A 72,089-nucleotide genomic window follows, 5' to 3' on the forward strand; every position below is an offset into this window, starting at 1 on the left:
CCGTATGCCTTCTTGACTACCTTCTCCACCTGTGTAGCCCCTTTCAGTGATCTGTGGACCTGTACTCCTAGATCTCTTTGACTTTCAATACTCTTGAGGGTTCTACCATTCACTGTATATTCCCTACCTGCATTAGCCCTTCCAAAATGCATTACCTCACATTTGTCCAGGTTAAACTCCATCTGCCATCTCTCCGCCCAAGTCTCCAGACAATCTAAATCCTGCTGTATCCTCAGACAGTCCTCATCGCTATCCGCAATTCCACCAACCTTTGTGTCGTCTGCAAACTTACTAATCAGACCAGTTACATTTTCCTCCAAATCATTTATATATACTACAAAGAGCAAAGGTCCCAGCACTGATCCCTGTGGAACACCACTGGTCACAGCCCTCCAATTAGAAAAGCATCCCTCCATTGCTACCCTCTGCCTTCTATGGCCTAGCCAGTTCTGTATCCACCTTGCCAGTTCACCCCTGATCCCGTGTGACTTCACCTTTTGTACTAGTCTATCATGAGGGACCTTGTCAAAGGCCTTACTGAAGTCCATATAGACAACATCTACTGCCCTACCTGCATCAATCATCTTAGTGACCTCCTCGAAAAACTCTATCAAGTTAGTGAGACACGACCTCCCCTTCACAAAACCGTGCTGCCTCTCACTAATACGTCCATTTGCTTCCAAATGGGAGTAGATCCTGTCTCGAAGAATTCTCTCCAGTAATTTCCCTACCACTGAAGTAAGGCTCACCGGCCTGTAGTTCCCGGGATTATCCCTGCCACCCTTCTTAAACAGAGGAACAACATTGGCTATTCTCCAGTCCTCCGGGACATCCCCTGAAGACAGCGAGGATCCAAAGATTTCTGTCAAGGCCTCAGCAATTTCCTCTCCAGCCTCCTTCAGTATTCTGGGGTAGATCCCATCCGGCCCTGGGGACTTATCTACCTTAATATTTTTTAAGACACCCAACACCTCGTCTTTTTGGATCACAATGTGACCCAGGCTATCTACACACCCTTCTCCAGACTCAACATCTACCAATTCCTTCTCTTTGGTGAATACTGATGCAAAGTATTCATTTAGTACCTCGCCCATTTCCTCTGGCTCCACACATAGATTCCCTTGCCTATCCTTCAGTGGGCCAACCCTTTCCCTGGCTACCCTCTTGCTTTTTATGTAAGTGTAAAAAGCCTTGGGATTTTCCTTAACCCTATTTGCCAATGACTTTTCATGACCCCTTCTAGCCCTCCTGACTCCCTGCTTAAGTTCCTTCCTACTTTCCTTATATGCCACACAGGCTTCGTCTGTTCCCAGCCTTTTAGCCCTGACAAATGCCTCCTTTTTCTTTTTGACGAGGCCTACAATATCATTCGTCATCCAAGGTTCCCGAAAATTGCTGTATTTATCTTTCTTCCTCACAGGAACATGCCTGTCCTGTATTCCTATCAACTGACACTTGAAAGCCTCCCACATGTCAGATGTTGATTTGCCCTCAAACATCCGCCCCCAATCTATGTTCTTCAGTTCCCGCCTAATATTGTTATAATTAGCCTTCCCCCAATTTAGCACATTCATCCTCGGACCACTCTTATCCTTGTCCACCAGTACTTTAAAACTTACTGAATTGTGGTCACTGTTACCGAAATGCTCCCCTACTGAAACATCTACCACCTGGCCGGGCTCATTCCCCAATACCAGGTCCAGTACCGCCTCTTCCCTAGTTGGACTGTTTACATATTGTTTTAAGAAGCCCTCCTGGATGCTCCTTACAAACTCTGCCCCGTCTAAGCCCCTGGCACTAAGTGAGTCCCAGTCAATATTGGGGAAGTTGAAGTCTCCCATCACCACAACCCTGTTGTTTTTACTCATTTCCAAAATCTGTCTACCTATCTGCTCCTCTATCTCCCGCTGGCTGTTGGGAGGCCTGTAGTATACCCCCAACATTGTGACTGCACCCTTCTTATTCCTGATCTCTACCCATATAGCCTCACTGCCCTCTGAGGTGTCCTCTCGCTGTATAGCTGTGATACTCTCCTGAACAAGTAGCGCAACTCCGCCTCCCCTTTTACATCCCCCTCTATCCCGCCTGAAACATCTAAATCCTGGAACGTTTAGCTGCCAATCCTGCCCTTCCCTCAACCAGGTCTCTGTAATGGCAACAACATCATAGTTCCAAGTAGTAATCCAAGCTCTAAGTTCATCTGCCTTACCCGTAATGCTCCTTGCATTAAAACATATGCACTTCAGGCCACCAGACCCGCTGTGTTCAGCAACTTCTCCCCGTCTGCTCTGCCTCAGAGCCACACTGTCCCTATTCCCTAGTTCTCCCTCAACGCTCTCACCTTCTGACCTATTGCTCCCGTGCCCACCCCCCTGCCATACTAGATTAAACCCTCCCGTGTGACACTAGCAAATCTCGCGGCCAGGATATTTATGCCTCTCCGGTTTAGATGCAACCCGTCCATCTTATACAGGTCACACCTGCCCCGGAAGAGCTCCCAGTGGTCCAGATAACAGAAACCCTCCCTCCTACACCAGCTGTTTAGCCACGTGTTTGTCTGCTCTATCTTCCTATTTCTAGCCTCACTGGCACGTGGCACAGGGAGTAATCCCGAGATTACAACCCTCGAGGTCCTGTCTTTTAACTTTCTGCCTAGCTCCCTGAACTCCTGCTGCAGGACCTCATGCCCCTACCTGCCTATGTCGTTAGTACCAATATGTACAACGACCTCTACCTGTTTGCCCTCCCCCTTCAGGATTCCCTCTACCCGTTCGGAGACATCCTGGACCCTGGCACCAGGGAGGCAACATACCATCCTGGAGTCTCTTTCACGTCCACAGAAGCGCCTATCTGTTCCCCTGACTATAGAGTCCCCTATAACTATTACTCTTCTGCGCTTTGACCCTCCCTTCTGAACATCAGAGCCAGCCGTGGTGCCACTGCTCTGGCTGCTGCTGTTTTCCCCTGATAGGCTATCCCCCCCCGACAGTATCCAAAGGGGTATATCTGTTCGAGAGGGGGACAACCACAGGGGATTCCTGCACTGACTGCCTGCCCTTTCTGGTGGTCACCCATTTCTCTGCCTGCACCTTGGGTGTGACCACACTTACATAACTGCGATCTATGACGCTTTCCGCCACCTGCATGCTCCTAAGTGCATCCAATTGCTGCTCCAACCGAACCATGCGGTCTGTGAGGAGCTGCAGTTGGGTGCACTTTCTGCAGATGAAGCCATCCGGGACGCTGGAAGCCTCCCGGACCTGCCACATCTCACAGTCAGAGCACAGCACCCCTCTAACTGACATTGCGTCAATTAATTAAAATTAAAATTTGTCTTTTTTTTTAATAAATACTTTTTTTTTTAAATTACAAAGTTACTGTCAACTATCTGTTTCCTAGCACTAGATTTCTAATAGAAATGCGATAGCTAACTATAATATCCTCCGATCTCTGGCTTAGATAATAACTTAATTATAATTTAGAGGATATGTTTAATTAGTTCCCAAATACTCAAAAAAATTTAGGTTAGAATCCCAACCAGCCACTCAGGTCACAGCTTTTCTGTGATGTCACTTCAGTTTCCCCCCGACACACACAATTTGAAAAAAAGGTATAAAAGTAAAAATCACTTGCTTACCTTCTGAGATGTTCTCAGGTTCTCTCGCTGACAGAGACTGCTCCTCCACCTCCAATCCTTGGCCTGCACAATGCTAATAATATAATAATATAATATGGCACTTACCTTACACCAATGGGTCTTATTATTAGGTTAGAGGAGGAGGGTGGGTGGGAGACACTACACGTGTAGTGTCTCGGGTTTCCTCTCCACCAGAATTTATTGGGGGGGGGGGGGGACTTGCCAGAGGTCGAACTTCCGGTTCCCGCCGAAATCCAAAGGGCTGCTCCTGTAAAGGTAAGAGCTTTTAAACTAACTACTCACCTCCCAGAAGGCCCCTGCGCACCGCTGCCGCCGAAATCCAAAGGGCTGCTCCTGTAAAGGTAAGGTTTTTAAACTCACTACTCACCTCCAAGAAGGCCCCTGCGCACCGCTGCCGCCGAAATCCAAAGGGCTGCTCCTGTAAAGGTAAGAGCTTTTAAACTAACTACTCACCTCCCAGAAGGCCCCTGCGCACCGCTGCCGCCGAAATCCAAAGGGCTGCTCCTGTAAAGGTAAGGTTTTTAAACTCACTACTCACCTCCAAGAAGGCCCCTGCGCACCGCTGCCGCCGAAATCCAAAGGGCTGCTCCTGTAAAGGTAAGAGCTTTTAAACTAACTACTCACCTCCCAGAAGGCCCCTGCGCACCGCTGCCGCCGAAATCCAAAGGGCTGCTCCTGTAAAGGTAAGGTTTTTAAACTCACTACTCACCTCCAAGAAGGCCCCTGCGCACCGCTGCCGCCGAAATCCAAAGGGCTGCTCCTGTAAAGGTAAGAGCTTTTAAACTAACTACTCACCTCCCAGAAGGCCCCTGCGCACCGCTGCCGCCGAAATCCAAAGGGCTGCTCCTGTAAAGGTAAGGTTTTTAAACTCACTACTCACCTCCAAGAAGGCCCCTGCGCACCGCTGCCGCCGAAATCCAAAGGGCTGCTGCTGTAAAGGTAAGAGCTTTTAAACTAACTACTCGCCTCCCAGAAGGCACCTGCGCACCGCTGCCGCCGAAATCCAAAGGGCTGCTCCTGTAAAGGTAAGGTTTTTAAACTCACTACTCACCTCCAAGAAGGCCCCTGCACACCGCTGCCGCCGAAATCCAAAGGGCTGCTCCTGTAAAGGTAAGAGCTTTTAAACTAACTACTCACCTCCCAGAAGGCCCCTGCGCACCGCTGCCGCCGAAATCCAAAGGGCTGCTCCTGTAAAGGTAAGGTTTTTAAACTCACTACTCACCTCCAAGAAGGCCCCTGCGCACCGCTGCCGCCGAAATCCAAAGGGCTTCTCCTGTAAAGGTAAGAGCTTTTAAACTAACTACTCACCTCCCAGAAGGCCCCTGCGCACCGCTGCCGCCGAAATCCAAAGGGCTGCTCCTGTAAAGGTAAGGTTTTTAAACTCACTACTCACCTCCAAGAAGGCCCCTGCGCACCGCTGCCGCCGAAATCCAAAGGGCTTCTCCTGTAAAGGTAAGAGCTTTTAAACTAACTACTCACCTCCCAGAAGGCCCCTGCGCACCGCTGCCGCCGAAATCCAAAGGGCTGCTCCTGTAAAGGTAAGGTTTTTAAACTCACTACTCACCTCCAAGAAGGCCCCTGCGCACCGCTGCCGCCGAAATCCAAAGGGCTGCTCCTGTAAAGGTAAGAGCTTTTAAACTAACTACTCACCTCCCAGAAGGCCCCTGCGCACCGCTGCCGCCGAAATCCAAAGGGCTGCTCCTGTAAAGGTAAGGTTTTTAAACTCACTACTCACCTCCAAGAAGGCCCCTGCGCACCGCTGCCGCCGAAATCCAAAGGGCTGCTCCTGTAAAGGTAAGAGCTTTTAAACTAACTACTCACCTCCCAGAAGGCCCCTGCGCACCGCTGCCGCCGAAATCCAAAGGGCTGCTCCTGTAAAGGTAAGGTTTTTAAACTCACTACTCACCTCCAAGAAGGCCCCTGCGCACCGCTGCCGCCGAAATCCAAAGGGCTGCTGCTGTAAAGGTAAGAGCTTTTAAACTAACTACTCACCTCCCAGAAGGCACCTGCGCACCGCTGCCGCCGAAATCCAAAGGGCTGCTCCTGTAAAGGTAAGGTTTTTAAACTCACTACTCACCTCCAAGAAGGCCCCTGCACACCGCTGCCGCCGAAATCCAAAGGGCTGCTCCTGTAAAGGTAAGAGCTTTTAAACTAACTACTCACCTCCCAGAAGGCCCCTGCGCACCGCTGCCGCCGAAATCCAAAGGGCTGCTCCTGTAAAGGTAAGAGCTTTTAAACTAACTACTCACCTCCCAGAAGGCCCCTGCGCACCGCTGCCGCCGAAATCCAAAGGGCTGCTCCTGTAAAGGTAAGGTTTTTAAACTCACTACTCACCTCCAAGAAGGCCCCTGCGCACCGCTGCCGCCGAAATCCAAAGGGCTGCTCCTGTAAAGGTAAGAGCTTTTAAACTAACTACTCACCTCCCAGAAGGCCCCTGCGCACCGCTGCCGCCGAAATCCAAAGGGCTGCTCCTGTAAAGGTAAGGTTTTTAAACTCACTACTCACCTCCAAGAAGGCCCCTGCGCACCGCTGCCGCCGAAATCCAAAGGGCTGCTCCTGTAAAGGTAAGAGCTTTTAAACTAACTACTCACCTCCCAGAAGGCCCCTGCGCACCGCTGCCGCCGAAATCCAAAGGGCTGCTCCTGTAAAGGTAAGGTTTTTAAACTCACTACTCACCTCCAAAAAGGCCCCTGCGCACCGCTGCCGCCGAAATCCAAAGGGCTGCTCCTGTAAAGGTAAGAGCTTTTAAACTAACTACTCACCTCCCAGAAGGCCCCTGCGCACCGCTGCCGCCGAAATCCAAAGGGCTGCTCCTGTAAAGGTAAGGTTTTTAAACTCACTACTCACCTCCAAGAAGGCCCCTGCGCACCGCTGCCGCCGAAATCCAAAGGGCTGCTCCTGTAAAGGTAAGAGCTTTTAAACTAACTACTCACCTCCCAGAAGGCCCCTGCGCACCGCTGCCGCCGAAATCCAAAGGGCTGCTCCTGTAAAGGTAAGGTTTTTAAACTCACTACTCACCTCCAAGAAGGCCCCTGCGCACCGCTGCCGCCGAAATCCAAAGGGCTGCTCCTGTAAAGGTAAGAGCTTTTAAACTAACTACTCACCTCCCAGAAGGCCCCTGCGCACCGCTGCCGCCGAAATCCAAAGGGCTGCTCCTGTAAAGGTAAGGTTTTTAAACTCACTACTCACCTCCAAGAAGGCCCCTGCGCACCGCTGCCGCCGAAATCCAAAGGGCTGCTCCTGTAAAGGTAAGAGCTTTTAAACTAACTACTCACCTCCCAGAAGGCCCCTGCGCACCGCTGCCGCCGAAATCCAAAGGGCTGCTCCTGTAAAGGTAAGGTTTTTAAACTCACTACTCACCTCCAAGAAGGCCCCTGCGCACCGCTGCCGCCGAAATCCAAAGGGCTGCTCCTGTAAAGGTAAGAGCTTTTAAACTAACTACTCACCTCCCAGAAGGCCCCTGCGCACCGCTGCCGCCGAAATCCAAAGGGCTGCTCCTGTAAAGGTAAGAGCTTTTAAACTAACTACTCACCTCCCAGAAGGCCCCTGCGCACCGCTGCCGCCGAAATCCAAAGGGCTGCTCCTGTAAAGGTAAGGTTTTTAAACTCACTACTCACCTCCAAGAAGGCCCCTGCGCACCGCTGCCGCCGAAATCCAAAGGGCTGCTCCTGTAAAGGTAAGAGCTTTTAAACTAACTACTCACCTCCCAGAAGGCCCCTGCGCACCGCTGCCGCCGAAATCCAAAGGGCTGCTCCTGTAAAGGTAAGGTTTTTAAACTCACTACTCACCTCCAAGAAGGCCCCTGCGCACCGCTGCCGCCGAAATCCAAAGGGCTGCTCCTGTAAAGGTAAGAGCTTTTAAACTAACTACTCACCTCCCAGAAGGCCCCTGCGCACCGCTGCCGCCGAAATCCAAAGGGCTGCTCCTGTAAAGGTAAGAGCTTTTAAACTAACTACTCACCTCCCAGAAGGCCCCTGCGCACCGCTGCCGCCGAAATCCAAAGGGCTGCTCCTGTAAAGGTAAGGTTTTTAAACTCACTACTCACCTCCAAGAAGGCCCCTGCGCACCGCTGCCGCCGAAATCCAAAGGGCTCACAGTCGGGAATGAGACTGTAATTGGGCTCACAGTCACGAGCGAGACTCTCCTTAAACTCACAGTCGGGAATGGGACTGTTCTTGGGCTCGCACTCGGGAATGGGACTGTCCTTGGGCTCACAGCCGGATATGAGACTGTCCTTGGCTCACAGTCGGGAATGAGGCTCCACTTGGGCTCACAGTCGAGAATGAGACTGTCCTTGGACTCACAGTCAGGAATGAGACTGTCTTGTGGCTCACAGTCATCAGCGAGACTGCCCTTGGGCTCACAGTCGGGAACGAAACAGACTTTGGGCTCATAGGCGGGAATGATACTGTCGTTTGGGACACAGCGGGAGTGAGACTGTCCTTGGGCTCATAGTCGTGACGATACTGTCCTTGGACTCACAGTCGGGAATGAGACTGTCCTCGGGCGCACAGTCGGGAATGGGACTGTTTTTGTGCTCACAGTCGGGTATGAGACTGTCCTTGGTCTCACAGTTAGGAACGAAACTGTCCTGGGACTCACAGTCGGGAATGAGACTGTAATTGAGCTCACATTCGGGAATGAGGCTCTACTTGGTCTCACAGTCGGGACTGAGACTTTCCTTGGGCTCCCAGTCTGGAATGAGGCTCTATTTGGGCTCACAATCGAAAATCAGACTGTCCATGCGCTCTCAGTCGGGAATGAGACTGTCCTTGGCTCACAGTCGGGAATGATGCTCTACGTGGTGTCACAGTCGGGAATGAGACTATCCTTGGGCTCACAGTCGGGAATGGGACTGTCTTTGGGCTCACAGTCGGGAATGAGATTGTCCGTCGGCTCACAGTCGGGAACGAAACTGTTCTGGGGCTCACAGTCGGGAATGAGAATGTAATTGAGCGCGCAGTCGGGGATGAGGCTCTACTTGGTCTCACAGTCAGGACTAAGAGTTTCCTTGGACTCACCTTAAAAAGCATTTAGATAGTTACATGGGTAAGATGGGTATAGAGGGTTATGGGCCAAGTGCGGGCAACTGGGACTAGCTTAATGGTAAAAACTGGGCGGCATGGACTGGTTGGGCCGAAGGGCATGTTTCCATGCTGTAAACGTCTATGATTCTATGATTCTATACCTTCGGGAGAGAGACTGTCCTTGGGCTCACAGTCGGGAATGAGACTGTAATGGGGCTCACAGTCACTAGCGAGACTGTCCTTAGGCTCACAGTCGGAAATGGGACTGTCCTTGGGCTCACAGTCGGGAATGGGACTGTCCTTGGGCTCACAGTCGGAAATGAGACTCTCCTTGGGCTCACAGTCGTGCGCGAGACTGTCCTTGGGCTCACAGTCGGGAATGAGACTGTCCTTGGCTCACAGTCGGGAATGAGGCTCCACTTGGGCTCACAGTTGGGAACGATACTGTCCTTGGGCTCAAAGTCAGGAATGAGACTGTCCTGGGGCTCACAACCATGAGCGAGACTGTCCTTGGGCTCACAGTCGGGAATGAGACTGTCCTTGGGCTCACAGTCGGGAATGGGACTATCCTTGGGCTCACAGTCGGGAATGGGACTGTCTTTGGGCTCACAGTCGGGAATGAGACTGTCCTTCGGCTCACAGTCAGGAACGAAACTGTTCTGGGGCTCACAGTCGGGAATGAGACTGCCCTTCGGCTCACAGTCGGGAATGAGACTGTCCTTGGGCTCACAGTCGTGCGCGAGACTGTCCTTGGGCTCACAGTCGGGTATGATACTGTCCTTGGCTCACAGTCGGGAATGAGGCTCCACTTGGACTCACAGTCGAGAATCAGACTGTCCTTGGGCTCACAGTCGGGAATGGGACTGCCTTGGGCTCACAGTCGGGAATGGGACTGTCCTTGGGCTCACAGTCGGGAATGAGACTGTCCTTCGGCTCACAGTCAGGAACGAAACTTTTCTGGGGCTCACAGTCGGGAATGAGACTGTAATTGAGCGCACAGTCGGGAATGAGGCTCTATTTGGGCTCACAATCGGAAATGAGACTGTTCTTGCCCTCCCAATCGGGAATGATTCAGTCCTTGGCTCAGAGGCGGGAATAATGCTCTACGTGGTGTCACAGTCGGGAATGAGACGGTCCTTGGGGTCACACTCGGGAATGAGTCTCTACTTGGGCTCACAGTCGTGAGCGAGACTGTCCTTGGGATCACAGTCGGGAACGAAACAGACCTTGGGCTCAGAATCGGGAATGAGATTGTCCTTGGACTCACAGTCGGAAATTAGACTTTCCTTGGACTCATCTTCGGGAGAGAGACTGGCCTTGGGCTCACAATCGGAAATGAGACTGTCCTTGGCTCACAGTCGGGAATCAGGCTCTACGTGGTGTCACAGTCGGGAATGAGACGGTCCTTGGGCTCACAGTCGGGATCGAAACAGACCTTGGACTCAGAGTCGGGAATGAGACTGTCCTTGGACTCACCTTCGGGAGAGAGACTGCCCTTGGGCTCACAGTCGGGAATGAGACTGTAATTGGCCTCACAGTCACGAGCGAGACTGTCCTTAGGCTCACAGTCGAGAATGGGACTGTCCTTGGGCTCACAGTCGGGAATGGGACTTTCCTTCGGCTCACCTTCGGGAGAGAGACTGTCCTTGGACTCACAGTCGGGTATGAGACTGTCCTTGGCTCACAGTCGGGAATGAGGCTCCACTTGGGATCACAGTCGAGAATCAGACTGACCTTGGGCTCACAGTCACGAATGAAACTGTCCATCGGCTCACAGTAATGAACTAGACTGTATTTGCGCTCACAGTCGTTAATGAGTCTCTACTTGGGCTCACAGTCGGTACTGAGACTGTCCTTGGCCTCACAGTCGGGAATGACGCTCTACTTGGGCTCACAGTCGGGAATGAGACACTCATGGGGCTCACAACCATGAGCGAGACTGTCCTTGGGCTCACAGTCGGGAACGAAACAGACTTTAGGCTCACAGTCGGAAATGAGACTGTCGTTTAGGGCACAGCGGGAGTGAGACTGTCCTTGGGCTCATAGTCGTGACGAGACAGTCCTTGGACTCACAGTCGGGAATGGGACAGTCTTTGGGCTTACAGTCGGGAATGAAACTATTCTGGGGCTGACAGTCGGTAATGAGAATGTAATTGAGCGCGCAGTCGGGGATGAGGCTCTACTTGGTCTCACAGTCGGGACTAAGAGTTTCCTTCGGCTCACAGTCGGGCATCAGGCTCTATTTGGGCTCACAATCGGAAATGAGACTGTTCTTGCGCTCTCAATCGGGAATGATACTTTCCTTGGCTCACAGGCGGGAATGAGGCTCTACGTGGTGTCACAGTCGGGAATGAGACGGTCCTTGGGGTCGCAGTCGGGAATGAGGCTCTACTTGGGCTCACAGTCGTGAACGAGACTGTCCTTGGGCTCACCGTCGGGAACGAAACTGACCTTGGGCTCAGTGTCGGGAATGAGACTGTCCTTGGACTCACAGTCGGAAATTAGACTTTCCTTGGACTCATCTTCGGGAGAGAGACTGTCCTTGGGCTCATAGTCGGGAATGAGACTGTAATTGGGCTCACAGTCACGAGCGAGACTGTCCTTAAGCTCACAGTCGGGAATTGGACTGTTCTTGGGCTCACACTCGGGAGTGGAACTGCCCTTGGGCTCACAGACGGGAATGAGACTGTCCTTGGGCTCACAGTCGTGCGCGAGACTGTCCTTGGGCTCACAATCGGGTATGAGACTGTCCTTGGCTCACAGTCGGGAATGAGGCTCCACTTGGGCTCACAGTCGAGAATGAGACTGTCCTTGGGCTCACAGTCAGGAATGAGACTGTCTTGTGGCTCACAGTCATGAGCGAGACTGTCCTTGGGCTCACAGTCGGGAACGAAACAGACTTTGGGCTCATAGGCGGGAATGATACTGTCGTTTGGGACACAGCGGGAGTGAGACTGTCCTTGGGCTCATAGTCGTGACGATACTGTCCTTGGACTCAGAGTCGGGAATGAGACTGTCCTCGGGCGCACAGTCGGGAATGGGACTGTCCTCGGGCGCACAGTCGGGAATGGGACTGTTTTTGTGCTCACAGTCGGGTATGAGACTGTCCTTGGTCTCACAGTTAGGAACGAAACTGTCCTGGGACTCACAGTCGGGAATGAGACTGTAATTGGGCTCACATTCGGGAATGAGGCTCTACTTGGTCTCACAGTCGGGACTGAGACTTTCCTTGGGCTCACAGTCTGGAATGAGGCTCTATTTGGGCTCACAATCGAAAATCAGACTGTCCATGCGCTCTCAGTCGGGAATGAGACTGTCCTTGGCTCACAGTCGGGAATGTGGCTCTACGTGGTGTCACAGTCGGGAATGAGACTTTCCTTGGGCTGACAGTCGGGAATGGGACTGTCTTTGGGCTCACAGTCGGGAATGAGATTGTCCGTCGGCTCACAGTCAGGAACAAAACTGTTCTGGGGCTCACAGTCGGGAATGAGAATGTAATTGAGCGCGCAGTCGGGAATGAGGCTCTACTTGGTCTCACAGTCAGGACTAACAGTTTCCTTCGGCTCACAGTCGGGAATGAGACTCTATTTGGGCTCACAATCGGGAATGATACTGTCCTTGTCTCACAGGCGGGAATGAGGCTCTACGTGGTGTCACAGTCGGGAATGAGTCGGTCCTTGGGGTCGCAGTCGGGAATGAGGTTCTACTTGGGCTCACAGTCGTGGGCGAGACTGTCCTTGGGCTCACAGTCGGGAACGAAACAGACCTTGGGCTCAGTGTCGGGAATGAGACTGCCCTTGGACTCACAGTCGGAAATTAGACTTTCCTTGGACTCATCTTCTGGAGAGAGACTGTCCTTGGGCTCACAGTCGGGAATGAGACTGTAATTGGGCTCACAGTCACGAGCGAGACTCTCCTTAAACTCACAGTCGGGAATGGGACTGTTCTTGGGCTCGCACTCGGGAATGGGACTGCCCTTGGGCTCACAGACGGGAATGAGACTGTCCTTGGGCTCACAGTCGTGCGCGAGACTGTCCTTGGGCTCACAGCCGGATATGAGACTGTCCTTGGCTCACAGTCGGGAATGAGGCTCCACTTGGGCTCACAGTCGAGAATGAGACTGTCCTTGGACTCACAGTCAGGAATGAGACTGTGTTGTGGCTCACAGTCATCAGCGAGACTGCCCTTGGGCTCACAGTCGGGAACGAAACAGACTTTGGGCTCATAGGCGGGAATGATACTGTCGTTTGGGACACAGCGGGAGTGAGACTGTCCTTGGGCTCATAGTCGTGACGATACTGTCCTTGGACTCACAGTCGGGAATGAGACTGTCCTCGGGCGCACAGTCGGGAATGGGACTGTTTTTATCCTCACAGTCGGGTATGAGACTGTCCTTGGTCTCACAGTTAGGAACGAAACTGTCCTGGGACTCACAGTCGGGAATGAGACTGTAATTGAGCTCACATTCGGGAATGAGGCTCTACTTGGTCTCACAGTCGGGACTGAGACTTTCCGTGGGCTCCCAGTCTGGAATGAGGCTCTATTTGGGCTCACAATCGAAAATCAGACTGTCCATGCGCTCTCAGTCGGGAATGAGACTGTCCTTGGCTCACAGTCGGGAATGAGGCTCTACGTGGTGTCACAGTCGGGAATGAGACTATCCTTGGGCTCACAGTCGGGAATGGGACTGTCTTTGGGCTCACAGTCGGGAATGAGATTGTCCGTCGGCTCACAGTCGGGAACGAAACTGTTCTGGGGCTCACAGTCGGGAATGAGAATGTAATTGAGCGCGCAGTCGGGGATGAGGCTCTACTTGGTCTCACAGTCAGGACTAAGAGTTTCCTTGGACTCACCTTAAAAAGCATTTAGATAGTTACATGGGTAAGATGGGTATAGAGGGTTATGGGCCAAGTGCGGGCAACTGGGACTAGCTTAATGGTAAAAACTGGGCGGCATGGACTGGTTGGGCCGAAGGGCATGTTTCCATGCTGTAAACGTCTATGATTCTATGATTCTATACCTTCGGGAGAGAGACTGACCTTGGGCTCACAGTCGGGAATGAGACTGTAATGGGGCTCACAGTCACTAGCGAGACTGTCCTTAGGCTCACAGTCGGAAATGGGACTGTCCTTGGTCTCACAGTCGGGAATGGGACTGTCCTTGGGCTCACAGTCGGAAATGAGACTCTCCTTGGGCTCACAGTCGTGCGCGAGACTGTCCTTGGGCTCACAGTCGGGAATGAGACTGTCCTTGGCTCACAGTCGGGAATGAGGCTCCACTTGGGCTCACAGTTGGGAACGATACTGTCCTTGGGCTCAAAGTCAGGAATGAGACTGTCCTGGGGCTCACAACCATGAGCGAGACTGTCCTTGGGCTCACAGTCGGGAACGAAACAGAGTTTGGGCTCACAGTCGGAAATGGGACTGTCCTTGGTATCACAGTCGGGAATGGGAGTGTCCTTGGGCTCACAATCGGAAATGAGACTGTCCTTGGGCTCACAGTCGTGCGCGAGACTGTCCTTGGGCTCACAGACGGGAATGAGACTGTCCTTGGCTCACAGTCGGGAATAAGGCTCCACTTGGGCTCACAGTCGGTAATGGGATTGCCGTTGGACTCACAGTCAGGAACCAACTGTCCTGGGGCTCACAACCATGAGCGAGACTGTCCTTGGGCTCACAGTCGGGAACGAAACAGACTTTTGGCTCACAGTCGGGAATGAGACTGTCGTTTGGGGCACAGCGGGAGTGAGACTGTCCTTGTGCTCATAGTCGTGACGAGACTGTCCTTGGACTCACAGTCGGGAATGAGACTGTCCTTGGGCTCACAGTCGGGAATGGGACTGTCCTTGGGCTCACAGTCGGGAATGGGACTGTCCTTGGGCTCACAGTCGGGAAAGAAACAGACCTTGGGCTCAGAGTCGTGAATGAGACTGTCCTTGGGCGCATAGTCGGAAATTAGACTTTCCTTGGACTCACCTTTGGGAGAGAGACTGTCCTGGGGATCACAGTCGTGAATGAGACTGTCCTTGGTCTCACATTCGTGAGCGAGACTCTCCTTGAGATCACAGTCGGGAATGAAACTGTGCTTGGGCTCACAGTCGCGAGCGAGACTGTCCTTAGTGTCTCAGCGGGAGTGAGATTGTCCTTGGACGCATATTCGGAAATTAGACTTTCCTTGGACTCACCTGTGGGAGAGAGATTGTCCTGGGGCTCACAGTCGGGAATGAGACTGTCCTTGTGCTCACAGTCGGGAATTAGGCTCTACTTGGGCTCACTGTCGGGAATGAGACTGTCCTGGGACTCACAACCATGAGCGAGACTGTCCTTGGGCTCACAGTCGGGAACGAAACAGACTTTGGGCTCACAGTCGGGAATGAGACTGTCGTCTCGGGCACAGCGGGAGTGAGACTGCCCTTGGGGTCATAGTCGTGACGAGACTGTCCTTGGACCCACAGTCGGGAATTAGACTGTCCTTGGCTCACAGTCGGGAATGGGACTGTCCTTGGGCTCACAGTCGCGAGCGACACTGTCCTTATTGTCTTAGCGGGAGTGAGACTGTCTTTGGGCTCCCAGTCGTGAGCGCGACTGACCTTGGGCTCACAGTCAGGAATGAAACTGTCCATCGGCTCACAGTAATGAACGAGACTGTATTTGAGCTCACAGTCATTAATGAGGCTCTACTTGGGCTCACAGTCGGTACTGAGACTGTCCTTGGGCTCACAGTCGGGAATGAGGCTCTACTTGGGCTCACAGTCGGGCATGAGACTCTCCTGGGGCTCACAACCATGAGCGAGACTGTCCTTGGGCTCACAGTCGGGAACGAAACAGACTTTGGGCTCACAGTCGGGAATGAGACTGTCTTTTGGGAAACAGCGAGACTGAGACTGTTCTTGGGCTCATAGTCGTGACGAGACTGTCCTTGGACTGACAGTCGGGAATGAGACTGTCCTTGGGCTCACAGTCGGGAATGGGACTGTCCTTGGGCTCACAGTCGGGAATGGGACTGGCTTTGGGCTCACAGTCGGAAATGAGACTGTCCTTCGGCTCACAGTCAGGAACGAAACTGTTCTGGGGCTCACAGTCGGGAATGAGACTGTAATTGAGCGCACAGTCGGGAATGAGGCTCTACTTGGTCTAACAGTCGGGACTAAGCGTTTCCTTCGGCTGACAATCTGGAATGAGGCTCTATTTGGTTCACAATCGGAATTGAGACTGTTATAGAGGTAATGTCAAAGAATTTACAGTGCAGAAGGAGGCCATTCGGCCCATCGAGTCTGCACCGGCTCTTGGAAAGAGCACCCTACCCAAGGTTTACACCTCCACCTTATCCCCATACCCCAGTAACCCCACCCAACACTAAGGGCAATTTTGCACACTGACGGTAATTTAGCATGGCCAATCCACCTAACCTGCACATCTTTGGACTGTGGGAGGAAACCGGAGCACCCGGAGGAAACCCACCCACACACGGGGAGGATGTGCAGACTCCGCACAGACAGTGACCCAGCGGGGAATCGAAGCTGGGACCCTGGAGCTGTGAAGCAATTGTGCTATCCACGATGCTACCGTGCTGCCCTTAAACTTGTTCTTGCGCTCTCAATCGGGAATGATACTGTCCTTGGCTCACAGGCGGGAATGAGGCTCTACGTGGTGTCACAGTCGGGAATGAGACGATCCTTGGGGTCACAGTCGGGAATGAGGCTCTACTTGGGCTCACAGTCGTGAGCGAGACTGTCCTTGGGCTCACAGTTGGGAACGAAACAGACCTTGGGCTCAGAGTCGGGAATGAGACTGTCCTTGGACTCACAGTCGGAAATTAGACTTTCCTTGGACTCATCTTCGGGAGAGAGACTGTCCTTGGGTTCACAGTCGGGAATGAGACTGTAATTGGGCTCACAGTCACGAGCGAGACTGTCCTTAAGCTCACAGTCGGGAATGGGACTGTCCTTGGGCTCACAGTCGGGAATCGGACTGCCCTTGGGCTCACAGTCGGGAATTGGACTGTCCTTGGGCTCACCTTCGGGAGAGAGACTGTCCTTGGGCTCACAGTCGGGTATCAGACTGTCCTTGGCTCACAGTCGGGAATGAGGCTCCACTTGGGCTCACAGTCGAGAATGAGACTGACCTTGGGCTCACAGTCAGGAATGAAACTGTCCATCGGCTCACAGTAATTAACGAGACTGTATTTGAGCTCACAGTCATTAATGAGGCTCTACTTGGCCTCACAGTCGGTACTGAGACTGTCCTTGGGCTCACAGTCGGGAATGAGGCTCTACTTGGGCTCACAGTCGGGCATGAGACTCTCCTGGGGCTCACAACCATGAGCGAGACTGTCCTTGGGCTCACAGTCGGGAACGAAACAGACTTTGGGCTCACAGTCGGGAATGAGACTGTCGTCTCGGGCCCAGGGGGAGTGAGACTGCCCTTGGGGTCATAGTCGTGACGAGACTGTCCTTGGACCCACAGTCGGGAATTAGACTGTCCTTGGCTCACAGTCGGGAATGGGACTGTCCTTGGGCTCACAGTCGCGAGCGACACTGTCCTTATTGTCTTAGCGGGAGTGAGACTGTCTTTGGGCTCCCAGTCGTGAGCGCGACTGACCTTGGGCTCACAGTCAGGAATGAAACTGTCCATCGGCTCACAATAATGAACGAGACTGTATTTGAGCTCACAGTTATTAATGAGGCTCTACTTGGGCTCACAGTCGGTACTGAGACTGTCCTTGGGCTCACAGTCGGGAATGAGGCTCTACTTGGGCTCACAGTCGGGCATGAGACTCTCCTGGGGCTCACAACCATGAGCGAGACTGTCCTTGGGCTCACAGTCGGGAACGAAACAGACTTTGGGCTCACAGTCGGGAATGAGACTGTCTTTTGGGAAACAGCGAGACTGAGACTGTCCTTGGGCTCATAGTCGTGACGAGACTATCCTTGGACTGACAGTCGGGAATGAGACTGTCCTTGGGCTCACAGTCGGGAATGGGACTGTCCTTGGGCTCACAGTCGGGAATGGGACTGGATTTGGGCTCACAGTCGGAAATGAGACTGTCCTTCGGCTCACAGTCAGGAACGAAACTGTTCTGGGGCTCACAGTCGGGAATGAGACTGTAATTGAGCGCACAGTCGGGAATGAGGCTCTACTTGGTCTAACAGTCGGGACTAAGAGTTTCCTTCGGCTGACAATCTGGAATGAGGCTCTATTTGGGTTCACAATCGGAATTGAGACTGTTATCGAGGTAATGGCATAGAATTTACAGTGCAGAAGGAGGCCATTCGGCCCATCGAGTCTGCACCGGCTCTTGGAAAGAGCACCCTACCCAAGGTCTACACCTCCACCCTATCCCCATGCCCCAGTAACCCCACCCAACACTAAGGGCAATTTTGCACACTAAGGGCAATTTATCATGGCCAATCCACCTAACCTGCACATCTTTGGACTGTGGGAGGAAACCGGAGCACCCGGAGGAAACCCACGCACACACGGGGAGGATGTGCAGACGTAAGCACAGACAGTGACCCAGCGGGGAATCGAACCTGGGACCCTGGAGCTGTGAAGCAATTGTGCTATCCACGATGCTACCGTGCTGCCCTTAAACTTGTTCTTGCGCTCTCAATCGGGAATGATACTGTCCTTGGCTCACAGGCGGGAATGAGGCTCTACGTGGTGTCACAGTCGGGAATGAGACGATCCTTGGGGTCACAGTCGGGAATGAGGCTCTACTTGGGCTCACAGTCGTGAGCGAGACTGTCCTTGGGCTCACAGTCGGGAACGAAACAGACCTTGGGCTCAGAGTCGGGAATGAGACTGTCCTTGGACTCACAGTCGGAAATTAGACTTTCCTTGGACTCATCTTCGGGAGAGAGACTGTCCTTGGGCTCACAGTCGGGAATGAGACTGTAATTGGGCTCACAGTCACGAGCGAGACTGTCCTTAAGCTCACAGTCGGGAATGGGACTGTCCTTGGGCTCACAGTCGGGAATCGGACTGCCCTTGGGCTCACAGTCGGGAATTGGACTGTCCTTGGGCTCACCTTCGGGAGAGAGACTGTCCTTGGGCTCACAGTCGGGTATCAGACTGTCCTTGGCTCACAGTTGGGAATGAGGCTCCACTTGGGCTCACAGTTGGGAACGATACTGTCCTTGGGCTCACAGTCAGGAATGAGACTGTCTATCGGCTCACAGTAATGAACGAGACTGTATTTGAGCTCACAGTCGTTAATGAGGCTCTACTTGGGCTCACAGTCGGTACTGAGAATGTCCTTGGGCTCACAGTCGGGAATGAGGCTCTACTTGGGCTCACAGTCGGGCATGAGACTCTCCTGGGGCTCACAACCATGAGCGAGACTGTCCTTCGGCTCACAGTCGGGAACGAAACAGACGTTGGGCTCACAGTCGGGAATGAGACTGTCTTTTGGGGAACAGCGAGAGTGAGACCGTCCTTGGGCTCATAGTCGGGAATGAGACTGTCCTTGGGCTCACAGTCGGGAATGGGACTGTCCTTGGGCTCACAGTCGGGAATGGGACTGGCTTTGGGCTCACAGTCGGAAATGAGACTGTCCTTCGGCTCACAGTCAGGAACGAAACTGTTCTGGGGCTCACAGTCGGGAATGAGACTGTAATTGAGCGCACAGTCGGGAATGAGGCTCTACTTGGTCGAACAGTCGGGACTAAGCGTTTCCTTCGGCTGACAATCTGGACTGAGGCTCCATTTGGGTTCACAATCGGAATTGAGACTGTTATAGAGGTAATGTCAAAGAATTTACAGTGCAGAAGGAGGCCATTCGGCCCATCGAGTCTGCACCGGCTCTTGGAAAGAGCACCCTACCCAAGGTCTACACCTCCACCCTATCCCCATACCCCAGTAACCCCACCCAACACTAAGGGCAATTTTGCACACTGAGGGCAATTTAGCATGGCCAATCCACCTAACCTGCACATCTTTGGACTGTGGGAGGAAACCGGAGCACCCGGAGGAAACCCACACACACACGGGGAGGATGTGCAGACTCCGCACAGACAGTGACCCAGCGGGGAATCGAAGCTGGGACCCTGGAGCTGTGAAGCAATTGTGCTATCCACGATGCTACTGTGCTGCCCTTAAACTTGTTCTTGCGCTCTCAATCGGGAATGATACTGTCCTTGGCTCACAGGCGGGAATGAGGCTCTACGTGGTGTCACAGTCGGGAATGAGACGATCCTTGGGGTCACAGTCGGGAATGAGGCTCTACTTGGGCTCACAGTCGTGAGCGAGACTGTCCTTGGGCTCACAGTCGGGAACGAAACAGACCTTGGGCTCAGAGTCGGGAATGAGACTGTCCTTGGACTCACAGTCGGAAATTAGACTTTCCTTGGACTCATCTTCGGGAGAGAGACTGTCCTTGGGCTCACAGTCGGGAATGAGACTGTAATTGGGCTCACAGTCACGAGCGAGACTGTCCTTAAGCTCACAGTCGGGAATGGGACTGTCCTTGGGCTCACAGTCGGGAATCGGACTGCCCTTGGGCTCACAGTCGGGAATTGGACTGTCCTTGGGCTCACCTTCGGGAGAGAGACTGTCCTTGGGCTCACAGTCGGGTATCAGACTGTCCTTGGCTCACAGTCGGGAATGAGGTTCCACTTGGGCTCACAGTCGAGAATGAGACTGACCTTGGGCTCACAGTCAGGAATGAAACTGTCCATCGGCTCACAGTAATGAACGAGACTGTATTTGAGCTCACAGTCGTTAATGAGGCTCTACTTGGCCTCACAGTCGGTACTGAGACTGTCCTTGGGCTCACAGTCGGGAATGAGGCTCTACTTGGGCTCACAGTCGGGCATGAGACTCTCCTGGGGCTCACAACCATGAGCGAGACTGTCCTTGGGCTCACAGTCGGGAACGAAACAGACTTTGGGCTCACAGTCGGGAATGAGACTGTCGTCTCGGGCCCAGCGGGAGTGAGACTGCCCTTGGGGTCATAGTCGTGACGAGACTGTCCTTGGACCCACAGTCGGGAATTAGACTGTCCTTGGCTCACAGTCGGGAATGGGACTGTCCTTGGGCTCACAGTCGCGAGCGACACTGTCCTTATTGTCTTAGCGGGAGTGAGACTGTCTTTGGGCTCCCAGTCGTGAGCGCGACTGACCTTGGGCTCACAGTCAGGAATGAAACTGTCCATCGGCTCACAATAATGAACGAGACTGTATTTGAGCTCACAGTTATTAATGAGGCTCTACTTGGGCTCACAGTCGGTACTGAGACTGTCCTTGGGCTCACAGTCGGGAATGAGGCTCTACTTGGGCTCACAGTCGGGCATGAGACTCTCCTGGGGCTCACAACCATGAGCGAGACTGTCCTTGGGCTCACAGTCGGGAACGAAACAGACTTTGGGCTCACAGTCGGGAATGAGACTGTCTTTTGGGAAACAGCGAGACTGAGACTGTCCTTGGGCTCATAGTCGTGACGAGACTATCCTTGGACTGACAGTCGGGAATGAGACTGTCCTTGGGCTCACAGTCGGGAATGGGACTGTCCTTGGGCTCACAGTCGGGAATGGGACTGGATTTGGGCTCACAGTCGGAAATGAGACTGTCCTTCGGCTCACAGTCAGGAACGAAACTGTTCTGGGGCTCACAGTCGGGAATGAGACTGTAATTGAGCGCACAGTCGGGAATGAGGCTCTACTTGGTCTAACAGTCGGGACTAAGAGTTTCCTTCGGCTGACAATCTGGAATGAGGCTCTATTTAGGTTCACAATCGGAATTGAGACTGTTATCGAGGTAATGGCATAGAATTTACAGTGCAGAAGGAGGCCATTCGGCCCATCGAGTCTGCACCGGCTCTTGGAAAGAGCACCCTACCCAAGGTCTACACCTCCACCCTATCCCCATGCCCCAGTAACCCCACCCAACACTAAGGGCAATTTTGCACACTAAGGGCAATTTATCATGGCCAATCCACCTAACCTGCACATCTTTGGACTGTGGGAGGAAACCGGAGCACCCGGAGGAAACCCACGCACACACGGGGAGGATGTGCAGACGTAAGCACAGACAGTGACCCAGCGGGGAATCGAACCTGGGACCCTGGAGCTGTGAAGCAATTGTGCTATCCACGATGCTACCGTGCTGCCCTTAAACTTGTTCTTGCGCTCTCAATCGGGAATGATACTGTCCTTGGCTCACAGGCGGGAATGAGGCTCTACGTGGTGTCACAGTCGGGAATGAGACGATCCTTGGGGTCACAGTCGGGAATGAGGCTCTACTTGGGCTCACAGTCGTGAGCGAGACTGTCCTTGGGCTCACAGTCGGGAACGAAACAGACCTTGGGCTCAGAGTCGGGAATGAGACTGTCCTTGGACTCACAGTCGGAAATTAGACTTTCCTTGGACTCATCTTCGGGAGAGAGACTGTCCTTGGGCTCACAGTCGGGAATGAGACTGTAATTGGGCTCACAGTCACGAGCGAGACTGTCCTTAAGCTCACAGTCGGGAATGGGACTGTCCTTGGGCTCACAGTCGGGAATCGGACTGCCCTTGGGCTCACAGTCGGGAATTGGACTGTCCTTGGGCTCACCTTCGGGAGAGAGACTGTCCTTGGGCTCACAGTCGGGTATCAGACTGTCCTTGGCTCACAGTTGGGAATGAGGCTCCACTTGGGCTCACAGTTGGGAACGATACTGTCCTTGGGCTCACAGTCAGGAATGAGACTGTCTATCGGCTCACAGTAATGAACGAGACTGTATTTGAGCTCACAGTCGTTAATGAGGCTCTACTTGGGCTCACAGTCGGTACTGAGAATGTCCTTGGGCTCACAGTCGGGAATGAGGCTCTACTTGGGCTCACTGTCGGGCATGAGACTCTCCTGGGGCTCACAACCATGAGCGAGACTGTCCTTCGGCTCACAGTCGGGAACGAAACAGACGTTGGGCTCACAGTCGGGAATGAGACTGTCTTTTGGGGAACAGCGAGAGTGAGACCGTCCTTGGGCTCATAGTCGGGAATGAGACTGTCCTTGGGCTCACAGTCGGGAATGGGACTGTCCTTGGGCTCACAGTCGGGAATGGGACTGGATTTGGGCTCACAGTCGGAAATGAGACTGTCCTTCGGCTCACAGTCAGGAACGAAACTGTTCTGGGGCTCACAGTCGGGAATGAGACTGTAATTGAGCGCACAGTCGGGAATGAGGCTCTACTTGGTCTAACAGTCGGGACTAAGAGTTTCCTTCGGCTGACAATCTGGAATGAGGCTCTATTTAGGTTCACAATCGGAATTGAGACTGTTATCGAGGTAATGGCATAGAATTTACAGTGCAGAAGGAGGCCATTCGGCCCATCGAGTCTGCACCGGCTCTTGGAAAGAGCACCCTACCCAAGGTCTACACCTCCACCCTATCCCCATGCCCCAGTAACCCCACCCAACACTAAGGGCAATTTTGCACACTAAGGGCAATTTATCATGGCCAATCCACCTAACCTGCACATCTTTGGACTGTGGGAGGAAACCGGAGCACCCGGAGGAAACCCACGCACACACGGGGAGGATGTGCAGACGTAAGCACAGACAGTGACCCAGCGGGGAATCGAACCTGGGACCCTGGAGCTGTGAAGCAATTGTGCTATCCACGATGCTACCGTGCTGCCCTTAAACTTGTTCTTGCGCTCTCAATCGGGAATGATACTGTCCTTGGCTCACAGGCGGGAATGAGGCTCTACGTGGTGTCACAGTCGGGAATGAGACGATCCTTGGGGTCACAGTCGGGAATGAGGCTCTACTTGGGCTCACAGTCGTGAGCGAGACTGTCCTTGGGCTCACAGTCGGGAACGAAACAGACCTTGGGCTCAGAGTCGGGAATGAGACTGTCCTTGGACTCACAGTCGGAAATTAGACTTTCCTTGGACTCATCTTCGGGAGAGAGACTGTCCTTGGGCTCACAGTCGGGAATGAGACTGTAATTGGGCTCACAGTCACGAGCGAGACTGTCCTTAAGCTCACAGTCGGGAATGGGACTGTCCTTGGGCTCACAGTCGGGAATCGGACTGCCCTTGGGCTCACAGTCGGGAATTGGACTGTCCTTGGGCTCACCTTCGGGAGAGAGACTGTCCTTGGGCTCACAGTCGGGTATCAGACTGTCCTTGGCTCACAGTTGGGAATGAGGCTCCACTTGGGCTCACAGTTGGGAACGATACTGTCCTTGGGCTCACAGTCAGGAATGAGACTGTCTATCGGCTCACAGTAATGAACGAGACTGTATTTGAGCTCACAGTCGTTAATGAGGCTCTACTTGGGCTCACAGTCGGTACTGAGAATGTCCTTGGGCTCACAGTCGGGAATGAGGCTCTACTTGGGCTCACAGTCGGGCATGAGACTCTCCTGGGGCTCACAACCATGAGCGAGACTGTCCTTCGGCTCACAGTCGGGAACGAAACAGACGTTGGGCTCACAGTCGGGAATGAGACTGTCTTTTGGGGAACAGCGAGAGTGAGACCGTCCTTGGGCTCATAGTCGGGAATGAGACTGTCCTTGGGCTCACAGTCGGGAATGGGACTGTCCTTGGGCTCACAGTCGGGAATGGGACTGGCTTTGGGCTCACAGTCGGAAATGAGACTGTCCTTCGGCTCACAGTCAGGAACGAAACTGTTCTGGGGCTCACAGTCGGGAATGAGACTGTAATTGAGCGCACAGTCGGGAATGAGGCTCTACTTGGTCTAACAGTCGGGACTAAGCGTTTCCTTCGGCTGACAATCTGGACTGAGGCTCCATTTGGGTTCACAATCGGAATTGAGACTGTTATAGAGGTAATGTCAAAGAATTTACAGTGCAGAAGGAGGCCATTCGGCCCATCGAGTCTGCACCGGCTCTTGGAAAGAGCACCCTACCCAAGGTCTACACCTCCACCCTATCCCCATACCCCAGTAACCCCACCCAACACTAAGGGCAATTTTGCACACTGAGGGCAATTTAGCATGGCCAATCCACCTAACCTGCACATCTTTGGACTGTGGGAGGAAACCGGAGCACCCGGAGGAAACCCACACACACACGGGGAGGATGTGCAGACTCCGCACAGACAGTGACCCAGCGGGGAATCGAAGCTGGGACCCTGGAGCTGTGAAGCAATTGTGCTATCCACGATGCTACTGTGCTGCCCTTAAACTTGTTCTTGCGCTCTCAATCGGGAATGATACTGTCCTTGGCTCACAGGCGGGAATGAGGCTCTACGTGGTGTCACAGTCGGGAATGAGACGATCCTTGGGGTCACAGTCGGGAATGAGGCTCTACTTGGGCTCACAGTCGTGAGCGAGACTGTCCTTGGGCTCACAGTCGGGAACGAAACATACCTTGGGCTCAGAGTCGGGAATGAGACTGTCCTTGGACTCACAGTCGGAAATTAGACTTTCCTTGGACTCATCTTCGGGAGAGAGACTGTCCTTGGGCTCACAGTCGGGAATGAGACTGTAATTGGGCTCACAGTCACGAGCGAGACTGTCCTTAAGCTCACAGTCGGGAATGGGACTGTCCTTGGGCTCACAGTCGGGAATCGGACTGCCCTTGGGCTCACAGTCGGGAATTGGACTGTCCTTGGGCTCACCTTCGGGAGAGAGACTGTCCTTGGGCTCACAGTCGGGTATCAGACTGTCCTTGGCTCACAGTCGGGAATGAGGTTCCACTTGGGCTCACAGTCGAGAATGAGACTGACCTTGGGCTCACAGTCAGGAATGAAACTGTCCATCGGCTCACAGTAATGAACGAGACTGTATTTGAGCTCACAGTCGTTAATGAGGCTCTACTTGGCCTCACAGTCGGTACTGAGACTGTCCTTGGGCTCACAGTCGGGAATGAGGCTCTACTTGGGCTCACAGTCGGGCATGAGACTCTCCTGGGGCTCACAACCATGAGCGAGACTGTCCTTGGGCTCACAGTCGGGAACGAAACAGACTTTGGGCTCACAGTCGGGAATGAGACTGTCGTCTCGGGCCCAGCGGGAGTGAGACTGCCCTTGGGGTCATAGTCGTGACGAGACTGTCCTTGGACCCACAGTCGGGAATTAGACTGTCCTTGGCTCACAGTCGGGAATGGGACTGTCCTTGGGCTCACAGTCGCGAGCGACACTGTCCTTATTGTCTTAGCGGGAGTGAGACTGTCTTTGGGCTCCCAGTCGTGAGCGCGACTGACCTTGGGCTCACAGTCAGGAATGAAACTGTCCATCGGCTCACAATAATGAACGAGACTGTATTTGAGCTCACAGTTATTAATGAGGCTCTACTTGGGCTCACAGTCGGTACTGAGACTGTCCTTGGGCTCACAGTCGGGAATGAGGCTCTACTTGGGCTCACAGTCGGGCATGAGACTCTCCTGGGGCTCACAACCATGAGCGAGACTGTCCTTGGGCTCACAGTCGGGAACGAAACAGACTTTGGGCTCACAGTCGGGAATGAGACTGTCTTTTGGGAAACAGCGAGACTGAGACTGTCCTTGGGCTCATAGTCGTGACGAGACTGTCCTTGGACTGACAGTCGGGAATGAGACTGTCCTTGGGCTCACAGTCGGGAATGGGACTGTCCTTGGGCTCACAGTCGGGAATGGGACTGGATTTGGGCTCACAGTCGGAAATGAGACTGTCCTTCGGCTCACAGTCAGGAACGAAACTGTTCTGGGGCTCACAGTCGGGAATGAGACTGTAATTGAGCGCACAGTCGGGAATGAGGCTCTACTTGGTCTAACAGTCGGGACTAAGAGTTTCCTTCGGCTGACAATCTGGAATGAGGCTCTATTTGGGTTCACAATCGGAATTGAGACTGTTATCGAGGTAATGGCATAGAATTTACAGTGCAGAAGGAGGCCATTCGGCCCATCGAGTCTGCACCGGCTCTTGGAAAGAGCACCCTACCCAAGGTCTACACCTCCACCCTATCCCCATGCCCCAGTAACCCCACCCAACACTAAGGGCAATTTTGCACACTAAGGGCAATTTATCATGGCCAATCCACCTAACCTGCACATCTTTGGACTGTGGGAGGAAACCGGAGCACCCGGAGGAAACCCACGCACACACGGGGAGGATGTGCAGACGTAAGCACAGACAGTGACCCAGCGGGGAATCGAACCTGGGACCCTGGAGCTGTGAAGCAATTGTGCTATCCACGATGCTACCGTGCTGCCCTTAAACTTGTTCTTGCGCTCTCAATCGGGAATGATACTGTCCTTGGCTCACAGGCGGGAATGAGGCTCTACGTGGTGTCACAGTCGGGAATGAGACGATCCTTGGGGTCACAGTCGGGAATGAGGCTCTACTTGGGCTCACAGTCGTGAGCGAGACTGTCCTTGGGCTCACAGTCGGGAACGAAACAGACCTTGGGCTCAGAGTCGGGAATGAGACTGTCCTTGGACTCACAGTCGGAAATTAGACTTTCCTTGGACTCATCTTCGGGAGAGAGACTGTCCTTGGGCTCACAGTCGGGAATGAGACTGTAATTGGGCTCACAGTCACGAGCGAGACTGTCCTTAAGCTCACAGTCGGGAATGGGACTGTCCTTGGGCTCACAGTCGGGAATCGGACTGCCCTTGGGCTCACAGTCGGGAATTGGACTGTCCTTGGGCTCACCTTCGGGAGAGAGACTGTCCTTGGGCTCACAGTCGGGTATCAGACTGTCCTTGGCTCACAGTTGGGAATGAGGCTCCACTTGGGCTCACAGTTGGGAACGATACTGTCCTTGGGCTCACAGTCAGGAATGAGACTGTCTATCGGCTCACAGTAATGAACGAGACTGTATTTGAGCTCACAGTCGTTAATGAGGCTCTACTTGGGCTCACAGTCGGTACTGAGAATGTCCTTGGGCTCACAGTCGGGAATGAGGCTCTACTTGGGCTCACAGTCGGGCATGAGACTCTCCTGGGGCTCACAACCATGAGCGAGACTGTCCTTCGGCTCACAGTCGGGAACGAAACAGACGTTGGGCTCACAGTCGGGAATGAGACTGTCTTTTGGGGAACAGCGAGAGTGAGACCGTCCTTGGGCTCATAGTCGGGAATGAGACTGTCCTTGGGCTCACAGTCGGGAATGGGACTGTCCTTGGGCTCACAGTCGGGAATGGGACTGGCTTTGGGCTCACAGTCGGAAATGAGACTGTCCTTCGGCTCACAGTCAGGAACGAAACTGTTCTGGGGCTCACAGTCGGGAATGAGACTGTAATTGAGCGCACAGTCGGGAATGAGGCTCTACTTGGTCGAACAGTCGGGACTAAGCGTTTCCTTCGGCTGACAATCTGGAATGAGGCTCCATTTGGGTTCACAATCGGAATTGAGACTGTTATAGAGGTAATGTCAAAGAATTTACAGTGCAGAAGGAGGCCATTCGGCCCATCGAGTCTGCACCGGCTCTTGGAAAGAGCACCCTACCCAAGGTCTACACCTCCACCCTATCCCCATACCCCAGTAACCCCACCCAACACTAAGGGCAATTTTGCACACTGAGGGCAATTTAGCATGGCCAATCCACCTAACCTGCACATCTTTGGACTGTGGGAGGAAACCGGAGCACCCGGAGGAAACCCACACACACACGGGGAGGATGTGCAGACTCCGCACAGACAGTGACCCAGCGGGGAATCGAAGCTGGGACCCTGGAGCTGTGAAGCAATTGTGCTATCCACGATGCTACCGTGCTGCCCTTAAACTTGTTCTTGCGCTCTCAATCGGGAATGATACTGTCCTTGGCTCACAGGCGGGAATGAGGCTCTACGTGGTGTCACAGTCGGGAATGAGACGATCCTTGGGGTCACAGTCGGGAATGAGGCTCTACTTGGGCTCACAGTCGTGAGCGAGACTGTCCTTGGGCTCACAGTCGGGAACGAAACATACCTTGGGCTCAGAGTCGGGAATGAGACTGTCCTTGGACTCACAGTCGGAAATTAGACTTTCCTTGGACTCATCTTCGGGAGAGAGACTGTCCTTGGGCTCACAGTCGGGAATGAGACTGTAATTGGGCTCACAGTCACGAGCGAGACTGTCCTTAAGCTCACAGTCGGGAATGGGACTGTCCTTGGGCTCACAGTCGGGAATCGGACTGCCCTTGGGCTCACAGTCGGGAATTGGACTGTCCTTGGGCTCACCTTCGGGAGAGAGACTGTCCTTGGGCTCACAGTCGGGTATCAGACTGTCCTTGGCTCACAGTCGGGAATGAGGCTCCACTTGGGCTCACAGTCGAGAATGAGACTGACCTTGGGCTCACAGTCAGGAATGAAACTGTCCATCGGCTCACAGTAATGAACGAGACTGTATTTGAGCTCACAGTCGTTAATTAGGCTCTACTTGGCCTCACAGTCGGTACTGAGACTGTCCTTGGGCTCACAGTCGGGAATGACGCTCTACTTGGGCTCACAGTCGGGCATGAGACTCTCCTGGGGCTCACAACCATGAGCGAGACTGTCCTTGGGCTCACAGTCGGGAACGAAACAGACTTTGGGCTCACAGTCGGGAATGAGACTGTCGTCTCGGGCACAGCGGGAGTGAGACTGCCCTTGGGGTCATAGTCGTGACGAGACTGTCCTTGGACCCACAGTCGGGAATTAGACTGTCCTTGGCTCACAGTCGGGAATGGGACTGTCCTTGGGCTCACAGTCGCGAGCGACACTGTCCTTATTGTCTTAGCGGGAGTGAGACTGTCTTTGGGCTCCCAGTCGTGAGCGCGACTGACCTTGGGCTCACAGTCAGGAATGAAACTGTCCATCGGCTCACAATAATGAACGAGACTGTATTTGAGCTCACAGTTATTAATGAGGCTCTACTTGGGCTCACAGTCGGTACTGAGACTGTCCTTGGGCTCACAGTCGGGAATGAGGCTCTACTTGGGCTCACAGTCGGGCATGAGACTCTCCTGGGGCTCACCACCATGAGCGAGACTGTCCTTGGGCTCACAGTCGGGAACGAAACAGACTTTGGGCTCACAGTCGGGAATGAGACTGTCTTTTGGGAAACAGCGAGACTGAGACTGTCCTTGGGCTCATAGTCGTGACGAGACTGTCCTTGGACTGACAGTCGGGAATGAGACTGTCCTTGGGCTCACAGTCGGGAATGGGACTGTCCTTGGGCTCACAGTCGGGAATGGGACTGGATTTGGGCTCACAGTCGGAAATGAGACTGTCCTTCGGCTCACAGTCAGGAACGAAACTGTTCTGGGGCTCACAGTCGGGAATGAGACTGTAATTGAGCGCACAGTCGGGAATGAGGCTCTACTTGGTCTAACAGTCGGGACTAAGAGTTTCCTTCGGCTGACAATCTGGAATGAGGCTCTATTTGGGTTCACAATCGGAATTGAGACTGTTATCGAGGTAATGGCATAGAATTTACAGTGCAGAAGGAGGCCATTCGGCCCATCGAGTCTGCACCGGCTCTTGGAAAGAGCACCCTACCCAAGGTCTACACCTCCACCCTATCCCCATGCCCCAGTAACCCCACCCAACACTAAGGGCAATTTTGCACACTAAGGGCAATTTATCATGGCCAATCCACCTAACCTGCACATCTTTGGACTGTGGGAGGAAACCGGAGCACCCGGAGGAAACCCACGCACACACGGGGAGGATGTGCAGACGTAAGCACAGACAGTGACCCAGCGGGGAATCGAACCTGGGACCCTGGAGCTGTGAAGCAATTGTGCTATCCACGATGCTACCGTGCTGCCCTTAAACTTGTTCTTGCGCTCTCAATCGGGAATGATACTGTCCTTGGCTCACAGGCGGGAATGAGGCTCTACGTGGTGTCACAGTCGGGAATGAGACGATCCTTGGGGTCACAGTCGGGAATGAGGCTCTACTTGGGCTCACAGTCGTGAGCGAGACTGTCCTTGGGCTCACAGTCGGGAACGAAACAGACCTTGGGCTCAGAGTCGGGAATGAGACTGTCCTTGGACTCACAGTCGGAAATTAGACTGTCCTTGGACTCATCTTCGGGAGAGAGACTGTCCTTGGGCTCACAGTCGGGAATGAGACTGTAATTGGGCTCACAGTCACGAGCGAGACTGTCCTTAAGCTCACAGTCGGGAATGGGACTGTCCTTGGGCTCACAGTCGGGAATCGGACTGCCCTTGGGCTCACAGTCGGGAATTGGACTGTCCTTGGGCTCACCTTCGGGAGAGAGACTGTCCTTGGGCTCACAGTCGGGTATCAGACTGTCCTTGGCTCACAGTTGGGAATGAGGCTCCACTTGGGCTCACAGTTGGGAACGATACTGTCCTTGGGCTCACAGTCAGGAATGAGACTGTCTATCGGCTCACAGTAATGAACGAGACTGTATTTGAGCTCACAGTCGTTAATGAGGCTCTACTTGGGCTCACAGTCGGTACTGAGAATGTCCTTGGGCTCACAGTCGGGAATGAGGCTCTACTTGGGCTCACAGTCGGGCATGAGACTCTCCTGGGGCTCACAACCATGAGCGAGACTGTCCTTCGGCTCACAGTCGGGAACGAAACAGACGTTGGGCTCACAGTCGGGAATGAGACTGTCTTTTGGGGAACAGCGAGAGTGAGACCGTCCTTGGGCTCATAGTCGGGAATGAGACTGTCCTTGGGCTCACAGTCGGGAATGGGACTGTCCTTGGGCTCACAGTCGGGAATGGGACTGGCTTTGGGCTCACAGTCGGAAATGAGACTGTCCTTCGGCTCACAGTCAGGAACGAAACTGTTCTGGGGCTCACAGTCGGGAATGAGACTGTAATTGAGCGCACAGTCGGGAATGAGGCTCTACTTGGTCGAACAGTCGGGACTAAGCGTTTCCTTCGGCTGACAATCTGGAATGAGGCTCCATTTGGGTTCACAATCGGAATTGAGACTGTTATAGAGGTAATGTCAAAGAATTTACAGTGCAGAAGGAGGCCATTCGGCCCATCGAGTCTGCACCGGCTCTTGGAAAGAGCACCCTACCCAAGGTCTACACCTCCACCCTATCCCCATACCCCAGTAACCCCACCCAACACTAAGGGCAATTTTGCACACTGAGGGCAATTTAGCATGGCCAATCCACCTAACCTGCACATCTTTGGACTGTGGGAGGAAACCGGAGCACCCGGAGGAAACCCACACACACACGGGGAGGATGTGCAGACTCCGCACAGACAGTGACCCAGCGGGGAATCGAAGCTGGGACCCTGGAGCTGTGAAGCAATTGTGCTATCCACGATGCTACCGTGCTGCCCTTAAACTTGTTCTTGCGCTCTCAATCGGGAATGATACTGTCCTTGGCTCACAGGCGGGAATGAGGCTCTACGTGGTGTCACAGTCGGGAATGAGACGATCCTTGGGGTCACAGTCGGGAATGAGGCTCTACTTGGGCTCACAGTCGTGAGCGAGACTGTCCTTGGGCTCACAGTCGGGAACGAAACATACCTTGGGCTCAGAGTCGGGAATGAGACTGTCCTTGGACTCACAGTCGGAAATTAGACTTTCCTTGGACTCATCTTCGGGAGAGAGACTGTCCTTGGGCTCACAGTCGGGAATGAGACTGTAATTGGGCTCACAGTCACGAGCGAGACTGTCCTTAAGCTCACAGTCGGGAATGGGACTGTCCTTGGGCTCACAGTCGGGAATCGGACTGCCCTTGGGCTCACAGTCGGGAATTGGACTGTCCTTGGGCTCACCTTCGGGAGAGAGACTGTCCTTGGGCTCACAGTCGGGTATCAGACTGTCCTTGGCTCACAGTCGGGAATGAGGCTCCACTTGGGCTCACAGTCGAGAATGAGACTGACCTTGGGCTCACAGTCAGGAATGAAACTGTCCATCGGCTCACAGTAATGAACGAGACTGTATTTGAGCTCACAGTCGTTAATTAGGCTCTACTTGGCCTCACAGTCGGTACTGAGACTGTCCTTGGGCTCACAGTCGGGAATGACGCTCTACTTGGGCTCACAGTCGGGCATGAGACTCTCCTGGGGCTCACAACCATGAGCGAGACTGTCCTTGGGCTCACAGTCGGGAACGAAACAGACTTTGGGCTCACAGTCGGGAATGAGACTGTCGTCTCGGGCACAGCGGGAGTGAGACTGCCCTTGGGGTCATAGTCGTGACGAGACTGTCCTTGGACCCACAGTCGGGAATTAGACTGTCCTTGGCTCACAGTCGGGAATGGGACTGTCCTTGGGCTCACAGTCGCGAGCGACACTGTCCTTATTGTCTTAGCGGGAGTGAGACTGTCTTTGGGCTCCCAGTCGTGAGCGCGACTGACCTTGGGCTCACAGTCAGGAATGAAACTGTCCATCGGCTCACAATAATGAACGAGACTGTATTTGAGCTCACAGTTATTAATGAGGCTCTACTTGGGCTCACAGTCGGTACTGAGACTGTCCTTGGGCTCACAGTCGGGAATGAGGCTCTACTTGGGCTCACAGTCGGGCATGAGACTCTCCTGGGGCTCACAACCATGAGCGAGACTGTCCTTGGGCTCACAGTCGGGAACGAAACAGACTTTGGGCTCACAGTCGGGAATGAGACTGTCTTTTGGGAAACAGCGAGACTGAGACTGTCCTTGGGCTCATAGTCGTGACGAGACTGTCCTTGGACTGACAGTCGGGAATGAGACTGTCCTTGGGCTCACAGTCGGGAATGGGACTGTCCTTGGGCTCACAGTCGGGAATGGGACTGGATTTGGGCTCACAGTCGGAAATGAGACTGTCCTTCGGCTCACAGTCAGGAACGAAACTGTTCTGGGGCTCACAGTCGGGAATGAGACTGTAATTGAGCGCACAGTCGGGAATGAGGCTCTACTTGGTCTAACAGTCGGGACTAAGAGTTTCCTTCGGCTGACAATCTGGAATGAGGCTCTATTTGGGTTCACAATCGGAATTGAGACTGTTATCGAGGTAATGGCATAGAATTTACAGTGCAGAAGGAGGCCATTCGGCCCATCGAGTCTGCACCGGCTCTTGGAAAGAGCACCCTACCCAAGGTCTACACCTCCACCCTATCCCCATGCCCCAGTAACCCCACCCAACACTAAGGGCAATTTTGCACACTAAGGGCAATTTATCATGGCCAATCCACCTAACCTGCACATCTTTGGACTGTGGGAGGAAACCGGAGCACCCGGAGGAAACCCACGCACACACGGGGAGGATGTGCAGACGTAAGCACAGACAGTGACCCAGCGGGGAATCGAACCTGGGACCCTGGAGCTGTGAAGCAATTGTGCTATCCACGATGCTACCGTGCTGCCCTTAAACTTGTTCTTGCGCTCTCAATCGGGAATGATACTGTCCTTGGCTCACAGGCGGGAATGAGGCTTACGTGGTGTCACAGTCGGGAATGAGACGATCCTTGGGGTCACAGTCGGGAATGAGGCTCTACTTGGGCTCACAGTCGTGAGCGAGACTGTCCTTGGGCTCACAGTCGGGAACGAAACAGACCTTGGGCTCAGAGTCGGGAATGAGACTGTCCTTGGACTCACAGTCGGAAATTAGACTTTCCTTGGACTCATCTTCGGGAGAGAGACTGTCCTTGGGCTCACAGTCGGGAATGAGACTGTAATTGGGCTCACAGTTACGAGCGAGACTGTCCTTAAGCTCACAGTCGGGAATGGGACTGTCCTTGGGCTCACAGTCGGGAATCGGACTGCCCTTGGGCTCACAGTCGGGAATTGGACTGTCCTTGGGCTCACCTTCGGGAGAGAGACTGTCCTTGGGCTCACAGTCGGGTATCAGACTGTCCTTGGCTCACAGTTGGGAATGAGGCTCCACTTGGGCTCACAGTTGGGAACGATACTGTCCTTGGGCTCACAGTCAGGAATGAGACTGTCTATCGGCTCACAGTAATTAACGAGACTGTATTTGAGCTCACAGTCGTTAATGAGGCTCTACTTGGGCTCACAGTCGGTACTGAGAATGTCCTTGGGCTCACAGTCGGGAATGAGGCTCTACTTGGGCTCACAGTCGGGCATGAGACTCTCCTGGGGCTCACAACCATGAGCGAGACTGTCCTTCGGCTCACAGTCGGGAACGAAACAGACGTTGGGCTCACAGTCGGGAATGAGACTGTCTTTTGGGGAACAGCGAGAGTGAGACCGTCCTTGGGCTCATAGTCGGGAATGAGACTGTCCTTGGGCTCACAGTCGGGAATGGGACTGTCCTTGGGCTCACAGTCGGGAATGGGACTGGCTTTGGGCTCACAGTCGGAAATGAGACTGTCCTTCGGCTCACAGTCAGGAACGAAACTGTTCTGGGGCTCACAGTCGGGAATGAGACTGTAATTGAGCGCACAGTCGGGAATGAGGCTCTACTTGGTCTAACAGTCGGAACTAAGCGTTTCCTTCGGCTGACAATCTGGAATGAGGCTCCATTTGGGTTCACAATCGGAATTGAGACTGTTATAGAGGTAATGTCAAAGAATTTACAGTGCAGAAGGAGGCCATTCGGCCCATCGAGTCTGCACCGGCTCTTGGAAAGAGCACCCTACCCAAGGTCTACACGTCCACCCTATCCCCATACCCCAGTAACCCCACCCAACACTAAGGGCAATTTTGCACACTGAGGGCAATTTAGCATGGCCAATCCACCTAACCTGCACATCTTTGGACTGTGGGAGGAAACCGGAGCACCCGGAGGAAACCCACACACACACGGGGAGGATGTGCAGACTCCGCACAGACAGTGACCCAGCGGGGAATCGAAGCTGGGACCCTGGAGCTGTGAAGCAATTGTGCTATCCACGATGCTACTGTGCTGCCCTTAAACTTGTTCTTGCGCTCTCAATCGGGAATGATACTGTCCTTGGATCACAGGCGGGAATGAGGCTCTACGTGGTGTCACAGTCGGGAATGAGACGATCCTTGGGGTCACAGTCGGGAATGAGGCTCTACTTGGGCTCACAGTCGTGAGCGAGACTGTCCTTGGGCTCACAGTCGGGAACGAAACATACCTTGGGCTCAGAGTCGGGAATGAGACTGTCCTTGGACTCACAGTCGGAAATTAGACTTTCCTTGGACTCATCTTCGGGAGAGAGACTGTCCTTGGCCTCACAGTCGGGAATGAGACTGTGATTGGGCTCACAGTCACGAGCGAGACTGTCCTTAAGCTCACAGTCGGGAATGGGACTGTCCTTGGGCTCACAGTCGGGAATCGGACTGCCCTTGGGCTCACAGTCGGGAATTGGACTGTCCTTGGGCTCACCTTCGGGAGAGAGACTGTCCTTGGGCTCACAGTCGGGTATCAGACTGTCCTTGGCTCACAGTCGGGAATGAGGCTCCACTTGGGCTCACAGTCGAGAATGAGACTGACCTTGGGCTCACAGTCAGGAATGAAACTGTCCATCGGCTCACAGTAATGAACGAGACTGTATTTGAGCTCACAGTCGTTAATGAGGCTCTACTTGGCCTCACAGTCGGTACTGAGACTGTCCTTGGGCTCACAGTCGGGAATGACGCTCTACTTGGGCTCACAGTCGGGCATGAGACTCTCCTGGGGCTCACAACCATGAGCGAGACTGTCCTTGGGCTCACAGTCGGGAACGAAACAGACTTTGGGCTCACAGTCGGGAATGAGACTGTCGTCTCGGGCCCAGCGGGAGTGAGACTGTCCTTGGGGTCATAGTCGTGACGAGACTGTCCTTGGACCCACAGTCGGGAATTAGACTGTCCTTGGCTCACAGTCGGGAATGGGACTGTCCTTGGGCTCACAGTCGCGAGCGACACTGTCCTTATTGTCTTAGCGGGAGTGAGACTGTCTTTGGGCTCCCAGTCGTGAGCGCGACTGACCTTGGGCTCACAGTCAGGAATGAAACTGTCCATCGGCTCACAGTAATGAACGAGACTGTATTTGAGCGCACAGTCATTAATGAGGCTCTACTTGGGCTCACAGTCGGTACTGAAACTGTCCTTGGGCTCACAGTCGGGAATGAGGCTCTACTTGGGCTCACAGTCGGGCATGAGACTCTCCTGGGGCTCACAACCATGAGTGAGACTGTCCTTGGGCTCAAAGTCGGGAACGAAACAGACTTTGGGCTCACAGTCGGGAATGAGACTGTCTTTTGGGAAACAGCGAGACTGAGACTGTCCTTGGGCTCATAGTCGTGACGAGACTGTCCTTGGACTGACAGTCGGGAATGAGACTGTCCTTGGGCTCACAGTCGGGAATGGGACTGTCCTTGGGCTCACAGTCGGGAATGGGACTGGCTTTGGTCTCACAGTCGGAAATGAGACTGTCCTTCGGCTCACAGTCAGGAACGAAACTTTTCTGGGGCTCACAGTCGGGAATGAGACTGTAATTGAGCGCACAGTCGGGAATGAGGCTCTACTTGGTCTAACAGTCGGGACTAAGAGTTTCCTTCGGCTGACAATCTGGAATGAGGCTCTATTTGGGTTCACAATCGGAATTGAGACTGTTATCGAGGTAATGTCATAGGATTTACAGTGCAGAAGGAGGCCATTCGGCCCATCGAGTCTGCACCGGCTCTTGGAAAGAGCACCCTACCCAAGGTCTACACCTCCACCCTATCCCCATACCCCAGTAACCCCACCCAACACTAAGGGCAATTTTGCACACTAAGGGCAATTTATCATGGACAATCCACCTAACCTGCACATCTTTGGACTGTGGGAGGAAACCGGAGCACCCGGAGGAAACCCACGCACACACGGGGAGGATGTGCAGACTCCGCACAGACAGTGACCCAGCGGGGAATCGAAGCTGGGACCCTGGAGCTGTGAAGCAATTGTGCTATCCACGATGCTACCGTGCTGCCCTTAAACTTGTTCTTGCGCTCTCAATCGGGAATGATACTGTCCTTGGCTCACAGGCGGGAATGAGGCTCTACGTGGTGTCACAGTCGGGAATGAGACGATCCTTGGGGTCACAGTCGGGAATGAGGCTCTACTTGGGCTCACAGTCGTGAGCGAGACTGTCCTTGGGCTCACAGTCGGGAACGAAACAGACCTTGGGCTCAGAGTCGGGAATGAGACTGTCCTTGGACTCACAGTCAGAAATTAGACTTTCCTTGGACTCATCTTCGGGAGAGAGACTGTCCTTGGGCTCACAGTCGGGAATGAGACTGTAATTGGGCTCACAGTCACGAGCGAGACTGTCCTTAAGCTCACAGTCGGGAATGGGACTGTCCTTGGGCTCACCTTCGGGAGAGAGACTGTCCTTGGGCTCACAGTCGGGTATCAGACTGTCCTTGGCTCACAGTTGGGAATGAGGCTCCACTTGGGCTCACAGTTGGGAACGATACTGTCCTTGGGCTCACAGTCAGGAACGAGACTGTCTATCGGCTCACAGTAATGAACGAGACTGTATTTGAGCTCACAGTCGTTAATGAGGCTCTACTTGGGCTCACAGTCGGTACTGAGAATGTCCTTGGGCTCACAGTCGGGAATGAGGCTCTACTTGGGCTCACAGTCGGGCATGAGACTCTCCTGGGGCTCACAACCATGAGCGAGACTGTCCTTCGGCTCACAGTCGGGACCGAAACAGACTTTGGGCTCACAGTCGGGAATGAGACTGTCTTTTGGGGAACAGCGAGAGTGAGACCGTCCTTGGGCTCATAGTCGTGACGAGACTGTCCTTGGACTCACAGTCGGAAATGAGACTGTCCTTGGGCTCACAGTCGGGAATGGGACTGTCCTTGGGCTCACATTCGCGAATTGGACTGTCCTTGGGCTCACCTTCGGGAGAGAGTCTCTCCTTGGGCTCACAGTCGGGTATCAGACTGTCCTTGGCTCACAGTTGGGAATGAGGCTCCACTTGGGCTCACAGTTGGGAACGATACTGTTCTTGGGCTCACAGTCAGGAATGAGACTGTCTATCGGCTCACAGTAATGAACGAGACTGTATTTGAGCTCACAGTCGTTAATGAGGCTCTACTTGGGCTCACAGTCGGTACTGAGAATGTCCTTGGGCTCACAGTCGGGAATGAGGCTCTACTTGGGCTCACAGTCGGGCATGAGACTCTCCTGGGGCTCACAACCATGAGCGAGACTGTCCTTCGGCTCACAGTCGGGAACGAAACAGACTTTGGGCTCACAGTCGGGAATGATACTGTCTTTTGGGGAACAGCGAGAGTGAGACCGTCCTTGGGCTCATAGTCGTGACGAGACTGTCCTTGGACTCACAGTCGGGAATGAGACTGTCCTTGGGCTCACAGTCGGGAATGGGACTGTCCTTGGGCTCACAGTCGGGAATGGGACTGGCTTTGGGCTCACAGTCGGAAATGAGACTGTCCTTCGGCTCACAGTCAGGAACGAAACTGTTTTGGGGCTCACAGTCGGGAATGAGACTGTAATTGAGCGCACAGTCGGGAATGAGGCTCTACTTGGTCTAACAGTCGGGACTAAGAGTTTCCTTCGGCTGACAATCTGGAATGAGGCTCTATTTGGGTTCACAATCGGAATTGAGACTGTTATCGAGGTAATGTCATAGGATTTAAAGTGCAGAAGGAGGCCATTCGGCCCATCGAGTCTGCACCGGCTCTTGGAAAGAGCACCCTACCCAAGGTCTACACCTCCACCCTATCCCCATACCCCAGTAACCCCGCCCAACACTAAGGGCAATTTTGCACACTAAGGGCAATTTATCATGGACAATCCACCTAACCTGCACATCTTTGGACTGTGGGAGGAAACCGGAGCACCCGGAGGAAACCCACGCACACACGGGGAGGATGTGCAGACTCCGCACAGACAGTGACCCAGCGGGGAATCGAAGCTGGGACCCTGGAGCTGTGAAGCAATTGTGCTATCCACGATGCTACCGTGCTGCCCTTAAACTTGTTCTTGCGCTCTCAATCGGGAATGATACTGTCCTTGGCTCACAGGCGGGAATGAGGCTCTACGTGGTGTCACAGTCGGGAATGAGACGATCCTTGGGGTCACAGTCGGGAATGAGGCTCTACTTGGGCTCACAGTCGTGAGCGAGACTGTCCTTGGGCTCACAGTCGGGAACGAAACAGACCTTGGGCTCAGAGTCGGGAATGAGACTGTCCTTGGACTCACAGTCGGAAATTAGACTTTCCTTGGACTCAACTTCGGGAGAGAGACTGTCCTTGGGCTCACAGTCGGGAATGAGACTGTAATTGGGCTCACAGTCACGAGCGAGACTGTCCTTAAGCTCACAGTCGGGAATGGGACTGTCCTTGGGCTCACAGTCGGGAATCGGACTGCCCTTGGGCTCATAGTCGGGAATTGGACTGTCCTTGGGCTCACCTTCGGGAGAGAGACTGTCCTTGGGCTCACAGTCGGGTATCAGACTGTCCTTGGCTCACAGTTGGGAATGAGGCTCCACTTGGGCTCACAGTTGGGAACGATACTGTCCTTGGGCTCACAGTCAGGAATGAGACTGTCTATCGGCTCACAGTAATGAACGAGACTGTATTTGAGCTCACAGTCGTTAATGAGGCTCTACTTGGGCTCACAGTCGGTACTGAGAATGTCCTTGGGCTCACAGTCGGGAATGAGGCTCTACTTGGGCTCACAGTCGGGCATGAGACTCTCCTGGGGCTCACAACAATGAGCGAGACTGTCCTTCGGCTCACAGTCGGGAACGAAACAGACTTTGGGCTCACAGTCGGGAATGAGACTGTCTTTTGGGGAACAGCGAGAGTGAGACCGTCCTTGGGCTCATAGTCGTGACGAGACTGTCCTTGGACTCACAGTCGGGAATGAGACTGTCCTTCGGCTCACAGTCGGGAATGGGACTGTCCTTGGGCTCACAGTCGGGAATTGGACTGTCCTTGGGCTCACCTTCGGGAGAGAGACTGTCCTTGGGCTCACAGTCGGGTATCAGACTGTCCTTGGCTCACAGTTGGGAATGAGGCTCCACTTGGGCTCACAGTTGGGAACGATACTGTCCTTGGGCTCACAGTCAGGAATGACACTGTCTATCGGCTCACAGTAATGAACGAGACTGTATTTGAGCTCACAGTCGTTAATGAGGCTCTACTTGGGCTCACAGTCGGTACTGAGAATGTCCTTGGGCTCACAGTCGGGAATGAGGCTCTACTTGGGCTCACAGTCGGGCATGAGACTCTCCTGGGGCTCACAACCATGAGCGAGACTGTCCTTCGGCTCACAGTCGGGAACGAAACAGACTTTAGGCTCACAGTCGGGAATGAGACTGTCTTTTGGGGAACAGCGAGAGTGAGACCGTCCTTGGGCTCATAGTCGTGACGAGACTGTCCTTGGACTCACAGTCGGGAATGAGACTGTCCTTGGGCTCACAGTCGGGAATGGGACTGTCCTTGGGCTCACAGTCGGGAATGGGACTGGCTTTGGGCTCACCGTCGGAAATGAGACTGTCCTTCGGCTCACAGTCAGGAAAGAAACTGTTCTGGGGCTCACAGTCGGGAATGAGACTGTAATTGAGCGCACAGTCGGGAATGAGGCTCTACTTGGTCTAACAGTCGGGACTAAGCGTTTCCTTCGGCTGACAATCTGGAATGAGGCTCTATTTGGGTTCACAATCGGAATTGAGACTGTTATAGAGGTAATGTCAAAGAATTTACAGTGCAGAAGGAGGCCATTCGGCCCATCGAGTCTGCACCGGCTCTTGGAAAGAGGACCCTACCCAAGGTCTACACCTCCACCCTATCCCCATACCCCAGTAACCCCACCCAACACTAAGGGCAATTTTGCACACTGAGGGCAATTTAGCATGGCCAATCCACCTAACCTGCACATCTTTGGACTGTGGGAGGAAACCGGAGCACCCGGAGGAAACCCACACACACACGGGGAGGATGTGCAGACTCTGCACAGACAGTGACCCAGCGGGGAATCGAAGCTGGGACTCTGGAGCTGTGAAGCAATTGTGCTATCCACGATGCTACCGTGCTGCCCTTAAACTTGTTCTTGCGCTCTCAATCGGGAATGATACTGTCCTTGGCTCACAGACGGGAATGAGGCTCTACGTGGTGTCACAGTCGGGAATGAGACGATCCTTGGGGTCACAGTCGGGAATGAGGCTCTACTTGGGCTCACAGTCGTGAGCGAGACTGTCCTTGGGCTCACAGTCGGGAACGAAACAGACCTTGGGCTCAGAGTCGGGAATGAGACTGTCCTTGGACTCACAGTCGGAAATTAGACTTTCCTTGGACTCATCTTCGGGAGAGAGACTGTCCTTGGGCTCACAGTCGGGAATGAGACTGTAATTGGGCTCACAGTCACGAGCGAGACTGTCCTTAAGCTCACAGTCGGGAATGGGACTGTCCTTGGGCTCACAGTCGGGAATCGGACTGCCCTTGGGCTCACAGTCGGGAATTGGACTGTCCTTGGGCTCACCTTCGGGAGAGAGACTGTCCTTGGGCTCACAGTCGGGTATCAGACTGTCCTTGGCTCACAGTCGGGAATGAGATTCCACTTGGGCTCACAGTCGAGAATGAGACTGACCTTGGGCTCACAGTCAGGAATGAAACTGTCCATCGGCTCACAGTAATGAACGAGACTGTATTTGAGCTCACAGTCGTTAATGAGGCTCTACTTGGCCTCACAGTCGGTACTGAGACTGTCCTTGGGCTCACAGTCGGGAATGACGCTCTACTTGGGCTCACAGTCGGGCATGAGACTCTCCTGGGGCTCACAACCATGAGCGAGACTGTCCTTGGGCTCACAGTCGGGAACGAAACAGACTTTGGGCTCACAGTCGGGAATGAGACTGTCTTTTGGGGAACAGCGAGAGTGAGACTGTCCTTGGGCTCATAGTCGTGACGAGACTGACCTTGGACTCACAGTCGGGAATGAGACTGTCCTTGAGCTCACAGTCGGGAATGGGACTATCCTTGGGCTCAAAGTCGGGAATGGGGCTGTCATTGGGCTCACAGGCGGGAATGAGACTGTCCTTCGGCTCACAGTCAGGAACGAAACTGTTCTGGGGCTCACAGTCGGGAATGAGACTCTATTTGGGCTCACAATCGGAAATGAGACTGTTCTTGCGCTCTCAATCGGGAATGATACTGTCCTTGGCTCACAGGCGGGAATGAGGCTCTACGTGGTGTCACAGTCGGAAATGATACGGTCCTTGGGGTCACAGTCGGGAATGAGGCTCTACTTGGTCTCACAGTCGGGACTGAGAGTTTCCTTCGGCTCACAGTCGGGAATGAGGCTCTATTTGGGCTCACAATCGGAAATGAGACTGTTCTTGCGCTCTCAATCGGGAATGATACTGTCCTTGGCTCACAGGCGGGAATGAGGATCTACGTGGTGTCACAGTCGGGAATGAGGCGGTCCTTGGGCTCACAGTCAGGAATGAGACTGTCCTGTGGCTCACAGTCATGAGCGTGACTGTCCTTGGGCTCACAGTCGGGAACGAAACAAATTTTAGGCTCACAGGCGGGAATGAGACTGTCTTTTGGGACACAGCGGGTGTGAGACTGTCCTTGGGCTCACAGTCGGGAATGGGACTGTCCTTCGGCTCACAGTCGCGAGCAACACTCTCCTCATTGTCTCAGCGGGAGTGAGACTGTCCTTGGGCTCCCAGTCGTGAGCGCGACTGACCTTGGGCTCACAGTCTGGAATGAAACTGTCCATCGGCTCACAGTAATGAACGAGGCTGTATTTGAGCTCACAGTCGTTAATGAGGCTCTACCTGGGCTCACAGTCGGTACTGAGACGGTCCTTGGGGTCACAGTCGGGAACGAAACAGACCTTGGGCTCAGAGTCGGGAATGAAACTGTCCTTGGACTCACAGTCGAAAATTAGACTTTCCTTGGACTCATCTTCGGGAGAGAGACTGTCCTTGGGCTCACAGTCGGGAATAAGACTGTAATTGGGCTCACAGTCACGAGCGAGACTGGCGTTAAGCTCACAGTCGGGAATGGGACTGTCCTTGGCCTCACAGTCGGGAATGGGACTGCCCTTGGGCTCACAGTCGGGAATGAGACTGTCCTTGGGCTCACAGTCGTGCGCGAGACTGTCCTTGGGCTCACAGTCGGGAATGAGACTGTCCTTGGCTCACAGTCGGGAATGAGGCTCCACTTGGGCTCGCAGTCGAGAATGAGACTGTCCTTGGGCTCGCAGTCAGGAATCAAACTGTCCATCGGCTCACAGTAATGAACGAGACTGTATTTGAGCTCACAGTCGTTAGTGAGGCTCTACTTGGGCTCACAGTCGGTACTGAGACTGTCCTTGGGCTCACAGTCGGGAATGAGGCTCTACCTGGGCTCATAGGCGGGAATGAGACTCTCCTGGGGCTCACAACCATGAGCGAGACTGTTCCTGGGCTCACAGTCGGGAACGAAACAGACTTTGGGCTCACAGTCGGGAATGAGACTGTCCTTTGTGGCACAGCGGGAGTGAGACTGTCCTTGGGCTCATAGTCGTGACGAGACTGTCCTTGGACTCACAGTCGGGAATGAGACTGTCCTTGGGCTCACGGTCGGGAATGGGACTATCCTTGGGCTCACAGTCGGGAATGGGACTGTCTTTGGACTCACAGTCGGGAATGAGACTGTCCTTCGGCTCACAGTCAGGAACGAAACTGTTCTGGGGCTCACAGTCGGGAATGAGACTGTAATTGAGCGCACTGTCGGGAATGAGGCTCTACTTGGTCTCACAGTCGGGACTAAGAGTTTCCTTCCTCTCACAGTCGGGAATGAGGCTCTATTTGGGCTCACAATCGGAAATGAGACTGTTCTTGCGCTCTCAATCGGGAATGATACTGTCCTTGGCTCACAGGCGGGAATGAGGCTCTACGTGGTGTCACAGTCGGGAATGAAACGGTCCTTGGGGGTCACAGTCGGGAATGAGGCTCTACTTGGGCTCACAGTCGTGAGCGAGACTGTCCTTGGGCTCACAGTCGGGAACGAAACATACCTTGGGCTCAGAGTCGGGAATGAGACAGTCCTTGGTCTCACAGTCGGAAATTAGACTTTCCTTGGACTCATCTTCGGGAGAGAGACTGTCCTTGAGCTCACAGTCGGTAATGAGACTGTAATTGGGCTCACAGTCACGAGCGAGACTGTCCTTAAGCTCACAGTCGCGAATGGGACTGTCTTTGGGCTCACAGTCGGGAATGGGACTGCCCTTCGGCTCACAGTCGGGAATGAGACTGTCCTTGGGCTCACAGTCGGGTATGATACTGTCCTTGGCTCACTTTCGGGAATGAGGCTCCACTTGGGCTCACAGTCGAGAATGAGACTGACCTTGGGCTCACAGTCAGGAATGAAACTGTCCATCGGCTCATAGTAATGAACGAGACTGTATTTGAGCTCACAGTCGTTAATGAGGCTCTACCTGGGCTCACAGTCGGTACTGAGACTGTCCTTGGGCTCACAGTCGGGAATGAGGCTCTACTTGGGCTCACAGTCGGGAATGAGACTCTTCTGGGGCTCACCACCATGAGCGAGACTGTCCTTGGGCTCACAGTCGGGAACGAAACAGACTTTGGGCTCATAGTCGGGAATGAGACTGTCGTTTGGGGCACAGCGGGAGTGAGACTGTCCTTGGGCTCATAGTCGTGACGAGACTGTCCTTGGACTCACAGTCGGCAATGAGACTGTCCTTGGGCTCACAGTCGGGAATGGGACTGTCTTGGGCTCACAGTCGGGAATGGGACTGTCCTTCGGCTCACAGTCAGGAACGAAACTTTTCTGGGGCCCACAGTCGGGAATGAGACTGTAATTGAGCGCACAGTCGGGAATGAGGCTCTACTTGGTCTCTCACAGTCGGGTCTAAGAGTTTCCTTCGGCTCACAGTCGGGAATGAGGCTCTATTTGGGCTCACAATCGGAAATGAGACTGTTCTTGCGCTCCCAATCGGGAATGATACTGTCCTTGGCTCACAGGAGGGAATAATGCTCTACGTGGTGTCACAGTCGGGAATGAGACGGTCCTTGGGGTCACACTCGGGAATGAGGCTCTACTTGGGCTCACAGTCGTGAGCGAGACTGTCCTTGGGCCCACAGTCGGGAACGAAACAGACCTTGGGCTCAGAATCGGGAATGAGACTGTCCTTGGACTCACAGTCGGAAATTAGACTTTCCTTGGACTCATCTTCGGGAGAGAGACTGTCCTTGGGCTCACAATCGGAAATGAGACTGTCCTTGGCTCACAGTCGGGAATGAGGCTCTACGTGGTGTCACAGTCGGGAATGAGACTGTCCTTCGGCTCACAGTCAGGAACGAAACTTTTCTGGGGCCCACAGTCGGGAATGAGACTGTAATTGAGCGCACAGTCGGGAATGAGGCTCTACTTGGTCTCTCACAGTCGGGTCTAAGAGTTTCCTTCGGCTCACAGTCGGGAATGAGGCTCTATTTGGGCTCACAATCGGAAATGAGACTGTTCTTGCGCTCCCAATCGGGAATGATACTGTCCTTGGCTCACAGGAGGGAATAATGCTCTACGTGGTGTCACAGTCGGGAATGAGACGGTCCTTGGGGTCACACTCGGGAATGAGGCTCTACTTGGGCTCACAGTCGTGAGCGAGACTGTCCTTGGGTCCACAGTCGGGAACGAAACAGACCTTGGGCTCAGAATCGGGAATGAGACTGTTCTTGGACTCACAGTCTGAAATTAGACTTTCCTTGGACTCATCTTCGGGAGAGAGACTGTCCTTGGGCTCACAATCGGAAATGAGACTGTCCTTGGCTCACAGTCGGGAATGAGGCTCTACGTGGTGTCACAGTCGGGAATGAGACGGTCCTTGGGCTCACAGTCGGGAACGAAACAGGACTTGGACTCAGAGTCGGGAATTAGACTGTCCTTGAGCTCACAGTCGGAAATGAGACTCTCCTTGGGCTCACAGTCGTGCGCGAGACTGTCCTTGGGCTCACAGTCGGGAATGAGACTGTCCTTGGCTCACAGTCGGGAATGAGGCTCCACTTGGGCTCACAGTTGGGAATGATAATGTCCTTGGGCTCACAGTCAGGAATGAGACTGTCCTGGGGCTCACAACCATGAGCAAGACTGTCCTTGGGCTCACAGTCGGGAACGAAACAGACTTTGGGCTCACAGTCGGGAATGGGACTGTCCTTGGTATCACAGTCGGGAATGGGAGTGTCCTTGGGCTCACAATCGAAAATGAGACTGTCCTTGGGCTCACAGTCGTGCGCGAGACTGTCCTTGGGCTCACAGACGGGAATGAGACTGTCCTTGGTTCACAGTCGGGAATGAGGCTCCACTTGGGCTCACAGTCGGGAATGGGATTGCCCTTGGACTCACAGTCAGGAATCAACTGCCCTGGGGCTCACAACCATGAGCGAGACTCTCCTTGGGCTCACAGTCGGGAACGAAACAGACTTTTGGCTCACAGTCGGGAATGAGACTGTCGTTTGGGGCACAACAGGAGTAAGACTGTCCTTGTGCTCATAGTCGTGACGAGACTGTCCTTGGACTCACAGTCGGGAATGAGACTGTCCTTGGGCTCACAGTCGGGAATGGGACTCTCCTTGGGCTCACAGTCGGGAATGGGACTGTCCTTGGGCTCACAGTCGGGAAAGAAACAGACCTTGTGCTCAGAGTCGTGAATGAGACTGTCCTTGGGCGCATAGTCGGAAATTAAACTTTCCTTGGACTCACCTTTGGGAGAGAGACTGTCCTGGGGATCACAGTCGTGAATGAGACTGTCCTTGGTCTCACATTCGTGAGCGAGACTCTCCTTGGGATCACACTCGGGAATGGAACTGTGCTTGGGCTCACAGTCGCGAGCGAGACTGTCCTTAGTGTCTCAGCGGGAGTGAGATTGTCCTTGGGCTGCCAGTCGTGAGCGAGACTGACCTAGGGCTCACAGTCGGGAACGAAACAGACCTTGGGCTCAGAGTCGGGAATGAGACTGTCCTTGGACGCATAGTCGGAAATTAGACTTTCCTTGGACTCACCTGTGGGAGAGAGATTGTCCTGGGGCTCACAGTCGGGAATGAGACTGTCCTTGGGCTCACAGTCGCGAATTAGGCTCTACTTGGGCTCACTGTCGGGAATGAGACTGTCCTGGGGCTCACAACCATGAGCGAGACTGTCCTTGGGCTCACAGTCGGGAACGAAACAGACTTTGGGCTCACAGTCGGGAATGAGACTGTCGTTTCGGGCACAGCGGGAGTGAGACTGCCCTTGGGGTCATAGTCGTGACGAGACTGTCCTTGGACCCACAGTCGGGAATTAGACTGTCCTTGGCTCACAGTCGGGAATGGGACTGTCCTTGGGCTCACAGACGCGAGCGACACTGTCCTTATTGTCTCAGCGGGAGTGAGACTGTCCTTGGGCTCCCAGTCGTGAGCGCGACTGACCTTGGGCTCACAGTCAGGAATGAAACTGTCCATCGGCTCACAGTAATGAACGAGACTGTATTTGAGCTCACAGTCATTAATAAGGCTCTACTTGGGCTCACAGTCGGTACTGAGACTGTCCTTGGGCTCACAGTCGGGAATGAGGCTCTACTTGGGCTCACAGTCGGGCATGAGACTCTCCTGGGGCTCACAACCATGAGCGAGACTGTCCTTGGGCTCACAGTCGGGAACGAAACAGACTTTGGGCTCACAGTCGGGAATGAGACTGTCTTTTGGGGAACAGCGAGAGTGAGACTGTCCTTGGGCTCATAGTCGTGACGAGACTGTCCTTGGACTCACAGTCGGGAATGAGACTGTCCTTGGGCTCACAGTCGGGAATGGGACTGTCCTTGGGCTCACAGTCGGGAATGGGACTGTCTTTGGGCTCACAGTCGGAAATGAGACTGTCCTTCGGCTCACAGTCAGGAACGAAACTGTTCTGGGGCTCACAGTCGGGAATGAGACTGTAATTGAGCGCACAGTCGGGAATGAGGCTCTACTTGGTCTAACAGTCGGGACTAAGAGTTTCCTTCGGCTGACAATCTGGAATGAGGCTCTATTTGGGTTCACAATCGGAATTGAGACTGTTATAGAGGTAATGTCATAGAATTTACAGTGCAGAAGGAGGCCATTCGGCCCATCGAGTCTGCACCGGCTCTTGGAAAGAGCACCCTACCCAAGGTCTACACCTCCACCCTATCCCCATACCCCAGTAACCCCACCCAACACTAAGGGCAATTTTGCACACTAAGGGCAATTTATCATGGCCAATCCACCTAACCTGCACATCTTTGGACTGTGGGAGGAAACCGGAGCACCCGGAGGAAACCCACGCACACACGGGGAGGATGTGCAGACTCCGCACAGACAGTGACCCAGCGGGGAATCGAACCTGGGACCCTGGAGCTGTGAAGCAATTGTGCTATCCACGATGCTACCGTGCTGCCCTTGAACTTGTTCTTGCGCTCTCAATCGGGAATGATACTGTCCTTGGCTCACAGGCGGGAATGAGGCTCTACGTGGTGTCACAGTCGGGAATGAGACGATCCTTGGGGTCACAGTCGGGAATGAGGCTCTACTTGGGCTCACAGTCGTGAGCGAGACTGTCCTTGGGCTCACAGTCGGGAACGAAGCAGACCTTGGGCTCAGAGTCGGGAATGAGACTGTCCTTGGACTCACAGTCGGAAATTAGACTTTCCTTGGACTCATCTTCGGGAGAGAGACTGTCCTTGGGCTCACAGTCGGGAATGAGACTGTAATTGGGCTCACAGTCACGAGCGAGACTGTCCTTAAGCTCACAGTCGGGAATGGGACTGTCCTTGGGCTCACAGTCGGGAATCGGACTGCCCTTGGGCTCGCAGTCTGGAATTGGACTGTCCTTGGGCTCACCTTCGGGAGAGAGACTGTCCTTGGGCTCACAGTCGGGTATCAGACTGTCCTTGGCTCACAGTCGGGAATGAGGCTCCACTTGGGCTCACAGTCGAGAATGAGACTGACCTTGGGCTCACAGTCAGGAATGAAACTGTCCATCGGCTCACAGTAATGAACGAGACTGTATTTGAGCTCACAGTCGTTAATGAGGCTCTACTTGGCCTCACAGTCGGTACTGAGACTGTCCTTGGGCTCACAGTCGGGAATGACGCTCTACTTGGGCTCACAGTCGGGCATGAGACTCTCCTGGGGCTCACAACCATGAGCGAGACTGTCCTTGGGCTCACAGTCGGGAACGAAACAGACTTTGGGCTCACAGTCGGGAATGAGACTGTCTCTTGGGGAACAGCGAGAGTGAGACTGTCCTTGGGCTCATAGTCGTGACGAGACTGACCTTGGACTCACAGTCGGGAATGAGACTGTCCTTGAGCTCACAGTCGGGAATGGGACTATCCTTGGGCTCAAAGTCGGGAATGGGGCTGTCTTTGGGCTCACAGGCGGGAATGAGACTGTCCTTCGGCTCACAGTCAGGAACGAAACTGTTCTGGGGCTCACAGTCGGGAATGAGACTGTAATTGAGCGCACTGTCGGGAATGAGGCTCTACTTGGTCTCACAGTCGGGACTAAGAGTTTCCTTCGGCTCACAGTCGGGAATGGGGCTCTTTTTGGGCTCACAATAGGAAATGAGACTGTTCTTGCGCTGTCAATCGGGAATGATACTGTCCTTGGCTCACAGGCGGGAATGAGGCTCTACGTGGTGTCACAGTCGGAAATGATACGGTCCTTGGGGTCACAGTCGGGAATGAGGCTCTACTTGGTCTCACAGTCGGGACTGAGAGTTTCCTTCGGCTCACAGTCGGGAATGAGGCTCTATTTGGGCTCACAATCGGAAATGAGACTGTTCTTGCGCTCTCAATCGGGAATGATACTGTCCTTGGCTCACAGGCGGGAATGAGGATCTACGTGGTGTCACAGTCGGAAATGAGGCGGTCCTTGGGCTCACAGTCAGGAATGAGACTGTCCTGTGGCTCACAGTCATGAGCGTGACTGTCCTTGGGCTCACAGTCGGGAACGAAACAGATTTTAGGCTCACAGGCGGGAATGAGACTGTCTTTTGGGACACAGCGGGAGTGAGACTGTCCTTGGGCTCACAGTCGGGAATGGGACTGTCCTTCGGCTCACAGTCGCGAGCAACACTCTCCTCATTGTCTCAGCGGGAGTGAGACTGTCCTTGTACTCCCAGTCGTGAGCGCGACTGACCTTGGGCTCACAGTCTGGAATGAAACTGTCCATCGGCTCACAGTAATGAACGAGGCTGTATTTGAGCTCACAGTCGTTAATGAGGCTCTACCTGGGCTCACACTCGGTACTGAGACGGTCCTTGGGGTCACAGTCGGGAACGAAACAGACCTTGGGCTCAGAGTCGGGAATGAAACTGTCCTTGGACTCACAGTCGAAAATTTGACTTTCCTTGGACTCATCTTCGGGAGAGAGACTGTCCTTGGGCTCACAGTCGGGAATAAGACTGTAATTGGGCTCACAGTCACGAGCGAGACTGGCCTTAAGCTCACAGTCGGGAATGGGACTGTCCTTGGCCTCACAGTCGGGAATGAGACTGCCCTTGGGCTCACAGTCGGGAATGAGACTGTCCTTGGGCTCACAGTCGTGCGCGAGACTGTCCTTGGGCTCACAGTCGGGAATGAGACTGTCCTTGGCTCACAGACGGGAATGAGGCTCCACTTGGGCTCGCAGTCGAGAATGAGACTGTCCTTGGGCTCGCAGTCAGGAATCAAACTGTCCATCGGCTCACAGTAATGAACGAGACTGTATTTGAGCTCACAGTCGTTAGTGAGGCTCTACTTGGGCTCACAGTCGGTACTGAGACTGTCCTTGGGCTCACAGTCGGGAATGAGGCACTACCTGGGCTCATAGGCGGGAATGAGACTCTCCTGGGGCTCACAACCATGTGCGAGACTGTTCTTGGGCTCACAGTCGGGAACGAAACAGACTTTGGGCTCACAGTCGGGAATGAGACTGTCCTTTGTGGCACAGCGGGAGTGAGACTGTCCTTGGGCTCATAGTCGTGACGAGACTGTCCTTGGACTCACAGTCGGGAATGAGACTGTCCTTGGGCTCACAGTCGGGAATGGGACTATCCTTGGGCTCACAGTCGGGAATGGGACTGTCTTTGGACTCACAGTCGGGAATGAGACTGTCCTTCGGCTCACAGTCAGGAACGAAACTGTTCTGGGGCTCACAGTCGGGAATGAGACTGTAATTGAGCGCACTGTCGGGAATGAGGCTCTACTTGGTCTCACAGTCGGGACTAAGAGTTTCCTTCCTCTCACAGTCGGGAATGAGGCTCTATTTGGGCTCACAATCGGAAATGAGACTGTTCTTGCGCTCTCAATCGGGAATGATACTGTCCTTGGCTCACAGGCGGGAATGAGGCTCTACGTGGTGTCACAGTCGGGAATGAAACGGTCCTTGGGGGTCACAGTCGGGAATGAGGCTCTACTTGGGCTCACAGTCGTGAGCGAGACTGTCCTTGGGCTCACAGTCGGGAACGAAACATACCTTGGGCTCAGAGTCGGGAATGAGACAGTCCTTGGTCTCACAGTCGGAAATTAGACTTTCCTTGGACTCATCCTCGGGAGAGAGACTGTCCTTGAGCTCACAGTCGGTAATGAGACTGTAATTGGGCTCACAGTCACGAGCGAGACTGTCCTTAAGCTCACAGTCGGAAATGGGACTGTCTTTGGGCTCACAGTCGGGAATGGGACTGCCCTTCGGCTCACAGTTGGGAATGAGACTGTCCTTGGGCTCACAGTCGTGCGCGAGACTGTCCTTGGGCTCACAGTCGGGTATGATACTGTCCTTGGCTCACTTTCGGGAATGAGGCTCCACTTGGGCTCACAGCCGAGAATGAGACTGACCTTGGGCTCACAGTCAGGAATGAAACTGTCCATCGGCTCATAGTAATGAACGAGACTGTATTTGAGCTCACAGTCGTTAATGAGGCTCTACCTGGGCTCACAGTCGGTACTGAGACTGTCCTTGGGCTCACAGTCGGGAATGAGGCTCTACTTGGGCTCACAGTCGGGAATGAGACTCTTCTGGGGCTCACCACCATGAGCGAGACTGTCCTTGGGCTCACCGTCGGGAACGAAACAGACTTTGGGCTCATAGTCGGGAATGAGACTGTCGTTTGGGGCACAGCGGGAGTGAGACTGTCCTTGGGCTCATAGTCGTGACGAGACTGTCCTTGGACTCACAGTCGGCAATGAGACTGTCCTTGGGCTCACAGTCGGGAATGGGACTGTCTTGGGCTCACAGTCGGGAATGGGACTGTCCTTGGGCTCACAGTCGGGAATGAGACTGTCCTTCGGCTCACAGTCAGGAACGAAACTTTTCTGGGGCCCACAGTCGGGAATGAGACTGTAATTGAGCGCACAGTCGGGAATGAGGCTCTACTTGGTCTCTCACAGTCGGGTCTAAGAGTTTCCTTCGGCTCACAGTCGGGAATGAGGCTCTATTTGGGCTCACATTCGGAAATGAGACTGTTCTTGCGCTCCCAATCGGGAATGATACTGTCCTTGGCTCACAGGAGGGAATAATGCTCTACGTGGTGTCACAGTCGGGAATGAGACGGTCCTTGGGGTCACACTCGGGAATGAGGCTCTACTTGGGCTCACAGTCGTGAGCGAGACTGTCCTTGGGCCCACAGTCGGGAACGAAACAGACCTTGGGCTCAGAATCGGGAATGAGACTGTCCTTGGACTCACAGTCGGAAATTAGACTTTCCTTGGACTCATCTTCGGGAGAGAGACTGTCCTTGGGCTCACAATCGGAAATGAGACTGTCCTTGGCTCACAGTCGGGAATGAGGCTCTACGTGGTGTCACAGTCGGGAATGAGACGGTCCTTGGGCTCACAGTCGGGAACGAAACAGGACTTGGACTCAGAGTCGGGAATTAGACTGTCCTTGAGCTCACAGTCGGGAATGGGACTATCCTTGGGCTCAAAGTCGGGAATGGGGCTGTCTTTGGGCTCACAGGCGGGAATGAGACTGTCCTTCGGCTCACAGTCAGGAACGAAACTGTTCTGGGGCTCACAGTCGGGAATGAGACTGTAATTGAGCGCACTGTCGGGAATGAGGCTCTACTTGGTCTCACAGTCGGGACTAAGAGTTTCCTTCGGCTCACAGTCGGGAATGAGGCTCTTTTTGGGCTCACAATCGGAAATGAGACTGTTCTTGCGCTCTCAATCGGGAATGATACTGTCCTTGGCTCACAGGCGGGAATGAGGCTCTCCGTGGTGTCACAGTCGGAAATGATACGGTCCTTGGGGTCACAGTCGGGAATGAGGCTCTACTTGGTCTCACAGTCGGGACTGAGAGTTTCCTTCGGTCACAGTCGGGAATGAGGCTCTATTTGGGCTCACAATCGGAAATGAGACTGTTCTTGCGCTCTCAATCGGGAATGATACTGTCCTTGGCTCACAGGCGGGAATGAGGATCTACGTGGTGTCACAGTCGGGAATGAGGCCGTCCTTGGGCTCACAATCAGGAATGAGACTGTCCTGTGGCTCACAGTCATGAGCGTGACTGTCCTTGGGCTCACAGTCGGGAACGAAACAGATTTTAGGCTCACAGGCGGGAATGAGACTGTCTTTTGGGACACAGCGGGAGTGAGACTGTCCTTGGGCTCACAGTCGGGAATGGGACTGTCCTTCGGCTCACAGTCGCGAGCAACACTCTCCTCATTGTCTCAGCGGGAGTGAGACTGTCCTTGGACTCCCAGTCGTGAGCGCGACTGACCTTGGGCTCACAGTCTGGAATGAAACTGTCCATCGGCTCACAGTAATGAACGAGGCCGTATTTGAGCTCACAGTCGTTAATGAGGCTCTACCTGGGCTCACAGTCGGTACTGAGACGGTCCTTGGGGTCACAGTCGGGAACGAAACAGACCTTGGGCTCACAGTCGGGAATAAGACTGTAATTGGGCTCACAGTCACGAGCGAGACTGGCCTTAAGCTCACAGTCGGGAATGGGACTGTCCTTGGCCTCACAGTCGGGAATGAGACTGCCCTTGGGCTCACAGTCGGGAATGAGACTGTCCTTGGGCTCACAGTCGTGCGCGAGACTGTCCTTGGGCTCACAGTCGGGAATGAGACTGTCCTTGGCTCACAGTCGGGAATTAGGCTCCACTTGGGCTCGCAGTCGAGAATGAGACTGTCCTTGGGCTCGCAGTCAGGAATCAAACTGTCCATCGGCTCACAGTAATGAACGAGACTGTATTTGAGCTCACAGTCGTTAGTGAGGCTCTACTTGGGCTCACAGTCGGTACTGAGACTGTCCTTGGGCTCACAGTCGGGAATGAGGCTCTACCTGGGCTCATAGGCGGGAATGAGACTCTCCTGGGGCTCACAACCATGAGCGAGACTGTTCTTGGACTCACAGTCGGGAACGAAACAGACTTTGGGCTCACAGTCGGGAATGAGACTGTCCTTTGTGGCACAGCGGGAGTGAGACTGTCCTTGGGCTCATAGTCGTGACGAGACTGTCCTTGGACTCACAGTCGGGAATGAGACTGTCCTTGGGCTCACAGTCGGGAATGGGACTATCCTTGGGCTCACAGTCGGGAATGGGACTGTCTTTGGACTCACAGTCGGGAATGAAACTGTCCTTCGGCTCACAGTCAGGAACGAAACTGTTCTGGGGCTCACAGTCGGGAATGAGACTAATTGAGCGCACTGTCGGGAATGAGGCTCTACTTGGTCTCACAGTCGGGACTAAGAGTTTCCTTCCTCTCACAGTCGGGAATGAGGCTCTATTTGGGCTCACAATCGGAAATGAGACTGTTCTTGCGCTCTCAATCGGGAATGATACTGTCCTTGGCTCACAGGCGGGAATGAGGCTCTACGTGGTGTCACAGTCGGGAATGAAACGGTCCTTGGGGGTCACAGTCGGGAATGAGGCTCTACTTGGGCTCACAGTCGTGAGCGAGACTGTCCTTGGGCTCACAGTCGGGAACGAAACATACCTTGGGCTCAGAGTCGGGAATGAGACAGTCCTTGGTCTCACAGTCGGAAATTAGACTTTCCTTGGACTCATCTTCGGGAGAGAGACTGTCCTTGAGCTCACAGTCGGTAATGAGACTGTAATTGGGCTCACAGTCACGAGCGAGACTGTCCTTAAGCTCACAGTCGGGAATGGGACTGTCTTTGGGCTCACAGTCGGGAATGGGACTGCCCTTCGGCTCACAGTCGGGAATGAGACTGTCCTTGGGCTCACAGTCGTGCGCGAGACAGTCCTTGGGCTCACAGTCGGGTATGATACTGTCCTTGGCTCACTTTCGGGAATGAGGCTCCACTTGGGCTCACAGTCGAGAATGAGACAGACCTTGGGCTCACAGTCAGGAATGAAACTGTCCATCGGCTCATAGTAATGAACGAGACTGTATTTGAGCTCACAGTCGTTAATGAGGCTCTACCTGGGCTCACAGTCGGTACTGAGACTGTCCTTGGGCTCACAGTCGGGAATGAGGCTCTACTTGGGCTCACAGTCGGGAATGAGACTCTTCTGGGGCTCACCACCATGAGCGAGACTGTCCTTGGGCTCACAGTCGGGAACGAAACAGACTTTGGGCTCATAGTCGGGAATGAGACTGTCGTTTGGGGCACAGCGGGAGTGAGACTGTCCTTGGGCTCATAGTCGTGACGAGACTGTCCTTGGACTCACAGTCGGCAATGAGACTGTCCTTGGGCTCACAGTCGGGAATGGGACTGTCTTGGGCTCACAGTCGGGAATGGGACTGTCCTTGGGCTCACAGTCGGGAATGAGACTGTCCTTCGGCTCACAGTCAGGAACGAAACTTTTCTGCGGCCCACAGTCGGGAATGAGACTGTAATTGAGCGCACAGTCGGGAATGAGGCTCTACTTGGTCTCTCACAGTCGGGTCTAAGAGTTTCCTTCGGCTCACAGTCGGGAATGAGGCTCTATTTGGGCTCACAATCGGAAATGAGACTGTTCTTGCGCTCCCAATCGGGAATGATACTGTCCTTGGCTCACAGGAGGGAATAATGCTCTACGTGGTGTCACAGTCGGGAATGAGACGGTCCTTGGGGTCACACTCGGGAATGAGGCTCTACTTGGGCTCACAGTCGTGAGCGAGACTGTCCTTGGGCCCACAGTCGGGAACGAAACAGACCTTGGGCTCAGAATCGGGAATGAGACTGTCCTTGGACTCACAGTCGGAAATTAGACTTTCCTTGGACTCATCTTCGGGAGAGAGACTGTCCTTGGGCTCACAATCGGAAATGAGACTGTCCTTGGCTCACAGTCGGGAATGAGGCTCTACGTGGTGTCACAGTCGGGAATGAGACGGTCCTTGGGCTCACAGTCGGGAACGAAACAGGCCTTGGACTCAGAGTCGGGAATGAGACTGTCCTTGGACTCACCTTCGGGAGAGAGACTGTCCTTGGGCTCACAGTCGGGAGAGAGACTGTCCTTGGACTCACAGTCGGGTATGAGACTGTCCTTGGTTCACAGTCGGGAATGAGGCTCCACTTGGGACCACAGTCGAGAATCAGACTGACCTTGGGCTCACAGTCAGGAATGAAACTGTCCATCGGCTCACAGTAATGAACTAGACTGTATTTGAGCTCACAGTCGTTAATGAGGCTCTACTTGGGCTCACAGTCGGTAATGAGACTGTCCTTGGGCTCACAGTCGGGAACGAAACAGACTTTAGGCTCACAGTCGGCAATCAGACTGTCGTTTAGGGCACAGCGGGAGTGAGACTGTAATTGAGCTCACATTCGGGAATGAGGCTCTACTTGGTCTCACAGTCGGGACTGAGACTTTCCTTGGGCTCACAGTCTGGAATGAGGCTCTATTTGGGCTCACAATCGGAAATGAGACTGTCCTTGCGCTCTCAGTCGGGAATAAGACTGTCCTTGGCCTCACAGTCGGGATTGACGCTCTACTTGGGCTCACAGTCGGGAATGAGACACTCCTGGGGCTCACAACCATGAGCGAGACTGTCCTTGGGCTCACAGTCGGGAACGAAACAGACTTTAGGCTCACAGTCGGCAATGAGACTGTCGTTTAGGACACAGCGGGAGTGAGACTGTCCTTGGGCTCATAGTCGTGACGAGACAGTCCTTGGACTCACAGTCGGGTATGAGACTGGCCCTGGTCTCACAGTTAGGAACGAAACTGTCCTGGGACTCACAGTCGGGAATGAGACTGTAATTGAGCTCACATTCGGGAATGAGGCTCTACTTGGTCTCACAGTCGGGACTGAGACTTTCCTTGGGCTCACAGTCTGGAATGAGGCTCTATTTGGGCTCACAATCGGAAATCAGACTGTCCTTGCGCTCTCAGTCGCGAATGAGACTGTCCTTGGCTCACAGTCGGGAATGAGGCTCTAGGTGGTGTCAAGTCGGGAATGAGACTTTCCTTGGGCTCACAGTCTGGAATGGGACTGTCTTTGGGCTCACAGTCGGGAATGAGATTGTCCGTCGGCTCACAGTCAGGAACGAAACTGTTCTGGGGCTCACAGTCGGGAATGAGAATGTAATTGAGCGCGCAGTCGGGGATGAGGCTCTACTTGGTCTCACAGTCAGGACTAAGAGTTTCCTTCGGCTCACAGTCGGGAATGAGACTCTATTTGGGCTCACAATCGGAAATGAGACTGTTCTTGCGCTCTCAATCGGGAATGATACTGTCCTTGTCTCACAGGGGGGAATGAGGCTCTACGTGGTTTCACAGTCGGGAATGAGACGGTCCTTGGGGTCGCAGTCGGGAATGAGGCTCTACTTGAGCTCACAGTCGTGGGCGAGACTGTCCTTGGGCTCACAGTCGGGAACGAAACAGACCTTGGGCTCAGTGTCGGGAATGAGACTGTCCTTGGACTCACAGTCGGAAATTAGACATTTCTTGGACTCATCTTCTGGAGAGAGACTGTCCTTGGGCTCACAGTCGGGAATGAGACTGTAATTGAGCTCACAGTCACGAGCGAGACTGTCCTTTAACTCACAGTCGGGAATGGGACTGTTCTTGGGCTCACACTCGGTAATGGGACTGCCCTTGGGCTCACAGATGGGAATGAGACTGTCCTTGGGCTCACAGTCGTGCGCGAGACTGTCCTTGGGCTCATAGTCGGGTATGAGGCTGTCCTTGGCTCACAGTCGGGAATGAGGCTCCACTTGGGCTCACAGTCGAGAATGAGACTGTCCTTGGGCTCACAGTCAGGAATGAGACTGTCTTGTGTCTCACAGTCATGAGCGAGACTGTTCTTGGGCTCACAGTCGGGAACGAAACAGACGTTGGGCTCACAGGCGGGAATGAGACTGTCGTTTGGGATACAGCGGGAGTGAGACAGTCCTTGGGCTCATAGTCGTGACGATACTGTCCTTGGACTCACAGTCGGGAATGAGACTGTCCTCGGGCGCACAGTCGGGAATGGGACTGTCCTTGGGCTCACAGTCGGGAATGGGACTGTTTTTGTGCTCACAGTCGGGAATGAGACTGTCCTTGGTCTCACAGTTAGGAACGAAACTGTCCTGGGGCTCACAGTCGGGAATGAGACTGTAATTGTGCTCACATTCTGGAATGAGGCTCTACTTGGTCTCACAGTCGGGACTGAGACTTTCCTTGGGCTCACAGTCTGGAATGAGGCTCTATTTGGGCTCACAATCGGAAATGAGACTGTCCTTGCGCTCTCAGTCGGGAATGAGACTGTCCTTGGCTCACAGTCGGGAATGAGGCTCTACGTGGTGTCACAGTCGGGAATGAGACAGTCCTTGGACTCACAGTCGGGAACGAAACAGACCTTGGCCTCAGAGTCGGGAATGAGACTGTCCTTGGACTCACCTTAAAAAGCATTTCGATAGTTACATGGGTAAGATGGGTATAGAGGGTTATGGGCCAAGTGCGGGCAACTGGGACTAGCTTAATGGTAAAAACTGGGCGGCATGGACTGGTTGGGCCGAAGGGCATGTTTCCATGCTGTAAACTTCTATGATTCTATGATTCTATACCTTCGGGAGAGAGACTGTCCTTGGGCTCACAGTCGGGAATGAGACTGTAATGGGGCTCACAGTCACTAGCGAGACTGTCCTTAGGCTCACAGTCGGAAATGGGACTGTCCTTGGGCTCACAGTCGGGAATGGGACTGCCCTTGGGCTCACAGTCGGAAATGAGACTCTCCTTGGGCTCACAGTCGTGCGCGAGACTGTCCTTGGGCTCACAGTCGGGAATGAGACTGTCCTTGGCTCACAGTCGGGAATGAGGCTCCACTTGGGCTCAAAGTTGGGAATGATAATGTCCTTGGGCTCACAGTCAGGAATGAGACTGTCCTGGGGCTCACAACCATGAGCAAGACTGTCCTTGGGCTCACAGTCAGGAACGAAACAGACTTTGGGCTCACAGTCGGGAATGGGACTGTCCTTGGTATCACAGTCGGGAATGGGAGTGTCCTTGGGCTCACAATCGAAAATGAGACTGTCCTTGGGCTCACAGTCGTGCGCGAGACTGTCCTTGGGCTCACAGACGGGAATGAGACTGTCCTTGGTTCACAGTCGGGAATGAGGCTCCACTTGGGCTCACAGTCGGGAATGGGATTGCCCTTGGACTCACAGTCAGGAATCAATGCCCTGGGGCTCACAACCATGAGCGAGACTCTCCTTGGGCTCACAGTCGGGAACGAAACAGACTTTTGGCTCACAGTCGGGAATGAGACTGTCGTTTGGGGCACAGCGGGAGTGAGACTGTCCTTGTGCTCATAGTCGTGACGAGACTGTCCTTGTGCTCATAGTCGTGACGAGACTGTCCTTGGACTCACAGTCGGGAGTGAGACTGTCCTTGTGCTCATAGTCGTGACGAGACTGTCCTTGGACTCACAGTCGGGAATGAGACTGTCCTTGGGCTCACAGTCGGGAATGGGACTGTCCTTGGGCTCACAGTCGGGAATGGGACTGTCCTTGGGCTCACAGTCGGGAAAGAAACAGACCTTGGGCTCAGAGTCGTGAATGAGACTGTCCTTGGGCGCATAGTCGGAAATTAGACTTTCCTTGGACTCGCCTTTGGGAGAGAGACTGTCCTGGGGATCACAGTCGTGAATGAGACTGTCCTTGGTCTCACATTCGTGAGCGAGACTCTCCTTGGGATCACAGTCGGGAATGGAACTGTGCTTGGGCTCACAGTCGCGAGCGAGACTGTCCTTAGTGTCTCAGCGGGAGTGAGATTGTCCTTGGGCTGCCAGTCGTGAGCGAGACTGACCTAGGGCTCACAGTCGGGAACGAAACAGACCTTGGGCTCAGAGTCGGGAATGAGACTGTCCTTGGACGCATAGTCGGAAATTAGACTTTCCTTGGACTCACCTGTGGGAGAGAGATTGTCCTGGGGCTCACAGTCGGGAATGAGACTGTCCTTGGGCTCACAGTCGCGAATTAGGCTCTACTTGGGCTCACTGTCGGGAATGAGACTGTCCTGGGACTCACAACCATGAGCGAGACTGTCCTTGGGCTCACAGTCGGGAACGAAACAGACTTTGGGCTCACAGTCGGGAATGAGACTGTCGTTTCGGGCACAGCGGGAGTGAGACTGCCCTTGGGGTCATAGTCGTGACGAGACTGTCCTTGGACCCACAGTCGGGAATTAGACTGTCCTTGGCTCACAGTCGGGAATGGGACTGTCCTTGGGCTCACAGACGCGAGCGACACTGTCCTTATTGTCTCAGCGGGAGTGAGACTGTCCTTGGGCTCCCAGTCGTGAGCGCGACTGACCTTGGGCTCACAGTCAGGAATGAAACTGTCCATCGGCTCACAGTAATGAACGAGACTGTATTTGAGCTCACAGTCATTAATAAGGCTCTACTTGGGCTCACAGTCGGTACTGAGACTGTCCTTGGGCTCACAGTCGGGAATGAGGCTCTACTTGGGCTCACAGTCGGGCATGAGACTCTCCTGGGGCTCACAACCATGAGCGAGACTGTCCTTGGGCTCACAGTCGGGAACGAAACAGACTTTGGGCTCACAGTCGGGAATGAGACTGTCTTTTGGGGAACAGCGAGAGTGAGACTGTCCTTGGGCTCATAGTCGTGACGAGACTGTCCTTGGACTCACAGTCGGGAATGAGACTGTCCTTGGGCTCACAGTCGGGAATGGGACAGTCCTTGGGCTCACAGTCGGGAATGGGACTGGCTTTGGGCTCACAGTCGGAAATGAGACTGTCCTTCGGCTCACAGTCAGGAACGAAACTGTTCTGGGGCTCACAGTCGGGAATGAGACTGTAATTGAGCGCACAGTCGGGAATGAGGCTCTACTTGGTCTAACAGTCGGGACTAAGAGTTTCCTTCGGCTGACAATCTGGAATGAGGCTCTATTTGGGTTCACAATCGGAATTGAGACTGTTATACAGGTAATGTCATAGAATTTACAATGCAGAAGGAGGCCATTCGGCGCATCGAGTCTGCACCGGCTCTTGGAAAGAGCACCCTACCCAAGGTCTACACCTCCACCCTATCCCCATACCCCAGTAACCCCACCCAACACTAAGGGCAATTTTGCACACTAAGGGCAATTTATCATGGCCAATCCACCTAACCTGCACATCTTTGGACTGTGGGAGGAAACCGGAGCACCCGGAGGAAACCCACGCACACACGGGGAGGATGTGCAGACTCCGCACAGACAGTGACCCAGCGGGGAATCGAACCTGGGACCCTGGAGCTGTGAAGCAATTGTGCTATCCACGATGCTACCGTGCTGCCCTTGAACTTGTTCTTGCGCTCTCAATCGGGAATGATACTGTCCTTCGCTCACAGGCGGGAATGAGGCTCTACGTGGTGTCACAGTCGGGAATGAGACGATCCTTGGGGTTACAGTCGGGAATGAGGCTCTACTTGGGCTCACAGTCGTGAGCGAGACTGTCCTTGGGCTCACAGTCGGGAACGAAACGGACCTTGGGCTCAGAGTCGGGAATGAGACTGTCCTTGGACTCACAGTCGGAAATTAGGCTTTCCTTGGACTCATCTTCGGGAGAGAGACTGTCCTTGGGCTCACAGTCGGGAATGAGACTGTAATTGGGCTCACAGTCACGAGCGAGACTGTCCTTAAGCTCACAGTCGGGAATGAGACTGTCCTTGGGCTCACAGTCGGGAATCGGACTGCCCTTGGGCTCACAGTCGGGAATTGGACTGTCCTTGGGCTCACCTTCGGGAGAGAGACTGTCCTTGGGCTCACAGTCGGGTATAAGACTGTCCTTGGCTCACAGTCGGGAATGAGGCTCCACTTGGGCTCACAGTCGAGAATGAGACTGACCTTGGGCTCACAGTCAGGAATGAAACTGTCCATCGGCTCACAGTAATGAACTAGACTGTATTTGAGCTCACAGTCGTTAATGAGGCTCTACTTGGGCTCACAGTCGGTACTGAGACTGTCCTTGGGCTCACAGTCGGGAATGACGCTCTACTTGGGCTCACAGTCGGGAATGAGACTCTTCTGGGGCTCACAACCATGAGCGAGAATGTCCTTCGGCTCACAGTCGGGAACGAAACAGACTTTAGGCTCACAGTCGGGAATGAGACTGTCGTTTAGGGCACAGCGGGAGTGAGACTGTCCATGGGCTCATTGTCGTGACGAGACTGTCCTTGGACTCACAGTCGGGAATGAGACTGTCCTTGGGCTCACAGTCGGGAATGGGACTGTCCTTGGGCTCACAGTCGGGAATGGGACTGGCTTTGGGCTCACAGTCGGAAATGAGACTGTCCTTCGGCTCACAGTCAGGAACGAAACTGTTCTGGGGCTCACAGTCGGGAATGAGACTGTAATTGAGCGCACAGTCGGGAATGAGGCTCTACTTGGTCTAACAGTCGGGACTAAGAGTTTCCTTCGGCTGACAATCTGGAATGAGGCTCTATTTGGGTTCACAATCGGAATTGAGACTGTTATAGAGGTAATGTCATAGAATTTACAATGCAGAAGGAGGCCATTCGGCCCATCGAGTCTGCACCGGCTCTTGGAAAGAGCACCCTACCCAAGGTCTACACCTCCACCCTGTCCCCATACCCCAGTAACCCCACCCAACACTAAGGGCAATTTTGCACACTAAGGGCAATTTATCATGGCCAATCCACCTAACCTGCACATCTTTGGACTGTGGGAGGAAACCGGAGCACCCGGAGGAAACCCACGCACACACGGGGAGGATGTGCAGACTCCGCACATACAGTGACCCAGCGGGAATCGAACCTGTACCCTGGAGCTGTGAAGCAATTGTGCTATCCACGATGCTACCGTGCTGCCCTTAAACTTGTTCTTGCGCTCTCAATCGGGAATGATACTGTCCTTGGCTCACAGGCGGGAATGAGGCTCTACGTGGTGTCACAGTCGGGAATGAAACGATCCTTGGGGTCACAGTCGGGAATGAAGCTCTACCTGGGCTCACAGTCGTGAGCGAGACTGTCCTTGGGCTCACAGTCGGGAACGAAACAGACCTTGGGCTCAGAGTCGGGAATGAGACTGTCCTTGGACTCACAGTCGGAAATTAGACTTTCCTTGGGCTCATCTTCGGGAGAGAGACAGTCCTTGGGCTCACAGTCGGGAATGAGACTGTAATTGGGCACACAGTCACGAGCAAGACTGTCCTTAACCTCACAGTCGGGAATGGGACTGTCCTTGGGCTCACAGTCGGGAATCGGACTGCCCTTGGGCTCACAGTCGGGAATTGGACTGTCCTTGGGCTCACCTTCGGGAGAGAGACTGTCCTTGGGCTCACAGTCGGGTATCAGACTGTCCTTGGCTCACAGTCGGGAATGAGGCTCCACTTGGGCTCACAGTCGAGAATGAGACTGACCTTGGGCTCACAGTCAGGAATGAAACTGTCCAACGGCTCACAGTGATGAACTAGACTGTATTTGAGCTCACAGTCGTTAATCAGGCTCTACTTGGGCTCACAGTCGGTACTGAGACTGTCCTTGGGCTCACAGTCGGGAATGACGCTCTACTTGGGCTCACAGTCGGGAATGAGACTCTTCTGGGGCTCACAACCATGAGCGAGAATGTCCTTGGGCTCACAGTCGGGAACGAAACAGACTTTAGGCTCACAGTCGGGAATGAGACTGTCGTTTAGGGCACAGCGGGAGTGAGACTGTCCTTGGGCTCATTGTCGTGACGAGACTCTCCTTGGACTCACAGTCGGGAATGAGACTGTCCTTGGGCTCACAGTCGGGAATGGGACTGTCCTTGGGCTCACAGTCGGGAATGGGACTGGCTTTGTGCTCACAGTCGGAAATGAGACTGTCCTTCGGCTCACAGTCAGGAACGAAACTGTTCAGGGGCTCACAGTCGGGAATGAGACTGTAATTGAGCGCACAGTCGGGAATGAGGCTCTACTTGGTCTAACAGTCGGGACTAAGAGTTTCCTTCGGCTGACAATCTGGAATGAGGCTCTATTTGGGTTCACAATCGGAATTGAGACTGTTATAGAGGTAATGTCATAGAATTTACAGTGCAGAAGGAGGCCATTCGGCCCATCGAGTCTGCACCGGCTCTTGGAAAGAGCACCCTACCCAAGGTCTACACCTCCACCCTATCCCCATACCCCAGTAACCCCACCCAACACTAAGGGCAATTTTGCACACTAAGTGCAATTTATCATGGCCAATCCACCTAACCTGCACATCTTTGGACTGTGGGAGGAAACCGGAGCACCCGGAGGAAACCCACGCACACACGGGGAGGATGTGCAGACTCCGCACAGACAGTGACCCAGCGGGGAATCGAACCTGGGACCCTGGAGCTGTGAAGCAATTGTGCTATCCACGATGCTACCGTGCTGCCCTTAAACTTGTTCTTGCGCTCTCAATCGGGAATGATACTGTCCTTGGCTCACAGGCGGGAATGAGGCTCTACGTGGTGTCACAGTCGGGAATGAGACGATCCGTGGGGTCACAGTCGGGAATGAGGCTCTACTTGGGCTCACAGTCGTGAGCGAGACTGTCCTTGGGCTCACAGTCGGGAACGAAACAGACCTTGGGCTCAGAGTCGGGAATGAGACTGTCCTTGGACTCACAGTCGGAAATTAGACTTTCCTTGGACTCATCTTCGGGAGAGAGACGGTCCTCGGGCTCACAGTCGGGAATGAGACTGTAATTGGGCTCACAGTCACGAGCGAGACTGTCCTTAAGCTCACAGTCGGGAATGAGACTGTCCTTGGGCTCACAGTCGGGAATCGGACTGCCCTTGGGCTCACAGTCGGGAATTGGACTGTCCTTGGGCTCGCAGTCGTGCGCGAGACTGTCCTTGGGCTCACAGTCGGGAATGAGACTGTCCTTGGCTCACAGTCGGGAATGAGGCTCCACTTGGGCTCACAGTCGAGAATGAGACTGTCCTTGGGCTCACAGTCAGGAATGAGACTGTCTTGTGGCTCACAGTCATGAGCGAGACTGTCCTTGGGCTCACAGTCGGGAACGAAACAGACTTTGGGCTCACAGGCGGGGATGAGACTGTCGTTTGGGACACAGCGGGAGTGAGACTGTCCTTGGGCTCATAGTCGTGACGATACTGTCCTTGGCCTCACAGTCGGGAATGCGACTGTCCTCGGGCGCACAGTCGGGAATGGGACTCTCCTTGGGCTCACAGTCGGGAATGGGACTGTTTTTGTGCTCACAGTCGGGAATGAGACTGTCCTTGGTCTCACAGTTAGGAACGAAACTGTCCTGGGGCTCACAGTCGGGAATTAGACTGTAATTGAGCTCACATTCGGGAATGAGGCTCTACTTTATCTTACAGTCGGGATTGAGACTTTCCTTGGGCTAACAGTCTGGAATGAGGCTCAATTTGGGTTCACAATCGGAAATGAGACTGTCCTTGCGCTCTCAGTCTGGAATGAGACTGTTCTTGGCTCACAGTCGGGAACGAAACAGACATTTGACTCAGAGTCGGGAATGAGACTGTCCTTGGACTCACCTTCGGGAGAGAGACTGTCCTTGGGCTCACAGTCGGGAATGAGACTGTAATGGGGCTCACAGTCACGAGCGAGACTCTCCTTCGGCTCACAGTCGGGAATGGGACTGTCCTTGGGCTCACAGTCGGGAATGGGACTGCCCTTGGGCTCACAGTCGGAAATGAGACTGTCCTTGGGCTCACAGTCGTGCGCGAGACTGTCCTTGGGCTCACAGTTGGAAATGAGACTGTCCTTGGGCTCACAGTCGTGCGCGAGACTGTCCTTGGGCTCACAGTCGGGGATGAGACTGTCCTTGGCTCACAGTCGGGAATGAGGCTCCACTTGGGCTCACAGTTGGGAATGATACTGTCCTTGGGCACACAGTCAGGAATGAGACTGTCCTGGGGCTCACAACCATGAGCGAGACTGTCCTTGGGCTCACTGTCGGGAACGAAACAGACTTTGGGCTCACAGTCGGGAATGGGACTGTCCTTGGTATCACAGTCGGGAATGGGACTGTCCTTGGGCTCACAATCGGAAATGAGACTGTCCTTGGGCTCACAGTCGTGCGCGAGACTGTCCTTGGGCTCACAGACGGGAATGAGACTGTCCTTGGCTCACAGTCGGGAATGAGGCTCCACTTGGGCTCACAGTCGGGAATGAGACTGTCCTTGGACTCGCAGTCAGGAATGAGACTGTCCTGGGGCTCACAACCATGAGGGAGATTGTCCTTGGGCTCACAGTCGGGAACGAAACAGACTTTTGGCTCACAGTCGGGAATGAGACTGTCGTTTGGGGCACAGCGGGAGTGAGACTGCCCTTGTGCTCAGAGTCGTGACAAGATTGTCCTTGGACTCATAGTCGGGAATGAGACTGTCCTTGGGCTCACAGTCGGGAATGGGACTGTCCTTGGGCTCACAGTCGGGAAAGAAACAGACCTTGGACTCATAGTCGTGACGAGACTGTCCTTGGACTCACAGTCGGGAATGAGACTGTCCTTGGGCTCACAGTCGGGAATGGGACTGTCCTTGGGCTCACATTCGGGAATGGGACTGTCCTTGGGCTCACAGTCGGGAAAGAAACAGACCTTGGGCTCAGAGTCGTGAATGAGACTGTCCTTGGACGCATAGTCGGAAATTAGAATTTCCTTGGACTCACCTTTGGGAGAGAGACTGTCCTGGGGCTCACAGTCGTGAATGAGACTGGCCTTGGTCTCACATTCGTGAGCGAGACTCTCCTTGGGATCACAGTCGGGAATGAAACTGTGCTTGGGCTCACAGTCGCGAGCGAGACTGTCCTTAGTGTCTCAGCGGGAGTGAGACTGTCCTTGGGCTGCCAGTCGTGAGCGAGACTGACCTAGGGCTCACAGTCGGGAACGAAACAGACCGATGGGCTCAGAGTCGGGAATGAGACTGTCGTTTCGGGCACAGCGGGAGTGAGACTGTCCTTGGGGTCATAGTCGTTACGAGACTGTCCTTGGACCCACAGTCGGGAATTAGACTGTCCTTGGGCTCACAGTCGAGAATGGGACTGTCCTTCGGCTCACAGTCGCGAGCGACACTGTCCTTATTGTCTCAGCGGGAGTGAGACTGTCCTTGGGCTCCCAGTCGTGAGCGCGACTGACCTTGGGCTCACAGTCAGGAATGAAACTGTCCATCGGCTCACAGTAATGAACGAGACTGTATTTGAGCTCACAGTCGTTAATGAGGCTTTCTTGGGCTCACAGTCGGTACTGAGACTGTCCTTGGGCTCGCAGTCGGGAATGAGGCTCTACTTGGGCTCACAGTCGGGCACGAGACTCTCCTGGGGCTCGCAACCATGAGCGAGACTGTCCTTGGGCTCACAGTCGGGAATTAGGCTCTACTTGGGCTCACTGTCGGGAATGAGACGGTCCTGGGGCTCACAACCATGAGCGAGACTGTCCTTGGGCTCACAGTCGGGAACGAAACAGACTTTGGGCTCACAGTCGGGAATGAGACTGTCGTTTCGGGCACAGCGGGAGTGAGACTGTCCTTGGGGTCATAGTCGTGACGAGACTGTCCTTGGACCCACAGTCGGGAATTAGACTGTCCTTGGGCTCACAGTCGAGAATGGGACTGTCCTTCGGCTCACAGTCGCGAGCGACACTGTCCTTATTGTCTCAGCGGGAGTGAGACTGTCCTTGGGCTCCCAGTCGTGAGCGCGACTGACCTTGGGCTCACAGTCAGGAATGAAGCTGTCCATCGGCTCACAGTAATGAACGAGACTGTATTTGAGCTCACAGTCGTTAATGAGGCTCTACTTGGGCTCACAGTCGGTACTGAGACTGTCCTTGGGCTCGCAGTAGGGATTGAGGCTCTACCTGGGCTCACAGTCGGGCATGAGACTCTCCTGGGGCTCACAATCATGAGCGAGACTGTCCTTGGGCTCACAGTCGGGAATGAGACTGTCCTTGGGCTCACAGTCGTGCGCGAGACTGTCCTTGGGCTCACAGTTGGAAATGAGACTGTCCTTGGGCTCACAGTCGTGCGCGAGACTGTCCTTGGGCTCACAGTCGGGGATGAGACTGTCCTTGGCTCACAGTCGGGAATGAGGCTCCACTTGGGCTCACAGTTGGGAATGATACTGTCCTTGGGCACACAGTCAGGAATGAGACTGTCCTGGGGCTCACAACCATGAGCGAGACTGTCCTTGGGCTCACTGTCGGGAACGAAACAGACTTTGGGCTCACAGTCGGGAATGGGACTGTCCTTGGTATCACAGTCGGGAATGGGACTGTCCTTGGGCTCACAATCGGAAATGAGACTGTCCTTGGGCTCACAGTCGTGCGCGAGACTGTCCTTGGGCTCACAGACGGGAATGAGACTGTCCTTGGCTCACAGTCGGGAATGAGGCTCCACTTGGGCTCACAGTCGGGAATGAGACTGTCCTTGGACTCGCAGTCAGGAATGAGACTGTCCTGGGGCTCACAACCATGAGGGAGATTGTCCTTGGGCTCACAGTCGGGAACGAAACAGACTTTTGGCTCACAGTCGGGAATGAGACTGTCGTTTGGGGCACAGCGGGAGTGAGACTGCCCTTGTGCTCAGAGTCGTGACAAGACTGTCCTTGGACTCATAGTCGGGAATGAGACTGTCCTTGGGCTCACAGTCGGGAATGGGACTGTCCTTGGGCTCACAGTCGGGAAAGAAACAGACCTTGGACTCATAGTCGTGACGAGACTGTCCTTGGACTCACAGTCGGGAATGAGACTGTCCTTGGGCTCACAGTCGGGAATGGGACTGTCCTTGGGCTCACATTCGGGAATGGGACTGTCCTTGGGCTCACAGTCGGGAAAGAAACAGACCTTGGGCTCAGAGTCGTGAATGAGACTGTCCTTGGACGCATAGTCGGAAATTAGAATTTCCTTGGACTCACCTTTGGGAGAGAGACTGTCCTGGGGCTCACAGTCGTGAATGAGACTGGCCTTGGTCTCACATTCGTGAGCGAGACTCTCCTTGGGATCACAGTCGGGAATGAAACTGTGCTTGGGCTCACAGTCGCGAGCGAGACTGTCCTTAGTGTCTCAGCGGGAGTGAGACTGTCCTTGGGCTGCCAGTCGTGAGCGAGACTGACCTAGGGCTCACAGTCGGGAACGAAACAGACCGATGGGCTCAGATTCGGGAATGAGACTGTCGTTTCGGGCACAGCGGGAGTGAGACTGTCCTTGGGGTCATAGTCGTTACGAGACTGTCCTTGGACCCACAGTCGGGAATTAGACTGTCCTTGGGCTCACAGTCGAGAATGGGACTGTCCTTCGGCTCACAGTCGCGAGCGACACTGTCCTTATTGTCTCAGCGGGAGTGAGACTGTCCTTGGGCTCCCAGTCGTGAGCGCGACTGACCTTGGGCTCACAGTCAGGAATGAAACTGTCCATCGGCTCACAGTAATGAACGAGACTGTATTTGAGCTCACAGTCGTTAATGAGGCTTTCTTGGGCTCACAGTCGGTACTGAGACTGTCCTTGGGCTCGCAGTCGGGAATGAGGCTCTACTTGGGCTCACAGTCGGGCACGAGACTCTCCTGGGGCTCGCAACCATGAGCGAGACTGTCCTTGGGCTCACAGTCGGGAATTAGGCTCTACTTGGGCTCACTGTCGGGAATGAGACGGTCCTGGGGCTCACAACCATGAGCGAGACTGTCCTTGGGCTCACAGTCGGGAACGAAACAGACTTTGGGCTCACAGTCGGGAATGAGACTGTCGTTTCGGGCACAGCGGGAGTGAGACTGTCCTTGGGGTCATAGTCGTGACGAGACTGTCCTTGGACCCACAGTCGGGAATTAGACTGTCCTTGGGCTCACAGTCGAGAATGGGACTGTCCTTCGGCTCACAGTCGCGAGCGACACTGTCCTTATTGTCTCAGCGGGAGTGAGACTGTCCTTGGGCTCCCAGTCGTGAGCGCGACTGACCTTGGGCTCACAGTCAGGAATGAAGCTGTCCATCGGCTCACAGTAATGAACGAGACTGTATTTGAGCTCACAGTCGTTAATGAGGCTCTACTTGGGCTCACAGTCGGGCATGAGACTCTCCTGGGGCTCACAATCATGAGCGAGACTGTCCTTGGGCTCACAGTCGGGAACGAAACAGACTTTGGGCTCACAGTCGGGAATGAGACTGTCCTTGGGCTCACAGTCGGGAATGGGACTGTCCTTGGGCTCACAGTCGGGAATGGGACTGTCTTTGGGCTCACAGTCGGAAATGAGACTGTCCTTCGGCTCACAGTCAGGAACGAAACTGTTGTGGGGCTCACAGTCGGGAATGAGACTAATTGAGCGCACAGTCGGGAATGAGGCTCGACTTGGTCTAACAGTCGGGACGAAGAGTTTCCTTCGGCTCACAATCGGGAATGAGGCTCTATTTGGGCTCACAATCGGAATTGAGACTGTTATAGAGGTAATGTCATAGAATTTACAGTGCAGAAGGAGGCCATTCGGCACATCGAGTCTGCACCGGCTCTTGGAAAGACCACCCTACCCAAAGTCTACACAACCACCCTATCCCAATACCCCAGTAACCCCACCCAACACTAAGGGCAATTTTGCACACTAAGGGCAATTTATCATGGCCAATCCACCTAACCTGCACATCTTTGGACTGTGGGAGGAAACCGGAGCACCCGGAGGAAACACACGCACACACGGGGAGGATGTGCAGACTCCGCACATACAGTGACCCAGCGGGGAATCGAACCTGTACCTCGAGCTGTGAAGCAATTGTGCTATCCACGATGCTACCGTGCTGCCCTTAAACTTGTTCTTGCGCCTTCAATCGGGAATGATACTGTCCTTGGCTCACAGGCGGGAATGAGGCTCTACGTGGTGTCACAGTCGGGAAAGAGACGATCCTTGGGGTCACAGTCGGGAATGAGGCTCTACTTGGGCTCACAGTCGTGAGCGAGACTGTCCTTGGGCTCACAGTCGGGAACGAAACAGACCTTGGGCTCAGAGTCGGGAATGAGACTGTCCTTGGACTCACAGTCGGAAATTAGACTTTCCTTGGACTCATCTTCGGGAGAGAGACTGTCCTTGGGCTCACAGTCGGGAATGAGACTGTAATTGGGCTCACAGTCACGAGCGAGACTGTCCTTAAGCTCACAGTCGGGAATGGGACTGTCCTTGGGCTCACAGTCGGGAATCGGACTGCCCTTGGGCTCACAGTCGGGAATGGGACTGTCCTTGGGCTCACAGTCGGGAATGGGACTGTCTTTGGGCTCACAGTCGGAAATGAGACTGTCCTTCGGCTCACAGTCAGGAACGAAACTGTTCTGGGGCTCACAGTCGGGAATGAGACTAATTGAGCGCACAGT

Source organism: Scyliorhinus torazame, chromosome 1 (genome assembly GCF_047496885.1).
Source record: "Scyliorhinus torazame isolate Kashiwa2021f chromosome 1, sScyTor2.1, whole genome shotgun sequence".
Lineage (NCBI taxonomy): Eukaryota > Metazoa > Chordata > Chondrichthyes > Carcharhiniformes > Scyliorhinidae > Scyliorhinus > Scyliorhinus torazame.